This window comes from Pterocles gutturalis, unplaced genomic scaffold (genome assembly GCF_000699245.1).
Source record: "Pterocles gutturalis isolate BGI_N339 unplaced genomic scaffold, ASM69924v1 scaffold37, whole genome shotgun sequence".
In the NCBI taxonomy this organism is placed as follows: Eukaryota; Metazoa; Chordata; class Aves; order Pterocliformes; family Pteroclidae; genus Pterocles; species Pterocles gutturalis.
Window position 1 is genome coordinate 1 of NW_010109786.1, and position 72,089 is coordinate 72,089.

The window sequence follows — 72,089 nt, forward strand, 5'->3', positions numbered from 1 at the left end:
GGGGTGCGTGGCTGGGGCCAGTGGGCCGGTGTGCTTCTCCCCGCTGCCTGTTCTGTGCCAGGTGTTAGGAGCAGAGGCTGGGCCACCACCAGCGTCACCCCTTGTGCTGGTGAGGGAGGGCTGCCCATGGTGTGATGAGGGGACACGTTGGTGTTTCCTCCACAGCTGGGGCTATGTGACCTGCCCAGGGCTGTGTGACCTGCCTGGTGCTATGCTCCTGGGTGGTGGGGCAGGAGGTAGAGCAGCGAGGGCACTCTCAAATGTGCTGTTTGCTGTGGCAAACTGAAGAAGTCTTTTTCCTCGTGATTTGGAAACTCTTGTATAGTGAATTTTAATGAATACTAAATTTCAATAAATGAGACGAGAACAGAAGTTTAATCAGTACAGGCATCTCTGGCATTCTCCTTTGATGACAAAAATCGAGTCCATTCTTGCTGTCGCTGTTGTTTGTTCTGTAACAGGTTTGGTTTTTCTTTTTTTTTTTTTGCAACTGTTTTTTCAGTGATAGCCAAAGAAAGCTAGTTGATTGACAGAGCTGACATTTCTCTGACATAGGAGAGTGCAAGTTGTAGTATTGGACCGTTTCATTTTTTTACGGGTAAATGTCTGTACTTGCTTGATACATTGGTGGCTTCATATGGGAGAGTGCTGACCTGGCATCCATCGCCAGCCGCCCACTGATGGTGGGCAGACACAGGTGGCCTATGGGACCTGGGCACTCTGCCCACGGTCTCCATATGGAGGTAAGTGTCCAGTAAGTGGAAGCACCTGCTGGAGGCCATCAGCAGTAAAGCAGCGTTGTCATCCTCAGTGTTGTAATTACTGTGCTGTAGTGTCAGTTCTTACCGAGTTCACCAGGTAAAACTCTTACTTTCTCCTTTGCTGAAGACTTAAGTGTGTTGGAGACTCTTTGGTGGGCAATGTTTTTGTAACCATAACCGTGGCACTCAGACCCCAGGCCTGAGCTTCTGGTGCAGAAAGATAGCAGAGCATCCATGAAACAGGGAGCTGTGCAGGCATACTCAGAAACACACCAGCCCTGCAACGATAGCACAGGGAGTGTTTATGTCCAGCCCTTCTCTGAACAATGAAGGGCTTTATGGACTTACAGCTTTTTTTTGGTTATCGTTAGATGTTGCTGGCAGGTGACAACACAGCATGCCTTCTGCACCAGTTTCCTCCTGTCTCTTGGGTACTGCTGAATGCCGGGGGGGATTTTTATGTGAGTCTTTGTATCTGAAGAGACCAAACATATTTCTTTGTTCTCTTCTGTAGAACATGAGGAAAACATTATTGTTAAAATATGAATGGCTGAAAAGCATGGCATTTTCCTAAGTTTCATATTATTTACATAAGACAACTACAAAGCCAGTGTCAGAGGCAGAAAGAGTTTGGCAGGCCTTATCTGATACACGTTGCGTTCATGGTTTGAAAGTAAGTCTTCCTGCATAAAAACCCCAGTAGGAAGTTCACTGGAGTCTCGTAAATGAAGAAAATTTGAAGAAAGGATGAAGAAAACAGAAAACAAACTGTGGAGGGAACAGAGGAAGAGGTGAAGAACTTTGCAGAGTTGAGAGACACATAGTCCTCAAATATACTTGATTGCTGACAAAAGACACCCCACAGCATAACAAGCTAGCCCACGGCTACTTGTAACCACCTGCTTCTTGGGTGACAAACTTGTCCACAGTCTCGGCTCCAGCCACTTCTGTGAACCCTCCCCATGAGCAGAGGTTGTGGTACTTTCAGAGGCGGGTGTGCTGAAGTCCTTGAGGTGTACCTGTCTTTCCTCAGCTGTCCATCAGGGGCTTTTCAGGGATCTGTTGGACAGTACTTTGTGTCAGCTGTAGTAATTTGTAATTAAAAGTTGCAGTTAATGCTAACATGTGGCTCTTCAGTGACTGATCTTTACTGTGTTTTCAGTTCCAGAGTGCAACTTTTTAATTGCTGTCATGGAATGAATGGTCTCATTGATTATTCAACGTTGTTCAGGTTTCTACATGCAAGTTGCTACGTTCTTAACAAGTATTATCTAACTTCAAGTGTATTTTGAAGGGACGTTGAAGCAGAAATGTGCTTGTTGTAAAGGAACAACTGTGTAATGTGTTAAAGAAATTTGAATACCTCTAAGGCCTGAAATTTTGTTGGCAAGTTAATGACTGTTGACTTTTATCCGCCCTTGGAAGCTCTGAAGCTAATGAAAAGCAATGCACTTTTAAATTGTTTTCCAGTTCACAAAACTCTTCCTGTCATCACTTTATCCAAAAGCTACGAGCTCCTCAAAGAAGGAGAAGAGTTTGAAGTTACATGCATAATCATGGATGTGGATAGCAGTGTACAAGCTAGGTGGATTTCTCACAAACGTGGGGTGAGTTCCTTTAATTGTATCGTATATGCACAATGCACAAACTCTCTGTAGATGTTCACATGCTTGTCTTGGATACCTGATGCTGGATCAATTTGGATTTGCTGCATTTCCAAAGGTCCCACATCCCACAGACTGGTGAGGGGCCAGGAACAACTCTCCCACGCCCATGTGGATGACTGGGAGAAAAAGCTCCACATGTGCTTCTCTTCCCAAACAGAAATTAAAGTTAGGCTCCTCAATGTGAAGTTTAGGTGACCTCTGTTGGGCTGCCTAAATACGGAAGCACGGAGTGCCTACACATCACATTGCAATCAATGGGAGCTGCAAATATCAACACATGGACTGCAAATTACATATTCTAGTCGTTATCATTAACAGTAAAATACCTGCTAATTAGCATGGGATTGTATGTGACAGGAATAGTAGTAAGCATTCGCAGGAATGATTAATTCATTTAAATTACATAGTGTGCCTCACCAGCTGGGAAAGTTCTGAAAAATGAACCATTGAACTGGCTTCTGTCTGTAGTGATAGACGAAGTTACTGCCTGGCATCACCAAATTATTAAATTATTGTCAGGCTAAGTTCTCCAGGAGAGTTGGTTACCGGTAGCGCAGCTATTCTGAGGACGAGGGGCAGAGACATCCCCTCCTCTGGTCAGTCAGCATGCAACCAGCTCTGCCTTTGAGATGAACAGCAGACACTGGGTTATTTTTAAGGATGCTTCTTCGTCTTCTGGGTATACCCTGAAATTTAAATGAATTAAAGGCCCCTGTGGTGACCTGTTAATAACTGCCCCTGTATACACCCCCATGCTAATTGTCTGGTCTTTTACTGCTAGTAGTGGTGACCAGAATATGTAATTTGCTGTCCACGTGTGTATGGAAAAAAAGGTTCTGTGATGCTGTGATGTTTGGATAAATCACACCTCCTCGAGCAGATAGTGAATGAGAGGCCTGTTCCCTGGGGCTGGGTATGCCACGCTTAGCTAATCCACTGGCTCTGGCAAAGCTGCTCTCACTAAGCGCTCGCTGCTCCAGAAATCCCACCTTTCAGCTCCAAGGGTTGAGGAGGTCTAAATGACGTAAAGGCAGCGTGGGACATGCAGATGGGGCTTTTGGTCCTGTGCCAAGCTCAACTGCAAGTCTTTCATCTGAGAACTTCATTTCTTCTCTTGTTCCCCTCCCTTTTCTTTGTTACAGTGTGATGAAACCGTGGTCCCCCTTAAGTTCTTGTACCTTATCACTTTTCATTTTTTGAGTAAAAGCCACAAGGAAAATATTTTTGACCAAATAAATTTGACCTTTCTGTCCTTTCTGTTAAATAACAAGGGATGCTATCTTGTAAATATTGACTATTGAATTAAATTTTGTACTGAAACAGAATTCAAAAAGTTCATGTTTAAATAGATGCAGAATGATATTTTGTCATGAATGGGTCAAAGGAAAAAAAAACCCTAAAAAAATTATTTGAATGACTGAAGTGATCATCACTTTTGAAAATTAGGAGACTTGTTATACACAAGCATATCCATACAAAACAAACTGCTATTTGTGATTGTTATAGCTCAGAAGGAACAAAAAATGCATCAAGATTAGATTTATCTAGGACCTCTTGGTAGCTCTAAGAATTGAAATCACTCTGCTAGAAAATCGTGACAAGTCCAGGTCTGCATTTGGATTAATCAGGGTAAATTTACCAGTCTTCCAAACTGCATCAAGCATTCTCATAGAAACTAATGTCAACACTTCAAAGCATTTATTTTTTCTTTAGTTCCTGCGTGCGTACATAGACACAGAGTAATTATATACTCAATGCTTTGGAAAAAAAAAATTAAGTTTCCAGTTACCTGTGAGATTAATAAATCTGGATTGCTGTTGACTGAGAAGCTGAGTGGGTTCCATCCAGAGCAAGGATGCTGTCTAAAGCATGCCACCAGCAGGTCCCTCTGCAGCATGTTTGCAATGAGGAGGTGCCATGGACTTCGGGCATAGACTGACCTAGTTTAAAATGAAGTTCCAGTGTCTTAAATTGTCTCTTGTCATTCACTGGGAATCACTGCAACCATTAGAGGGTTCAGTGATTTTTAGGCACCACCTGAGCGGTGAACCACGCTTCAGAGTTGCAGTGACGTTTTACAATAGCTGCAGCTTCTGAGCATTATGAAAGTCAAGATACAACGGTCATTTTGCATCAAGCCCTGTATCTAGAAGCATTGTTAGTGCAAATAAAACCTTCTGTTGGTTCCTTCATCAACATTAGAATTTTTTCCAGAGTGAGCTGTGTCTGACCTTCAGCACAACACCCTTTTCTCTGTATGATTGAAATATTTGAAGAAATTAGAGTTTCAGCTTTGTGGCTTAGGCTAGTCTCTCCTTTTTGGCTCTCTTGGGGCAGGTGAACAGTCACGTGTGTTCTTGCCTGAGGAATGAAATGATACCCTATGGTGGAGCCTGAGGAAGAAAAAAATTTAAAAAAAAGAATAAGGGGAGGGGATAGGACTTAGGAGGATAAGAGGACAATATCTCCCAAAGACAGCTGATCACACACTTGTTTTGCATGGAGAGATTCTAGTGACAGGTTTGTCGTGCTGGCTTATTATTCTGGTTTAAAGTTATGAATATTAATATAGCAAAGTTATAATTACTTCTATTTTTAATTTATCTAGGAAAGATGCTGCATACACAGTGTTTTAGATGTTAATTGTTTTTTACCGACAGATTGTTACAAGCAAAAGCAGGAATTTGGGTGATTATGGATACGAAAGGAAATTAACATTGAACATCCGTTCAGTGGGAGTTAATGATTCTGGAGAATTCATATGCCAAGCAGAAAATCCTTTCGGAAAAACCAATGCCACAGTAACCTTGAAAGCACTAGGTAAATAGTTCTTGTAGAAATCTTAACATTTCTAAGAGCGGGAGGTGGAAAGTGAGAACACTGGGGAGCCTTCCCTTCCATCTCTCTCCTTTACTTCAGTTAGTAAAGTTGCCTTATTAAAAGGTTATTGCTGACTGGTGCCATATGGGATGGCTGAGGAGGTGTTGTGGTGTGTATGACTACTGTAATTCCTGTACCCCTTTGCATGTTATTGGAATGTGATATTAGAACAACCACCCAACAGTGTTTCCATTTCTCTGGTTTGACTCATCGTTCCTGGTTTAATTCTAAATTTAATCCGGTCTTAATGAAGCAAGTAATTTACCTGTACTTGGTACTATCCCTACATTTAAGTAATTTGGCAGCACAAGCAGAAAGCATATCTTTAATACCTGCTGTCCAGGCATGGGAAATTAAGCTGACATCAACATGTCAATGTTTTTTATGTAGAAGAAGCTATATATATACACCCATATTTAAAATAATGCTGTAAGGAACATTGCACTGTGCATATGCAGCATTAAATTGTTCTGGAGTTCACCCCTGTGGTAAATCCACTGTCTGTCACTTCCACAGGTTTTGGATCTTGTCCCTTGACAGTGAGCAAACTCACTCCCTCCCTCCTCTTGTTTAATAACAGGCTCATTTAGAGTCTGATATATATTAAGTTGGGTGACATAAAGTGCCTTTTGAATTTTAAAGCTGATGAAACCTGCTAATTTGATAAATTAAGGACAATTAAGGACATGTTGATAATTAATAAGAACATTCTGAAGAAGTCTTTGTAGTTGGCTACAACTGTTTCAGTTCCTTACCATTCAAAGGGGTAGTAATTGAGGGAAGTGTAGCCTTGGATCCTTTTTCCTTTTCAGATTGTTTTTCTGTTGCACAGATACTCCTGCAACATTGCTAGGTTTGCTTTCCCCGGTAACTTAAAGAAAACAGAAGTGTTTGACCTCTGTGAGTCAGATCTTCATCAGAGTGGCAGAAGTTTTGAGTGCCCTTAACCTTGCTCTATTGTTCGAGGGTGTAGGGTTCATAACAATGGTGATGTTTTCCTCATTTTTTTACAGGAGAGACTAAATTCATATGTAAAAGAATGAAACAGTGTGGAGTATGAAAGAAAATATTTTACCCAAGGTGGAAAAATATGAAAGCTTTTATTATAAAAGGAGGGAAGTTCTGAACTACAGAAATTCTTAGGACTACTAAGTATGCAATTGTGTCTTTAAAAAAGATTGACTTTGGAAGGTCTAGGGACTAAAATAAAGCATGGCATTATAAAAAGTAGAAAATAAAGTAATAAGTTTGTATTTAGTAAAATCCAAAGTTTGTATTTAATAAAATGCCAAGTTTGTACTTAATAAAAAATACCAGAGAAAAGCCAGAATCTTTCCTTCTCAAGATACTTTTCTCTCCCCACCCTCTCAAATTTGACTTCAAATAAAACAACTCTGTCTCCTGGATATCTTTCAGCATTCGTTGTCAGACTGACTATATTTACCTGAACTGTGCCGGCTCCCAGGGTCCTGGGAAGTGGTGTGCGGCATGTACTGGAGAGATCCTGGGATTGTGTCAGTTTCTAAATAGTTGTGGCTTTAACATTAGCCAAAAGGTTTACAGGAAATAATGGGTATTTTTGGTAAATTTCCTAATTCCTTTTTTTAGCAGTTGATTTATCTAATCATAAACAGTTTCTAGAACTGTTTTGGGGACTGATAGCACAATCATAAAATTTTGTTTGCAGGCTCTTATGTCTGATTTTGAATCTCGGTTGCATAGGGGATCTTTTTTTATACAGAAAATAGGAAAAAGCTCTGCGAAGGAACTGAAAACATTCAGTTTCCAGATTTCAAACCTTTTTTTTTTTTTTTTTTTTTTTTTTTTAAAGATGAAGAGCATTTTAGAGCATACCTGCCTGCTGTGAGTTTACTTCATCCTTTCTTCTCTAAAGCATCTGTCAAGTGCTCTGGCAGCTCCATATGCTTTCACCAAGCCCCACTGGCTTCAGTTTTTCTGAGCTCAGATGCTCAGCTGGCCACAGCAGTTTGATTACTAGAAAGTAGGAAGAGGCAGGGATCTGAGACTGACTTCCAGTCTAAATTCAAGCTCTCTCAGTAAATGTGTTTCCTTGTAATTTCAGTCTGCCTGTCAAATGCATAATTCCCATATGAATTTGTGTAATGGGACTGAAAAATTTGTCTTTTCAAAGTGAATAGTCCTGAAGTTGGTGAGTTTATTAATGAAATTAAAACCACTGCAGTAAGGATGCTGTTCCACATGATATTTTAGAACTGAACTGCACAATGATAAATGGTATCTGCCAAATAAAAGATTAAGACCCAGCAAGTAGATGAACAGAAATGCCTTAGTTTAAGACAACTGATATCCAGACCTGTGGACTTTGGACATTTTTTTCTAATTACAGGTTTATAGCTTTATTTGTAATGTGGTTCTTAATTACACTTGACAAAGAAATCTTAAATACTCTAGTATATTGTCATAAATGATCAATTTATCTTGCTTTTTTTTTTTTAGTGTTTCTTTTGTACTGTACATTTAGCAACTCTGATTTTTGGGAAAATGTAAATACTTGAGTAGAAACAAGCCTGTGCTTGCATTTTTCCAAAAGCAAGTAGAGGGTATTTATCTTCAGAAGATGGAATTATTTCTGTTAAGGCACTCAAGGCTGCTTTAAGTCCTGTGCCTCATTGCTATGTATAGCTAGTGGTCTTGGTTTTGACAAGTGAGGGTTCAAGTTCTGCTTTGTAGAAAGGTTTCCTGTTTCACAGTTGGATGTTTGATCACTGATCTTGGAGTAGTCTAAGTGTGGTTAGAGTACTGACAGTCTTCTAAATGGTCCTGAAATTGTTTTTCTTCTCCTCTTATGGCCATCAGCTAAAGGATTTGTCCGTTTGTTTGCGACAATGAATACCACAATAGATATAAATGCAGGACAAAATGGAAATTTAACAGTTGAATATGAGGCATATCCAAAACCAAAGGAAGAAGTCTGGATGTACATGAATGAAACATTACAGAATTCATCAGACCATTATGTCAAGTTCAAGACTGTGGGCAATAACAGGTAATACGAATGACTGTAAGTGCTATCGATTTCACTTTGGAGCAGAAAACTAGAGTCTGCTCTGGAAAGACAGAAGTGGAGATGGTGAGAAAATTGTGATTTTAAAAGATCTTGTAGTACACGTGACTTACCACAGTAACTAGTGCAAAGTCTGATAGCCTAGATTTGGAATAGCGTTAAGCTAACCACACCATCTGAGGACCAGCAGGCCACAAATTCACAACTCGCCTACAAGATGCCATTCCTGCCTGATAAGCAAAAATAAGAATTAAAAGTTGTTTGTGTGTGGAGACTTCCTCCACCACCACAGCAGAGCCCAGTGCTCTGGACAAAAGCTTATACTTTTATTTCTGCTGTGCACTGTTCTCTCCTGAGCCCTTGTCCTCCAAAAATCCAGTGTAGCACCTAGCACATGTGGCCGGGGTTTCCTCCTCAGTGAGAAAAGGAGCAAGGGGTAGTTCATGCACGGAGTCTGAGCCTGTGCTGAACTGTGATGTGGGCACATCAAAAATGGCAAAAATGGCAAAATTTTTGGACGCTGTAGTGCAAAGAGAGTTGTAATGCAAGGTAAGAGTGTCCACATGGAGAGCGTCTGTATAAGGAGACACCATGCTAATAATTCCCTTCTTAGCTTCCTTGCAGCAATTCCCTGTTCATCGCAAGTTGTAAGCATCAGTAATGCTTGATTTTTTTCTTTGCAGTTATACAAATGAACTTCACCTTACCCGATTAAAAGGAACAGAAGGAGGCATTTACACATTTTTTGTGTCCAATTCTGATGCCAGCTCCTCTGTAACATTTAATGTCTATGTGAAAAGTAAGTAAAGTGAACAGTCTGAAATATTTCATTATCACAGTCATTGTATTTTATACAACATAATGTATGCACAAGATGTCACAGTGTGGTTCAGCATATGAGAGGCTTTCTGAAGTGAAGCACATGCTATAAAACTATTTAAATGTCAAGATATAAAAGTGCAGAGTACTTACACAAATCCACCTACTATCCAGCATGACCTTACATTCTAATGAGCATATTCCAGAGGTTACCATAGAGCAGACAGATAGCTTATAGAGGAAAAAAACTGTAGGACCTGGAAAGACAATATCGAAAAAAAAAAACTTTGATAATTTAAGGTGGAGCAGGATATACAAGGGTTATAATCTGAATTTTTGGAAGCCAAGTTAAGCTATTAATTATCTTTAATTTGTTTGAGTTGCATGCAGACTTTGAAAGCTTGTCAGGAGAATTATTCAGTTGTGCCTTTTGGCATCTAAATACTTCTGTATAGTGATATAGATCTCCATTGTTTTAGAGAAATCTGCATAGCTTTACAGACACATGTCTCTTTGGGAGAGGCTTGTAAAAAAAGAACATCAGTCTCAGTTCCAAACAACATTCTTCAAGGCAAAAGCTAAATTTCAAAATTATTTCAGGAAACCCTGTCCTTCTTAGCAGAGCCATCCTGTTAGAGGATTTCTTGCTCTCTACAGACAAATATTGGCAGATGCTAAAGGACAAGCTTAAGGAAAATTAAACCAGGAGGGCACTGCAGGCAAACTGGAGAAACTAAGGCAAAGTAGACAATGATGCCTTCAAGCCTAGCAGGAGGAACTGTATAGAAAGTGAGTGAATATGCTGCAAGTACAGTTTTGTGTTGCTGCTATGCTTCAGCAGCAATGTGTCCTTCTCTGGACATAGGTTTATGTAGAGGACTGTTGAGACTTACACAAATGCACAAAATCCTAGATATTAATCTCTGAATTCTTCTCATTTGTCATTGAAGGTTAACATTTGTAGCATCACTATTAGCAATGCCATCGTTTGGGTCTAGAAGTGTCATTTGGGCTCCTTTCAGGACATGGCATTTCTTCCTTCATCTGTGAATGTTGTCATTTGTATTCTTGTGCCTTTTCCATTTCCTAGCTATTATTTCTGAGATGACGGCACTGGCGACCTCAGATGTCCTTTACCACCTTGCATGAGTGTGGTTTACAGTCATGAAGGATAGTTTACCACTTTACAGATTGATGGTGCAAATTGTTGCTCCAGAAGTTTAATTTCTGGGAAAGAATGGGAGAAATTGCAGGTTGCCTGTGGAACCATGAGTTCACATGAGGTTGGATGGTGATTTCTTGCCTCCGACATTATACATATGCTTGGAGCAAAGGGCTGTGGCTACTGACCGCTGTGGGCCATTCATGGTTTTCTCAGCTCTCCCAAGCGCTGGAGGGTGTGTGGGAGCAGTCTGGGCACGATAACTAAAAAAAACCCCCACGGTTTTGTCATCATCAGGTGTCGGTTCTTGGTGCAGAGCTACATGTTGCTGCTTTGGAGGTGTCTCCGACTTGATAAGAGCTGAAACCCCCTGTAGGTCATGGTTAGGAAACCAGACTAGGAAGAGCATGGTGAAGCAGGATGGACAAGGCAGGAGGGAGCATGGATTAGTTCTTCTGAATGGCTTGTCTGTGCAACCACCAGCATTCAAATCTTCTTCCCTTTTGCTTCAACTACTCATCTTGTAAATAGTAAGATCAGCCTTGAAATGCGATGAGGACATCTAAGCTGTCTCATAAGGCCCAGGTTACCATGTGCTTCAGTCCTGGGCTGGCTGCAGCCACTGCTGAAGCAGATGGGTTTGACACCCTTGACTCAAAAAGTGTTTCTTTTGGCATTTTGACTAAGCTCCTGCAAATATTTTTTCATTTTGAAACAGGGAGGTGAAATGGATTGATCCTTCTTGGGGTTTATTCTTAAGAAAAATAGCCTATTTTCAGTGTCTCATAGGATACTCGTCATTTAGGTATGAAACACAAACTGCACTACAACATACCATATTATTTGACATAGTGAGTCATGTGTAGGTGGATCAGATCCTGATCTAATGGTGTGGCCTGCCCTGGCATTGTTATCAGCGTGGATTTCACATAAAATGCTGGGATGTAGCTCATGATGTTTACATGTCTGCTTGGTCGAGTAATCAGCAGAAAATAATCAAACAGGTAAAACAGGATTCATAATCAGCAGAATGTCTTCACATAAACAAAAATTGATGCTGAAGAATTTACTGAAAGACGTGTAAAAACCTGTGCAGAAATGCTTGCCTTGGATTTAACACGTTTAGCAATTGTATATGCTAATCTGAAACAATACTAAATTGTTTAAAAAAAAATAATATAGTCAATCATAGTAAATGTGATATAAAGGAAGGAAGGAAGAAGTTCTGAAATAAGGAGCCAAAAAGAAAATTACAACTTGACAAGCAGCATGCTGAACTGAGTTACAATTAAGAAATTGTAGAAATCTCCAGAGTGGCAAGATACAGTGCATCTAGCAATTAGTGGAGGAATCTTCCAACTAGTATCTGAGTTTAGTGCAAAATAATATTGGGGCTTAATTATAGTCAACAAAATATTACCTTTGCAGTTGGGGCTTATGCTGCAAAGAGAAAACTGGTCACAGTGTTATAGATCACGTGAAGCCAAGCTCAGCGATTTTTCTGTCATTGGACTATGCAGTGAACAAACGGGGAGTCACCATGATATTATAAAAAGATTTATTCCAATCCAGAAAATGTGGCTTCAGGAGGAAAGCTCTCTCTCTTTGACTGTGATGACAGACAATACCTATTAAATTATACTTTTTGACATTTACTTTGTTCATTTGTTCATGATGAAGAAAAGGCAGTTTGCAGTTGGAAGCAATTAAATGCACAAGAGCGTTGAGTTGAAATAGGAGTGACCTCTTAGAAATCATCTTTGCTACATTCAGAATCAAAATTAATAAAAGCTCAAAAGCAGTTAATAAACTTAGTGAAATTAGAAGTTTAAGATGTTCTATGACTGGTTACGGAAGGCAACAGGCATATATGTAAAATAATGTAATGAAGCATTAAACATTTAAAGGGTTAAAGCTGAAACAGTAAGCAAAGTCTGGTCACTAAGAGCCCGTCTTGTACCAGGGGTAATTAGGCAGTGAAAGTCATAAAATCTAACACAGTAAAATATCTTTTTAAAAAGAAGATGCTCAGTGACAGCTTGGTATTTGTTTGCCAAAGCCAGTCCGACTTTGCTCCAGCATCCGCTGGAGCACTTTTACTGGTGGGCTCCAGAAAGGGGTGCAGGTGCTGAGGCAAATGGCACAGCCCAGGGGGGACATCCCCTTAGGTACTGGCTGCGGGGGCTCTTTGCTGCTGCAAGTGAAATGCATCCCTTAATTTCTCTGAGCCAGGGAGGCTTGGAAACCCTTTGTGCTGGTGGGGAGAGGCTGATCATGCTAATCACCACATGAAAGCGCTTCACCAGGGATGCCATGGGTAGAGCTGCTCTCAGGTCAGATGTTCTCATGAGACTGCTGCAGCTCAGCTTCCCATGGCACCATGGCTGAACTGCTCTGCCCAGGCTGCTGCAGGTGTCCGTCCCTCATAGCCTCTCATCTCCCTTCACTGCTGCAGGATGAGTCCACATGGACTTGTGGCCATATAGACATGCTTTAATTGCGCTAGGTTTTCGCAGTGGAAAAAGCCTGATTAATGTGGACATTTTAATTTCCTTCACTCAAAGTGTTAGATGCAACCCAAATCTAGCACAATATTTTTTCCAGGGCTTAATGTTCATTTTCCTCTTGTATTTGACTTTATTTCTTTCATTTCTTGAATTGCATTGCATTGTAATGTTACCTAGAACATAGCATGTATCTAAACAAATTGCTTGCACATGGGTGGCAGATTAGTTAGTTACAATTTCACAATCCAACCATTTTTACAGGAGTTTCAGAAATGTGAATTATGTCTATTGCATGAGCACTGAGGCTGGGTGAGATACTATGTTCTCTCAAAAAGTTCCTCAACAAATGAGTAATGCTGAAAATCCATCTCAACATTTTGCAGCAATGTTTGGTCCTTGGTGGTTTGCATAAAAAACAGCATGTGGATTTAGAAATGAAAGAACATTTGGTTCCTGTAACATGAGTCATGAGGAGATGCTATGTGATTGAGAATATACATGTGCTTTATTGACTGTAATTTAATCAGCAAGTAGAGTATTCATTAAAAACTACTGCCATGCATTCTTTGTACGTGGATCTTATCTGAAATAAATCTGCGTTTTTCCACTGTAGTCTATACAGCTTCACAACTTTCTAGAATATTAGCAGTTCCTCTTAGATTTCTGTAAAGTTATGTTAACTGATAATGGACTCTTAACTTATACCTGTCAGGTAAGCAGCATCATTGGAATATAGTCTGTTTTTTTCATTAACTTTTTTGGGGCAATTTTGCAAGGAAGCTAAGATAGGTATGGGAAATAGGTCTGCTAATTCAGCTTTCTCCAATAATTAAATCCTGCCATGGTGGTGGTGCTCTCAGCTGAAGGCTTATGCCATTGGATTAATGCCTGTAAAGTCCATCTGATTGCTCTGGTTTCCTACCATACTCAAAACAGCACCTTCTGAACTGAGTGCAGGACCACCTCCAGTGGAGGACGTGGCGGGGGGCATCAGCTGCTTTCTAAACTACCAAAGCAATCCCAAGTTATATGGAAAGCTAATACATTCAGCCAAATATTAGCTTCCCCTGTGTGCAGTGTTTCAGAAAGTCAGGCAGTTGGGCATTTCAGTAGTGGTATCTTACAGGGACGTATGTCCTCTGTGGACATGGGGAGGTCTGCACTGGTTGCCTTGCACTGTAGTTCCTTTTCTGGCTGCAGTGGTAATATTTAATATGCAGGGCAGATGTAAGAGAGATGCGGTTTGACAGATTTAGTATGCTTGTAACTACGAAGAAACCGTCCTTTTTACAGGTGGGTAAAGTCATGCTGTACAGGAATGGGTAATGCATTGTTGTTCCAAGTGCATACTTCTGTGGGTTGTTTAAGCTCTGGGCTTTGCTGGTTTAGGATCTTTCATCAAACCAAATATCTAGTGGGGGTAATGTTTTCTTCTGAAATCCAGCCCAAGCATTCAATTTAAGAACTGATATTTTCAGAGGTGGTCAGTGCTTGCAGGACACCAGTTCAGACCTGGATACCCTTGAACATGTGAAGCTCTGTTCACCTGAGTAATTCCATGGCCGGTGATGCTGGGGTGAAGAGCAAATGGCAGTGCAAATTCTGTATTCCTCTAATGTGTGACTCTCATTTATGTTTACTGCAGCAAAACCAGAGATTCTCACTTTGGATATGCTTAGCAATGGCATTCTCCAGTGCGTAGCAGCTGGATTCCCGGCCCCTACCATATACTGGTATTTTTGCCCAGGAACTGAGCAGAGGTGAGTTAAGTAACCAGAGTCTACAAAGGTTATTCTAGATGCAACACAACCAATTTATAATTAAAAATTAAGAACCTAAAATTACTTGGTAACAGTTATGTTCAAACGTTGCATCACTGCTTTCATAATTTTCGGCATTACATTATTCGCAGTGGTTTGAGGGAAGGCAGGAGTACGTTTCATTATTCCCCTTTGCATTCCATCCTTGAAAGGGGAATAACCGACATTTTCTGCTGCGGAAAAATAAAAGACAAACTTTCTCTTTGCTGCAAGCTAGTTAAGGTTTATATCAGTTTGGCCCCAAATGTTCTGTATGCAATTTCACAGAATGACAGTCACAGAATCACTTCTGAATATGGCTGTTACCTTTTGTTTTATTGTGTAATGATATAATTTTTCAAGACATAAAGTAATTAGATTTCTATTCACATGAAGCATGTGACAAGTAAACAAGTCTGGAGTTATTATGAATAAAACCTGATGCCTAGTTGCCATGTTTCAAAAAAGATTGTAGAGTTTCATTGTGAAGTGAGCATTTGTGAAACGTTTTAAGGTTTTGGTTGATTTCCACTGTGGTTGTACATCTCATACTAGCAAGTTATGGGTCTCCCACCTGCATAATTTGTTTTATGCCTAAAATAATTGTTTTTCCTTAATTTTTTAGGTAGTACTTTTTTTTTAATCTTAGCTGTGTGCCCATATTGTAAACATTTGACCTATGAAGGAGAGGCAGCCTCTTGAGAGAACATAACTGGCCATTTTCTGGCTGCATGTAAGCTTGATGGTGTTGTATGTACATCATGGATTTTTTTGTGTGTGTGCTGTAATACAACAATGCTTGGTGAAAATTTTCAAGAGTAGGTAATAGACCACAAGTACTCAAAGCTGAAGTTGGAGATACAGGTTGAATAGTACAAAACCTGTAGTGGACTTACAGACTTGTAGGTATCTCTAGCTAAAAGCAAACACAAAGACCTCATGCTGTCCAGTTGGGTCAGGCCTGGTGTGTGTATCCTTTTCACCCACTACATGGAAGAAAATAAGACACTGTGAGCAGGCTAAGTTTCAAGGATAAGATCTTCATCTGAATGCCTTTGTAGAGCAGTCTTCTTTAGTTACCTGATGGTCAGGCAGTGACTGTCTGCCTCAACAGCAGGACTTGTCATCCATTCCAGGTAGTGATCCATGGCAGATAACCATCAGTATTGTTTCTCCCAGGTGTTTTGATTCACCAACAATATCCCCCATGGATGTCAAAATCAGTTACACAAATTCCTCAGTGCCGTCATTTGAACGAATCCTGGTTGAAAGCACCATTAATGCCAGCATGTTCCGAAGCACCGGCACTGTGTGCTGTGAGGCCTCCAGCAATGGGGACAGGAGCTCTGCTTTCTTCAACTTTGCTATTAAAGGTAACAGCTTTGAATGAGACCATAAAACGTGGGTGCTGGTCAGCTCTTAGTGTAAGATAATTCGAAGTGAATTTCTTGCCATAAGAAATTTTACGGTACTGTGGTCGAGCGTATGATAGTGTATTATGCTACATGGTGTGCCTGTCGAAGCATTGCTTTAATTTTTCTGTGAAGATTGTGGTGTTGTCTTTTTATGGCTCCAGACCTGCAGTACAATAGGTAGCTGGTTTTATTCTGTCTGTGCAGCACAGGGGCAAACCACCTAGAGCATTACAATGGCTTTCCCTCTCTCTCTCCCTTTTCTTTTCCTGTCATCTGTTTTGACTGTTTAGGTTTACCCTTTGCTGGGTAAAAAGCCATCTGGATGGCCAGACCCAAAGAGTGGTGGTGAATGGAGTTAAATCCAGTTGGCAGCTGGTCACAAGTGGTGTTCCCCACGGCTTAGTACCGGGGCCAGTTGTGGTTAATATCTTTACCAGTCATCTGGACGAGGGGATCAAGTGCCCCCTCAGTAAGTTTGCAGGTGACACCAAGTTGAGTGGGGGTGTTGATCTACTTGAGGGTAGGAAGGCTCTACAGAGGGATCTGGACAGACTGGATCAATGGGCCGAGGCAAATCATGTGAGATTCAAGTCCAAGAGCCAGGTCCTGCATCTGGGTCACAACAACCCCATGAAATGCTACAGGCTTGGGGAAGAGTGGCTGGAAAGCTGCCCTGCAGAAAAGGACCTGGGGGTGGTGGTTGACAGCTGGCTGAATATGAGCCAGCAGTGTGCCCAGGTGGCTGAGAAGGCCAATGGCATCCTGGCTGGTATCAGAAATAGTGTGGCCAGCAGGACTGTGGGAGGGATTGTCCACCTGTACTCAGCACTGGTGAGACTGAACCTCAAATAGTGTGTCCAGTTTTGGGCCCCTCACTACAAGAAAGCCATTGAGGTGCTGGAGTGCATCCACAGAAGAGCAACAAAGGTGCTGAAGAGTCTAGAGAGAAAGTGTTATGAGGAGTGTCTGAGGGAACTGGGTTTGCTTAGTCTGGAGAAAAGAAGGTCCAGGGAGACCTTCTTGCTCTCTACAGATACTTGGAAGGAGGTTTTAGTGAGGTGGGTGTTGGTCTCTTCTCCCGAGTAACAAGTGATAGGACAAAAAGAAATGGCATTGAGTTGTGCCAGGGAAGGTTTAGATTGGATATTAGGAAAAATTTCTTCACCAAAAGGGTTATCAAGCATTGGAACAGGCTGGCCAGGGGAGGGGGTTGGTGAACATCCCTGGGGATATTTAAAAGATGTGTAGACCTGGTGCTTAGGGATATGGTTTAGTGGTGGACACTTGGCAGTGTTAGGTTAATGGTTGGACTCAATGATCTTAAAGTTCTTTTCCAGCCTAAAAGACTCTATGATTCTATGATTTGTTGGTTTGAGGGGAAAAAAGAGTCACTAGAACATAGATGGCTTGAAATATGTTTGTAAATCTGTGCTCTTCTTTGCAAAATCAAATGTTCTGCTGCTTCTTTTTTTCTCTGTTACACCCAGATATACTATATAAACAAATAAAACAGATTTGAGGCAGATAGGTTTTACTGGAATGGCATTCCTTCGCTACTCGGTGCAACCTCTACTTGTAAAGACTGGGCTGTAGAGATCATACTTGCAGGGAAAAAAGGAGATTAAATTAGGACTTCAGAAAAAAAGCTTCTTTCTTTAACCTAACTTGGCTGAGACGATGCAAACCCCTTGCATTAATTGATCTTGGTGTCATGGCTTCTGACTTGATGAAGCTGAGACTACTAAGGCAACAAACTGGATGGTTTCTCTGACAGCTCTGTCCCCCACTGCTTATTCAGTAACACCATTCTGATGTACCTGGAGCACATCTGGGAAAGTCAAAACCCCAAACAGTGTTTCACAAGGAAGAACCAAGGAAAGGTTTTCATCTGCATCTTTTTAATACAGTTTTTCTTGTTCAGTATTTAAGCAGAATTTTTTTCTCTGTTTCTTTCCAGAACAAATCCGTACCCATACCCTTTTCACCCCTTTACTGATTGCATTTGGAGTGGCTGCAGGACTGATGTGCATCGTAGTAATGATCCTGGTGTATGTGTATTTGCAGGTAAAATCAGAAGCCACTCTGCTTGAGTTAGGAAAGTGTGTGAGCTGCCTGTGGAGGCTTCAGTAGTGACAGCCATTCTCTTTCTTTTCCAGAAACCCAAATACGAAGTTCAGTGGAAAGTTGTTGAAGAAATAAATGGAAACAACTATGTTTACATAGACCCAACGCAACTTCCTTATGATCACAAATGGGAATTTCCTAGAAACCGTTTGAGTTTTGGTTAGTTTAGATTTATTTAACTTCATCTGCAAGGTGAAAACTTCAGGTCTCATATGAGACTTCTGTCAAACACAGCAGGGTTTTGTCAAAAAGACGTTGTGCAATAATGCAAATAGTGATAATTGCTTATACTTACCTTGGGACAAAAAGCAAGCAGGTGTATCTACAATAGCTTCCTTGATATCATAAAATAAAATGTTGAAACTTGAGGAAGAAGTGCTCAAAGTTATTACAGAGTATTTTGTTTGCTTTATTAGGTAAAACCCTTGGTGCTGGAGCTTTTGGAAAAGTTGTTGAAGCCACTGCTTATGGTCTGTTTAAATCTGATGCTGCTATGACAGTAGCAGTAAAGATGTTGAAACGTAAGTTGCTGTAATATACTGTACAATTTTTTCTCACTTCCTTCTGATCGGTGTGTTACGTACAGAATATTGTGCTTTGCCTTGCAGCAAGTGCCCATTTAACAGAAAGAGAAGCCTTGATGTCAGAGCTTAAAGTGCTGAGTTACCTTGGAAACCACATTAATATCGTGAATCTGCTTGGAGCTTGCACTGTTGGAGGTGGGGTTATCAACAGATTATTGATTATTTCTGTTCCTTTTTTATTGACAGAAGGAGGAACCTTGTGAAGAAGAATCTAGTGCTGCTAAGTACAGAAATCTTAAATACATTTCTTGCTTAGGCAGGTTGCAGATCATCATGTTGATCACCTGTGAATTACTCAATCTAGATTTTAGGCTCATCCTGAAAGCAGTAATGAGACCACTGTAGCTGCAGTAGGAAAGTTGCTGTTACTCTCTTTCATGTGAGCCATTGTGCACTTTCTTGAGAGATGACAAAATGTATGGCATAAGCTTTTTCCTCAACCACAGTCTTTCTCACAGATAAGAAAAGATAGGTGACTGGATCCTTGTTGGTATCCATGATGAAGTCAACAGCCCTGTCTTGTAGTCTTCCAGGCTTCTGTTTAAACTGTAAATGTGTCTGTTAAGGCACCACTGAAGTTACAAATTCTAAACAGCAGAAAGTTGAGAAAAAGAATTTTCCAAATAAACTATTGCACAACCCAAATGTTTCACATTTAATATTAACGTAATAAGTTTGTTTTCATACATAGTAAAAGCTACAGAACAGCTGAAGTGTCGCTACAGAGTGATACAGTCGTGTATTTTTAATTTATGTGGATTTTAATATGAAATATGGTGTTGCTTCTTACATAAATATTTGCTCTTTAATTGTTTGCTTAATTTTTCAAAGAAAAGGAGCTTGTAAAAATTCATAGTTTTAGATGGAGGCAAAATGTTTCTCACTTTCACATTAAATTATTTAAAAATAGGATGAAAAATGTTTTGTTTAAGCAGTCAACAAAGTAGACTCACTGACCTGAGTGCATGTTTGTCTCAGCTGAAAAAAATGTGGCATCTGTAAGAAAATCCCACCACAAACACTCCTTTTGCTATTACAAAAGCTGTAATTTTTAACTGCAGAAAAATGGAAATAAACTAGTGAGGTTAGGAAACAGTGGTACAGTATAATCTTACAGATGAAATAACACACAGTGCAATTACATATTCAAGGGCATCGCTGGAGTCATTCACTCAGAAAACATATATTTGATCTATAAACATCCGTGCTGGAGATGACTTGATTCTCCTTTCTGATTACATTTTAGTATTCTAAGACCTTGTGCAATGTAGTTTTCTGTTGCAGCAGGCTGGTCTATTTGAATGATTTTTCCTATTATGCTGCAGAATATAACAGTCTACATCATTTCCAAAACATTACTGAAGGAGTGTGTAGCTCTATTGTAAACAGAAGTGAATCAAAAGGATTAATGTTTGAAGCTTGAATTACTCTAATGTTTGGAACAAATAACTTCCTTCAGGAAGTGAGCAAAATCAAACAGATGTGTCTGGCCAGAAACATTATCACATGACAAAAGAGAAGAAGACTTATTTGTTTAATTTTTGTACAGTGCACTGGTATTGAGGGAGGGAAAACTAATGGGGAACGACACAGCTTTAGCTGGTCCATAGTTACTGATCTGTGAAAGGGAAGATGCTGGGTTACTTTTCTATAACTTTTCAAGTCTAGACAGTGCTAGGCAGTGTGATTTTTAATAGCCCAGCTTGTGTGGTTGGCTGAATGCTATCTTTATGTAAGGTTTTCTGCTTTAAAAGTAATACTCACCTGCTTTCTAAACCTCCTGTATATCTACAGGTCCCACTCTGGTCATTACAGAATATTGCTGCTATGGTGATCTTTTAAATTTTCTGAGACGGAAACGAGATTCATTTATTTGTCCAAAACATGAAGAACATGCAGAAACAGCAGTTTACGAGAACCTTTTGCATCAGGCAGAGCCTTCAGTGTAAGTATGACCTGCTGAAAAGTACCTGTGTTTTTAAGTTATTGGGAAGGAGGAGATATCAAAGTTTATTAGGGATAAGAGATGTGGAGAAACCTTTCATGCAGCAGGCTTTGAAGATTCTTCGTGTTCAAGGAAACAATTTAATTAAAGAGACGATTTGTACAGTGAGTGGTTTATTCTAACAGAGCAAGATTGATTGTATACATTCTCTGTTTTATTTATTTATTTATCAAATTTCCTGTAGTTATTTCATACAGCTCTGTGGATTCAATCTTCATACATATTTGTGTTCACCGTTCCTGTTAAACATTGGCAGTGCTCATTTAGCAGCTTGAATGACAATTCCCTCAGCATTGGGGTGTTAATGCTCTGAGCCCTGATAAGATCCTGCCTTCAGAAATTACTTCTTACAAAATCAAACTGGTTCCTTACAGTGTCAGAGGCAAGCTGCCACCGGTAGTTCACTAGATTTTGTGATGATACGACCCGTGTCACGATTCTGAGATTGCTCTTGTACTTTTTTTTTTTTTTTCCAGTTACTTCATCTGTATATTTGTAACTGCTCTGTTTTAGATACCAACCCAGAGCTTTTTCCAAGCAGATTTCCTGCTCGTTCCTTCCTTTTCAAAATGAGGGAGACATAACTTAACCAAAACCTCGGGGATGTTACAATACCTGCCTGTTTTTATTATTAGTCTGTTTATTACCCCAATGGACCCATTACTTTTTGTTGGCAGACATAAAAGAACCAGGCAGACCCTTAGGAGGTAAAGTCCTTTGTCCCAGCAAGGCAAAGTACTGGTGAAGCTGTTTGTGCTGTGGCAATATATGGATTGCTGGTGATGCCCCAGAGAGGCTGGGACCACTGAGGTGATGAACATAAATCTGTGATTTGCCATTGGAGATGTGCCCTCTTTTCAACGCAGGAATATCACTGCTTTAGCATATTTTGTAAATTGAGGTATTAACGGTGGAGTATTTACCAAATTTTCCTGTTAGTATTTACTGTAAAGTTGCAGCTGCTAAATGTGTCAGTTGTGTTTGTGGTGGTGACTAAAGCTATTGGTGATCTCATTGCTCCTTTCTATGTTAGCTCTGTGGCTGCGTTTATTTTTCATAAACTAAACAGATATTTCAGGCTAAGGAAGGGATATGAGAATATGAGTTCTAATGGCAATGAAGTAAAAAATGCCAAATACAGCCATCATTTCTAAAGGTGCCTAACTGTATACTTGTAAAGCATATAGTATGAAAAGCTGTACATTTGAATTATATATAGCAATAAGAAGACTTCAACTTAAAAATTGAGCAGATAGCTGTCCCAAACCTCAACTGATTCTTCAAAATATACATGGATCCCCTTTGGAACTTAGGAATCTCTGAATGTAACATTTTTTACCATTTGTCTTCTGCATTTCAGTGGCCACTTTAGTTGCTGAATATTCTGGTAGGAGCTGGCCAAAGCAGAAGAAGGAAGTGCTAGCAGATCCTGTGAAATATCTGGATGTTTATTTATAGAGAGTGAAGTCTGTATAAACAGTATATGTAGGAAAGGTTTTGTTTGCTCACCTGAGCCAAACTCCAAACTTCGCAATGTATCATTAGCTGTGCTGACTAATCTCTCTTTCTGTACAGGCCTTTCCTCACCTATTTTACACACCCATGAGTTTCCAATCCACTGATAATTTGTAAAGCATTTTATGGAGGAGGCTGGTGTTAACCTTGGCTTTTTTTTTTTGGATGGCTTTTGAGACCTTTTTCATTAAACTACGTTTCATTTCATCTCTGCCTCAACAGTGATGTTGCCAATGAGTACATGGACATGAAACCAGGAGTGTCATACGCAGTCCCACCAAAAGCTGGTAAGAAACGACCAGTGAAGTCCGGTGAGTACAGTAACAAGGAATTCTTTTTGCTGGTGGGAGTGCAGAGAGAGGCTTCATGTGTATTTTCAGTTTTATCATACTTTTCTCTCATGGATGGTGTCATGGTTTAACCCCAGCTGGTAGTAAGCACCACACAGCCGCTCACTCACAAACAGCATCACTCTGAATGTCCACCCCTTCCTTTTTCTTTGCCCAGCTTTTATTGCTGAGCATGACATCATATGGTATGGAATATTCCTTTGGTCAGTTGGGGTCAGCTGTCCCAGCTGTGTCCCCTCCCAACTTCTTGTGCACCTTCTCGCTGGTGGGGTGGTGTGAGAAGCAGAAAAGGCCATGACTCTATGTAAGCACTGCTCAGCAGTAGCTAGAACATCCCCATATTATCAACATTGTTTTCAGCACAAATCCAAAACATAGCCCCATGCTAGCTACTATGAAGAAAATGATCTCTATCCCAGCAAAAATCAGCACAGATGAGGACAATTAAAAGTCATTAATTGATGAGGCTTGAGAAAGAACAATATGCTAAATTACAATGTCTTGTATTTCTTCACACGTAAATGGATCAGAATTATTTTTTGCTATTTGGTGATGGGCTATTTACCTGACTCTAGTCTGGTACTTATTCAGATCACTGTTTTGTTTAACATTAAGACAACTTTGTTTCTAAATGATCACACTTGCTCCACTCAAAAACTGTTGTTGTTTATATTACGTAGGATCATACACTGATCAAGATGTTACCCTTTCTATGTTGGAAGATGATGAACTTGCTCTAGATGTTGAAGATCTGCTAAGCTTTTCTTACCAGGTGGCAAAGGGCATGAGCTTCCTTGCCTCCAAAAATGTAAGTTAAGAATTTTTCAGAGCTGGACAGAATTAGTAGATTTCTGATTTCTTTCAGCATGACTTTCAGTGTTTTAATGTGATCCACATGTTTAAATGCTGAGTATTTCTGTGTTCTTTTCAACAAGCACTGCAAACTGAAGCTTTGGCTAATGTTGGAGTTCTGTATTGTGCTCATTGGCCAAAAGTGGTGTTTTATATCCCATAAAACAGAATATATGGTGCACAGTAGTCAATGTGAAGCAGTGCTATTGCGTATCCACAGTTCAGGCTAGCAGAATCAGTGGCCTTGCTTATTGACAGAAACTAGGCATAGAATTGTCAAGAGAGGAGACAGAAGAGAGGAACTGCAGTGAAGTACGTTTGCTGCACCCCAAGGCTCCACTGGTTAACAATGTGATATGCTGGAATGCAGCAGGCACAGCTGAACCCTGCCTAGTTTGGGTGGTTCCTCTTATGGGTTTGATCTTCAGCCTGTCCTTTGTTTCCTGGAGCACCCAGGTAGTTCCGTGAGAGCTCCTGATGGCTTTGGAGGCACTGAAACCCATAGGAACCCCAAGGAGTTATTTCTTCAGACTTTTCTGGCATATAGGGATAAAATAAAATTTGAGAAAGAACCAGAAACCTAACATGTGGATGCCTTCAAAAACAATGAAATCAGGAGAGTTTATTCTGTGTGGTACTACTGGAGAGTTTACAAACTGAAGAACAGTATGAAAACAGCTGAAAAGCTATCTTATTTCCATGAGGTCTAAGTAACACTGCATTTACTACTTCTCTCCTAGAGAATACTGCCTTAAACAGAGGAGCTATCACATTGCATGCTTTTTTTTTTTATCATTATGGCTTAATGTACAGGATATGTCTTGTTTTTTAATTTTCCAAAAAAGATAAAATCAGCCTAGAGACCCACAAATTATATTAATTGGCTACCCTGAGCATAATGGACATTTCTCTGGGTTTCACAGGAGAGGTATTGCATAACTGGAAGGGATTTATATGGAATAGAAGTCTTAAGCACAGCATAATTATGATCTTCCTATGGTTGTTCTTACATTTAATTGGAAAAATGCCATTTAACATGTAAACATTGTAACTAATATAGACACAGAATAGTACAGGTGCACCTCGGATAAAGCGCAAAACCAAACCTACGCAATTTAAGGAAAATAAGTTAATCCTGTTTTAGTAGTGGCAAATGTGGCTCTAATTGTGCTCCAAATGAAGTTTGTGTTAATATTTGCTCTTGCACTTGCTTTTTCCCCCCTGTTGTTCCTTCTTCCAAAGCCTTTAGTTTATTTTTCATCTATTAGTTTCAAAATGGGCCTGACAGGGAAGCACCTTATATTACAGATTTTAATCGTTTTCACTAGACTCCTGCATCCTTTGCTATTCAGGACAGACAGTGCTTTGCATATGTATACTTTATTTCTTCTTATTCTCCTATAAAATAGCCCCAGGATTCACTATGCATCATTCCTGGTGACTGTTTTCTTTATAGTCTTTCCATTAATATAAACAGACAAAAGTGGCATTGAGTAGCAAAGGCAATAATGAATGTAACAGCCCCTCATCATGAGGTCAGGCAGTAACACTTTGCTTTGGCAGTACAGAATTAAGGTCTTTATTACATAATTAAGTTGCACTGTGCTAACACGTTGCTGTCTTGGTCCTCTTTGGTCATTGTGTACATAAACAATGGTCTAGCTAGTAGAATAGAGCTCTTAGCTCTAGCTAGCAAGTGCAGAGTCGTGTGGCTGATGGATAAGATGCTTCAGATTGCCTCACACCCTCAGGGAAGGAGGGTCCACACAGAGCAGCAGCGCAGAGTACCCAGCTGCTCTTCTGCAACTTGCTTGTATATCAAGGCTCAGAGGCATAAAAGTCCCTCTACGCAGGAGTCAGGATGGGAGCCTGTCCTGGGGGAATAATTCCCTTATTAAGCACACGGTGCCTTAATCACAAGACAGGGCTTCCTCCAACGGACAAAGTCTTTATTCAGTGCAAACTGCACTGATTCTGGAAGAACAAGGCAGAGACATGCTGGGTGCTTGGCCATTCCTTCACTTTACTGCTTCAGTGCAGTTATGCTCTCAGCTTTTCATATGCAAAGTGAAGAATATGTTGGATTGGGAGGTGAATGAGAGTCCCCTGAGACAATAATTGCCATTAAGAATAGTTCCTCAGGTAAGCATGAGATTAAGTTGCTTATGCAGCCTGCATTTATCATTTTGGTGTTTGATTTGCAGTATTCCTGGTATTTTAAGTAATTTTTTGTAAGGTTTTCTTTAAGTTTTGTATTTCAAGGAAAAATATTAAGAGAAAAATTTAACCTTCAGCTATTTTTTAGACAGCTGTAGCCTGTGTAGAATGTACCACCAGTAAAGTGAAAGCCTAATGCTGCCCTTTCCAGATGGAAGATGGTTAGAGAGCTACCTCCATTCTCTGACAAATGCACATGGCCTCTGCAGTTGCATACAAAGAAAACGTGAATGCTGGGAAACTCAGGCACCCTTCTGGAGCTGCAGTTACAAACACAGGCACACTTCTCAAGTGATAACTGGAGTATAAGCTAGCTAGGTCACTGAACATGTGACTGTTCATTGAAAGATACTGGCAGGTGAAAATTGCCAGTGTTTTCCAATACTTAGGCCCACTTATAAAACTCCCCTAATCTTCCAGCGGAGTATTTTTGAAATTATATTCCGTTTCCTGGCTTGTGTGCTTTGAAGTTGTAACCATAATTTTCTCTGTTTTCAGCTTTTTAGAAATTTTACCTTAACCACAATAGTTATTTAATAAAAGGTTGAAATTATTTTTGAAACAAACCACATTTTCCCCTTACTTGTGCTGTATCAGGAAACAAACCAGTGATTTTTTGATAAAAAGTCAGAGCAAAAGTACAATAGCCTTTAGCTGCAAATTTAAAACACTAAAAAATTCAAAATGACTGAAAGTGGACTTTCCTAAAATAAATGCAAAGACAACCTTAACTGTGTGGATCACTGTCATGATAGTAGAGATACTCCACCAGAATGTTTAATCATCTGAGTAAACTTATTAACACATGGCTTCATTATGACTTTCAGCTTTCCATAAAATGCATAATGCAGTAAGTTATATAGCTAAGTAAACATGTAACCAAGCAACAGGCTGTTAAGGATATTAGAAAATAGCTTTGTTTGTTTGTCTGTTTGTTGTTTAGTGCATTCATAGAGATCTGGCTGCAAGAAATATTCTTCTCACCCATGGTCGAATAACAAAAATCTGTGACTTTGGCCTGGCAAGAGATATAAGGAATGACTCAAATTATGTGGTCAAAGGAAATGTAAGTGTATATGATACTTTATCCACCTGTTTTAAGTTAGGAGAGTTCCTGTTGTTTTGACTTGCAAATAAATCTCTTTCTTAGCTAGAAATCCATATTTTCCACTTCTGGTATACATCTGTGCTGGTCAGCACAGTTAGGAGGGGTGATTCCTGAGATAGGTGTATGTGCTGACAAAAGCCCTGATATGTACATGTTGTTATACTGGAAAAAAAACGTGTCGGTGTCTCAATGTATGTTGTGGTGGAGAAGATGTTTTTGCTGCACTGATATAATGCACAGTTTTTCTGATATGTCAGAACATACTGAAAGTTGCAGCTCTGTGAGTAATTGCAATTTTACCATTGAAATGTTCTGGTAGCCCAATCCTAAGTATAATTACTTTGAAGCTTTTTCTCTAGGCATTGCTCTGTTTGTGCGTTACTGAAATGGTTTATTAAAAAAAAATCTAAATAAACAGGGGTTTACCTCCTGTTCTTTGCTATAAAGCATCACTCAGACAACAGAAACTGGATTCTGAGGTGTGAATTTATTGATTAGGGCATACTGGGAGGCAAAAGCCTTGTTTTTCTCTGATGACACATACAGATTTTAACCTCGGATGTGTAACATACAGTTTTAACCTGCAGCTGTAGGTCAAACCCTGTAGCAGTGTTGGAACAATACAATATATTTTGATGAGAAAAGTTTTAAGCCTCCCATGTAGAAGAATACCGATCACACTAATACCTACTAGACCTCTGCAGGGGTACAAAGACACTTTGAAGTGATGCAGATTACCTTGGCAGTGCTTGAAGTCCCCTTTAATGTGCTAGTGTAGTAAAAGGAGCCCAACTACAAAAGAACATTGACTCTGTCTGGGGTTAAGCTGGAGAAGTGTGCTACGGAGTACAGGTATTTTGCATCTCAAATTGATTTGTACTGCCTGGATTAGTGTTTTAAGTCTGCATGAGATACACGCAGCCCTCAGACAACACATGTTTTCACTTGCATCATTTTTCAAAAGAGAGAAGATCCGTGTTCACAAGGCAGCCCTCCTCCCCAGCCCATCTGAGTGCTCCACAGTCAGGGGCTGGTTATTAGTTAGGGACTTAACAAAACGCAAACTAAAGGTCACCCATCTGGGCTTTGGGCAAGCTGATGAAGAGAGAAAATCCCACACCTGAGCATCTCTCACCAAAGTGGTTTGCCATGCTCTGTAAACCTCAGTCAGTCCTTGGCACCTCAGGTATCTGAGATGTCTCTGCTGCTTTGCTGTCAGCCAGCAGTGCCTGATGTCCCAGGTACCTACAGCATCCCTATTTTAGACTATGGGAGAGACAGGTTTATTGATTGCCTTAAAAAAAAAATGTTGGTACCAGCCACTGGGTGCCTAGAAGCTGAGGTTAGGGAACAATAAGAGCTGAAATAATTCAGGAGTGTCTGTCCTAGCAAAATACTTAGTGGCATTTAACGTAAGAAAGCTGCTTTCAGGCTCAGGGTTAGGTCAGGAGCTGGGATGTGCAGACCAGCAGCTTAGGAGGGAAGTGGGCAGTAAGTAAGTTTTACTTGCCTAGCATACCCTTTAATTTTCCTGAGTTGCCTGAGAATAGGATTTTACATAGCCTGAAAGGGTCAGAGGAGGAGAGGCTTGAAGCTGCCTGGGGAGAGAGGAAGCAGCGGCTGCAAGAGGCGTCTAGTTGCATCTGGCCTGATCTTAAAGCAGATCAGGAGCGCTGGGGCATCACTAGCCATGGACACTGCTGTGAGGCAGTGCTGCTGACAGCAGCTGCAGGCTTGGCTAGGGGGAGTGTTTGCTGTCCATGTTGGTTGGCAAATAAACAACTCTGGTTGACTATCTGGTGAGCCAGCCCATGGCAAATGCTACCTTTCTTCCACTGATTTCTATCCCTTTCCATTTACCTCCTTTTCTGTTGGGTCTCCTTTCTTTACAAGACATCAAGGCTCTGCTCTACAGCATGGTTGAAATATGTCTTTGGACACATTGTTGCAAGATCACTTAAAAGGAAGAGGACTGGTTTCTCCCACAGCAGGGCAAATGGTTAGGACAGAAGCCTGACCTGCTCCTATATCCAGACAAGCAAAGGGCAAAGCAGGGAGAGGAAGGTGGAAGCACATCCAAAGGCTTTCTGTGCCTTTCCTCTGCTCCAGTGAGCACTCCTGAGGGATGTCTGTCCCCACATAAACTTATGAAAAATGTCAGTATATATTTTTCTGATACACTGAGGAGCTAAAGCTTTTGTTGATTAAAGCATTGAAGCATCTTGTGAATCTCATCTGTGTGCCCATGGTAGCCAGTCCATGGAAACAGGCTTTCATGCTTGCATAAGGAACCATACCATGGTTATGTATTTATTTTGCTCTGACTTCCTGCCATCCTTTTTAAAAAAGACAGAAGAAATCCCACAGTATACAGAAAATCAGAGTGCAAGGAACCGCACAAGTTTGGTAGACCCACAGAAAGATGGAGCAATCACCATGCAGCACTGGAAACTCTAAAATGCTGAGATTTCCATTTTGGTTGGATGCTTCTGTTTCTTGATTTAATGAGTATTTAAAGCACATAAGGAGTAGAAAAGGTTAATTTTATCTTGTAAATTTTGTATGACTTATGTTCATTGTCTTAATTTATTCCCTTTTCCCTGGAAAGGCTCGTCTTCCTGTGAAGTGGATGGCACCTGAAAGTATTTTCAATTGCGTCTACACCTTTGAGAGTGATGTCTGGTCTTACGGAATATTGCTTTGGGAGCTCTTTTCTTTAGGTAAGTTCCTTCAAGATCTGTACTTCAGGAGATTTCTGTTTCATCTAGGTTTTCTGCAGATGCAGAAATCATGTTGCTCATGTGCTCTCTCAACAGGAAGCAGCCCATATCCAGGGATGCCTGTGGACTCCAAGTTCTATAAAATGATCAAGGAGGGGTACAGGATGTTCAGCCCCGAGTGTGCACCGCCTGAAATGTAAGCAAGCACCTCTAGTCTCCAAACATCAGCAGTGATGCAAAGGAAGGGAAGCTTCCATTCTTGCATTAAGGCTCATTGCACTGCCCCTTTGTCTTTTTTTTTTCAAGTTCTTTTCACATTTTAAATAATTCATGTGCTCTAACTAGCAGAATATATGTCCATGTTGTTACAAGCAATGAAATACACTCATGCCTTGTACTGTCTGATCACTTTATAATGGAATCTGCTCTGTGTCAATAAATTATTGACAGATCACAGAACATAATTAAATATTTTTAATTCAGATAAAGCAGTCAGTGAGATGTATCACCAGACCGTACAGCATCGCATTTGTGCCGTACTTCCTGACACCAAGGGGACTGTCTACTGATCTTTATGAGCCATCCCTAATTTACTGTTCTGTAAATTGGTTGGCACTTAGCAAGCTGTCAAAGAAAAATGTGTCCAGAGACTCCCATTAGTATTGAGTCCATTGTTGTCACAAACACAGGTGTTAGCAGTACTTTCTATTCTTAAAAGTCATTTAAATAAGGTAAGCTGTGGGACAGGGTCACACTTTTATTTCAAATATAATTGAAGCGAGATAAGAGCTCTAAGGATTTCCTCATGAGTGGTACTTAATTTCAGTATCTTTGCAGGTATGACATAATGAAGAGTTGCTGGGATGCTGATCCTTTACAGAGACCCACATTTAAACAAATCGTACAGCTGATAGAGCAGCAGCTTTCAGATAATGCCCCCCCAGTAAGTTATGGATCATCATTTTTTTCAAATTATGTCAAAGGAGTTTCAAGCAAGATGTTAGACTAGAGCTGTGAGCAGCAAGGAGCCCGGGCGCTTCATTAATTTCATAGTATTATTTATGTAGCTTTGCAATGTCAGTATGGGTGATAGAAATGATCTCTGGGATACTCACTTCTGGTTATTTGTGTGGTTAGACAGTAGCTGTCTAAGCCTATACCCAAAATGTAACAGCTGGAGAAAAGTCTTTGCATGGTTGATATTCCTCATTCAAAATAGACTTGGCACAGCAATTTAGATGTTACAAAATGCGATGGTACTGCATAAATTAATCTTATCTTTAAAAATGAAAAATTGTATTGATCTGGGAAACATCTCAGAAGTGAAATATATTTAGCATTTATTAGAAAAGCTTTCTGGATGAAGGGGTTGAGCTTTCAGCACTCTTCTGCCTCATCTTACTTGCTTCCCCCAGCTCTATTTACATAACCTTGGAGGTACATCAAGACAAAGTGCATTCACTGCTCTTTCTACCATCCTTTAGTAAAAGCTTTTTCTGAGAGGGTAACTGGACAAAAAAGTCCAAAGAAAAATTTGAGACACATCAGAAACTTAGCTTGTCTCTTGCAGTAACATTGTGTGTTACTGGGATTTTTAAAAAGTAAGTTTAAAACGTGGTTTTAAAATAAAGCTTTATTTTACCTTCTGGATGCCTTGTTTGGGCACAGAGTACACAGCTTCCTGACAATTTGAGAAAAGAGGAAGCTGAAAGCTGCTGGTGTTCAATTGCATCCTGTAGTGTATTTTTGGCAGGTGCAAGCATTACTAAAACAAAAGCAAGAATGTGAAAGAAATATTGATGTGGTTTCTGGGGGAGTTTAGTAATAACCTGAGCTGCGCTTTTTCAAGCTCAGTTGAAATTTGAGGTGCAGTTGGAAGCTGCAGTGTTGTTACTAACTGAGATTGAGGTTTATCATTCTTTAAAAGAGCAGTTAAGCTGAAGACCTTTTGAAACTCTTCAGATTTGCAAAGAATTGCCTGAGCTGGAACCCTTCCACTGCAATGTGTAGTAGACAGTGGGAAAAGGCAAGTAAGGGAGAGCTCTCCAAGTATGCCTGAAGGGAGCAGTCAGCAGAGTATTGACACCTGTCTTTGGCTTCTGCAGGTTTATGCAAACTTCTCAACTCCACCTTCCAGTCAAGGAAATGCTCCAGATCACTCGGTGAGGATTAACTCGGTGGGTAGCAGTGCTTCATCTACTCAGCCTCTCCTGGTACGCGAAGATGTTTGAGTGGCATCTGGAAGAAGAGGAGCCCAGATGTGTTAGCTGTTTGTATTGTGTAGGGGGTGAGAGAGGGACAGCTTCAATACGTTCTCTTACTCACTACTACCACTGTGTAGCTGAAACGTTGTTGTAATACTGTTTTTTACCACACACTGTTAAACATAAACTTAATCTGCTGAGCACGGTTACAGGCATCATTGCAATGTTAACTGAAGCTGTATATATTTTGCTATATTGTGTGTATTTGCAGTAGAGAGCCAGATCTGAAGAAAAAAAAAACAGCCAACAAAAGAAATCCTGAGCCAGGGTGTGGAACAAGATGACTGCAGATCAAACCAAATCTGGATCCATGCCTGGAAGGCATACAGTCATTTTCTAGTTAATTTTGTTTTGCCTAATTTAAGAAATAAACTAATATGAAGCTAATGGCTTTGCAGACCCCTTTCCACATCCAGCCAAGCCTGAGAAGCTTTCCCAGGCAGGTATCATAGAGGATGGAGGCCAGCGAGGGTGCTGTATATACCTGGGCAAGAGAGGTGAAGGGACCGAGACCCTTCCAAAGTTGGTCTGCACAGCAGCAAACCCCCCTGGGAGCTCTGGGCTTTGAACCAGAAGAAAGGAGAAGCGAGTGTGGATCTTTATTTCCCACCTGTGCTGTCAGCCTTGCAGGCCGGTTGCAAGGTTTCTGTGGGTATGTGCACTACTTCCCACTGGCCTGTTCCCTACCAGGGACGGAGCTGCATGTCACTGGGTCTCACCCCGCCATGCCACAGAGCCTGAACTGCTCCTGTGCCCCACTTCCCTGGGAGCCTGAGGGCTTTGATGTTTGTTTTGATAATAGTCAACTCCAAAAGTGTTCACCAAAGATAGGTGGGCCCTGCCAAGTTGGTCAAAAATGAGGAGGGCTGCTCCCAGTAAACTGTGCATCTGGAGCAGAGATTGTTTAACGAGTCATCTTATCTAAGCAAAAACAGAAGCAAGAATTTCTCTCCTGGGGGCCCTTTCTTTATCTTGTCCTACCCAGGTGAATCTTTCCCACAGTCAGGCTTGGATAGTGCTAACTGGAAAGGGCTATTTTCACCCACCCCGCGTAATTTTCATCTTTCTAGAGTAGTCCGGAGATCATAAGGAAGAAGAGCCGAACTGGGAAGCACTGAATTTATAAATGGGATAAAAGAAGGAATCCCTTCAGTCTTGTTTGACAGACATGAGGCTTTGGCGTCACTATCTGTTGAGCCCAGGGTTGTGTTCAAGTATCTTCTAACCCCTTTTCTTCCCATCAGAAACACTTCTTTTCTTTTTTCTTTTTTTTTTTTTCTGTCCCCTAGAAATCAGTAAAGGCATTGAGAGAAGCAATTGTCAGAGGCAGAGTACCAGCTAAGTACCTATTTATTTACAATGCACTTAAGCACTCTGTAACTTATGTTACCGGGATTTTGGTTGAGTTTACATGCAACTTAAATGTGTAACTAACTGCCCAAATTCAAGGTAATTGTAAATACACACACTGATAGTATATTTTGGGTTATGTTGAATGCCATGCTTCTTCTATTGACTGTGCATTTGGTTTGTTGTTACAGGAATCTGTCTTTCACAGTTAAATAAAAAATCAGCCATTTGCACTGAACTTGCTTAGGCTGTTGCACCTTTCCAAAGTTAGCCAGTTGTTTGGAGGCACTCTTATGCATACTTGTTGTTGAGCATTTTCAGTTTAATGCTTTAAAAGCTCTGTGGTAAGTGTTGGCTTTCAGAGCAACTGTAGACAAAGTAGTTGTTATAATTATAGATGTCGGTACTTTATGAACACTTAGCTGAAAGAGGTTTGGGGTTTTTCGTTCTTGAAATTTATATTTTTATAATTTGGGGATTTTTGGAACTTATTTTGCAATGGCTTGGTGTTTTGAATGGGTTTATGCATTGTTTTTGTAAATATGGAAATGTAGCAATAATGTCCTTTTGACTATTCTCAGTCCTTGAGTCTCAAAAATATTTTTATATATATATGCAAAAACTATATGTATAAATTTGTAAGTGTTTGAAAGTTTATGAAACACTTATGGATATGTTGCTCAGTTGTAGAATTGCAGTTCAGAAAAGTTCAAATAAATCTGTAAATATGTATTCAAATGCTACCGATGTGCACTATGTTAAGATGGAATATTTTCTTGTCAGTCTTAATAAATTCTTGGGTTGAAGCAAAATCTCAGTGTCTGGCCACACAAAGGTCGAGTTTCACATTCTGAAACATTTTTGAAAATGTGTGCCAGAAAACCTTAATGTTTATTTGTTACGAAATTTCTTTACCTGTGAATATATGGGACAAATACTTGGAAACTTGGATGCAGCTTTATCCTGGAAAAAATTGCAACTGGAACGTTGATCCTGTAGGCTGTTGATACAGTCTGCATGTCATGAATAGCATTTAAAACTGAACAAAAATATCTCGGTGTTATTAAGGGTACAATTGCAGAGGCAGTTGGAGCCACTCAAAGGCTGCGATGATGCTGAATATTTCCCCTTTGCTCAAACACATGCACACACGTAGCTCCTGTCACCTCTAGCACGCTGGCACTAGAGCGCATGCTGGGCTGGCCAAATGCAACACTCCAGGGCAGGCAGCATGAGATGCTTGGGTTCGGGGTTGGGGAGGGGGAGAGAAAACATAATGCTTCCCTTGCTGAGCAGGAGCCCTGCGTCTTAGTGGGAGAGCCTCTGCTTTACTTACTCTAGGTTTGAAATATGTGACTCACCTGCTCACACTTTTTGCTCTGCTGCGGAAGAGTTTCCATCAGCATGGTTGGTGTGTGGTTTAATAGTAGGTACAGAGCATATATGCAGAAGTTTCTAGACCTGTCTTACCACAATCCCCTACTAACTCATATGAGAGACAGATCTTGACGGGTTTTGGTACTTAAAAATTTTCTATTCTGTCAACAGACCTCCTTGAAGACCTCTCCTCCTTCAGAGTTTCTTTTTTAAAAAGCTTCCTTTTTCTTTTTTTGCTTCCACATGGGTCTTGGCTCACTTTGTTAAAACTAATTAAGGAAATGAAAAACTAATTTTGTCAGGAGCCAGGAGGTACAAGCTTTGCCACAATTAGCATTGTCATAATTTTCTAATAATGCTTCAGAAGATGCCAAGACTTTGGCTGATTTTTAACCCTTTTTTCTCCTGTCTTGTCCACCCCCCATTTCAAGCAAAGTAGGCTTCATACTGAGGCATCACAGTAGCTGAATTGGTACAAATAATTCCTGAATTCTTGCTTAGCATAGCCAAAGGAGCTATTTTATGTATTTATTTGGTTAGCATATAATTAATTTTATTTCCCTGAAATGTTTCCCCTTCTGAAGAAACCTAGAATACAACATCTCTGCTTTCTGAAAAAAATCTTTCTCCTATTTTCCTATTACAAGGCTCACAATGATTACCGCCTCCATTCCCGTTCGTGGTCACATGGACCATTTCCCCCTGAATTATTTTCTTGTGCCAGTTCTGAGCAATAGCTTACATGGAAAAGCACATCAGGAAGGCATCTAATATGTATTTTATCTGCCCTTCAAAGCATTATTGTACCCAGATAGAAAGAGAAACCAGCAGCATGGACCGTTGGGACTACGGACCAGCATGGACCATGGGACCAGCACGGACCAAATATCTGAAGGAAGGGTGCAAAGAGGACAGAGCCAGGCTCTTTTCAGTGGTGCCCAGTGTCAGGACCAGAGGCAGTGGGCACAAACTGGAACACGGGAGGTTCCCTCTGAACGTCCCTTTTTTCACTTCGAGGGTGACTGAGCACTGGCACAGGTTGCCCAGAAAGGTTGTGGAGTCTCCATCCTTGAAGATACTCAAAAACCATCTGGACATGGTCCTGGGCAATTGGCTCTAGGTGGCCCTGTTTGAGCAGGGAAGTTGGACTAGATGACCTCCAGAGGTGCCTTCCAACCTCAACCCTTCTGTGATTCTGTGGTCAGCAACGGCACTTTGGAGAATCTCAGCTGTAACATTCACTTTGCTAGAAGTAGAAAAGAAAATCCCACTTTTGGACTGAACACTATAGAATGATTCTTCCTCCGTTCTCTTTACTTTCTAGAGAAGAAAATATTTGTAGGGGAGAACAAAGATTGTGGAAACACAACAGCATATATAGAGTTGGTGACCAGTATCATATGCCTCATGACCACCAGATTTTTTTTGTTTCTGATTCTCCTTCACATCTGTATGCCATATAGGTCTTTGGGGAGGTTGTCATTAAATGGAGACACTATGTGTCTGGCCAAGTCACTAGGGCTCGCTGGAGAGGTTGAACAACAGCATCCTTAATTCTGCAGTGTTGTAGGCTGAAACAGAGAGAGTGAAACATTTCCCTCTTCCTGTACATGGATTGGGAAACTTCCTACTTGTCCTGTGGGGAGGTCTGAGTCTCAACAGAAGACTAGGAGCAGTTGCATAGACCTTTCAGCCCGTGGTTTAGAACAGAAGCTGTAACAAAAATATGAAAACCTACTTTGCAGTTCTCTTGCGGTTTCCAGGAACTTCTGTAGCTATGAATAATGGTTACAGATGAACTTAAATTGTCATGTTTCCTGAGCAGTAATTTCTTAAAAGATTATGCTGTAACTAGTAAGTTTATGTCCAAAAATTGCTCTGTGGCTATGTTTTCTGAAAGATTGTCCATATTTCATAAACTGTTTATCAGTCACTCTTTTTGGTGAGAAACATTATCTGTCAGCTGCCAGTGAGGCAGCAGAGATGATTTACTAGCAGTGATAGCTCCAGTGACTGGATTTTTCTGTCCATGCTCTGGAAATCATTTTAGCTAGGTTGTCACAGGCAGTAGAAACCAGCTGACCTTGAAGGGCCTGTTGGGTTTTAAGCGTAAGCTCCTCCTTAAGCAATGTCAGCAGCATCAGATAAGGGGTTTGTGTGGCAGGTTTAACACTATCCAACCATCAGGCTGCTACACGGGAAGGCACAGTGCGCAGCTTCCCCCATGGATCAGTACACATCAGTGTGCAATGCAAATTACCCCAGTATTTTCTCTAGCTGCAGAAAGTGCAAAATAATCTTTGGCTTCTCACAGATACGTACATTTTGGAAGTACCAGAACCAGTGACTGTCTGCACGTCTTCTGTGAATTATACTGCATATGCTTTTGGCTGGTCTAAGTATCATTACTGGGCAGAGGGTCATGCTCTTAAAATACGGTTGTGGGAGAGTTTGATGTGGTCATCAAAAAAGAAGTTGGCTTAGTGGCACCTTTGAGCACTCACTTTTGGTGACTAAAATAACGTGACGTTTGACTTGCCTTCTCAGGGTGGGAAGAGGGCTGCTGAGCAGGGCAGCCCACCCAAGCCTTGTGGGTTGAGGATGAAAGGAGTGAAAGAGATTCCTCATGCCTCCCACCCATTCAGTGCATTAAAAGAAAATTTTAAAAGGGCAATAGTAACCTCCCAAATGCTGGTTTTGGCATTTCCTCTTTTGAGTTAAAATAGCAAAACAATTCAAACTCATTTATGAGATTAAAACATTTTTGTATTTTCTCCTTCAGTCATTTTTCATCTAAAAGCTGTTTGCATTTTTCTTCTTTTGGTGGGAACAAACATTAGTTAGTCATATTGTTCACAAAATTTTTATTATTTGGAAATTTCCAGAGTTCTTGTGCAACATGGTTTGGGCTTCAACTCAGCGTGGTAGACAAGATGTCTCTGAACCAAAGCACCAAAAGAAAGACTTCTTGAACTGGAAACAACAGATCAAAAATGGCAATTGCTCCACCAAACCAGTAAGCAGTTGCACAGCCCTTGCCTGCCTGAGGATAGCCTTGAGCTGCTACATTGCTAAGAGCAGCAAAAGCTCGATGAGCCTCTCGTGCTGGGTACCAGCACATGACCAAGCCCAGCAGCAATGGAAGTGCTTTATCCCTTTGTAAGTCAGGCCTGCAAAGGTGTCCTCAGTCATCCTGGTGTTTCCAAGTGGCTTTGTTTTGAGGGAAGGGAGGGGAATTACTGGTGCAGTACATTTTAGCTATTCAATCTGAGAGAACCAAGACACTAAAAGAGGGGAAAAAATAAGTTTTAGAATACTTTCTCTTTTAATAATAGAAATAAATGTCTGTAGAGTATGATTCTCAGAATCCTTTGAATTATCCTGATGAAACAAATTAGGATAAAATCAATTCACTTCACTACAATTAGTTTTATAACTCATTTTCAAGTTTTTTTTTATTTTAGAGCTTCTGTCATTTTGGGGCATGGAGAAAGCGTACAAATATACGCAGTACTGGTAAACCTCCCCCCTAAGGAAATTAATAGAATCTCAGGATTATAATGACTTTTCAACAGCTCATGGTTAAGCCACTGGAGGTTTCAGAGGCTTGGGGCATTACTGGGGAGTGCCTGAGCCTGGCAATGGGGAGCTGCCATGCAGAAGTAGAGCCCTGGATTACAGGGAGGTAGCTCCCAACAGCAGTCCAGAGGACACGGCTGATTGGCACCTTTCTGCCTCCCATCGGGCCATCCACTGTCAGCTCGTTAGAGACTTCCTGCAATTTCTCAGGCTCCTCTGAATGGCAGCAGTTGTTTGGGTTTCACTTGTAAAGTTGCAGCAAAAAGACTCAAGCTGATTTTGGCCACTTAAGTGGAAAACCAAAACAAAACAATATTTTTTTTACAATTAAAATATTATTGCAAGAGCCCTCCAGCAACAGCAGGTTGTGCTGCACTGCCTGCACCCTGCTGCACAGCCCCTGCAGGGATGCACCGGCAGGACCCAGGGCAGCAGGAGCACTGTGACCCCAGCACGGGATGAGCATCCCCAGAAGCAGTGGCCCCAGGCTCACCGGCCAGCTTTTCTTTGGGGCCACATGCAGCACTTCAAAGGCCAAGGAGGACATCTGCACTATATCTTACTGGCCCCTTCTGGAGAAACCACCAGGACTTGACGGGGGACAGGAATTTCTCTAGGAGTGGTAGGAGTTAACTCAGAGGATTTGCCTCCCAGGTGGCCTCTGTTACTCTGCCATTAATCCCAGCAGGAAGCATATTACCTGCTTCCTTAACGCCTCTGTACCAACAGCTGGGAAGAAAAAAAAAAATTGTATGATCTTTAATGCTTCTTTGCTTTTCTAGTTTTTTTAATTGCTCTTTAGTAAAGTTGCCTCACCAGCCTCAGTTCTTTCTGACGTTAATATTTTTGATTTTTCAATGAAGTCCTAGCAGTACAACATTGAGGAAGATCCTGGTTTTGGGCAAACTGCACAAGGCCTCTCTAGCAGCAGGGAGGCTCTGGCTCCCTCCTTGGGCTCTGTGTGTGTGTGTGTGTGTGTGTTTGTTAGCGCAGGGCAGCTGCAGAAAGCACGGTCCCGCAGGCAAACGTGCTGCTGAGGCAGGCAGCAGGGTTTGATATGAACCCCTCTGGCCTCTTCATAAACGGCTTTAGGAACAAATCTCCCTTTAACCATCTTTGTAAGCTATTGTTGCATTTACGTAGGATCCCCAGGCGTGTGATGGTCATGTGTGCTGCTCACCACCCCGGCGCTTTTCCGATCACAAGTAATAGATGGATCTACCCTCTCAAGACCAGGCTGGCGCTTGCAAACCTGCTCTTGTCATCTATTCAAAACAAAGAGCATTTGAAACATCAGTTCCTGAAGAGAAGGGAGGGGGGAGAGTGGCAGGGGGAGGCTGAAGGAAAACCGTATCTTGTCATGTTTTTCATAGCAGAAAATTATTTAGGACTTAATATATCACACCTGCTTTCACATACTTTACCCTTAGTTCAGGATTGGGGAAGGAAAAATTAGGGTCTTGATAGAAGGTCAAAGTATTTTTCATTGAACAATGCAGGGCCATTAGTAATTTAATTGCAAATGATGAAGAAAATATCTGTTAACCAGTTTGAAAGTAAGAATTTCAATCCCCTCATTTACCATCTAATATCTGGACAGTCCAAAGAGCCATTTATATTACCTGAGAAACATCTTAAGCCACTTACATTAAAAGAGAAATATCTTAAGGAATAACACCACAGTATTGCCAAGGATTTTTTCTGGCCTGATGGCTGCAAGTCTTGTAGAGCAACACTTGGCTGGTGTCACCAGCACAGAGAGCACATGCAGACTTGTCATTTTTTCAAGATTTCTTCTTCTGATACCGAAAGCCTCTCTGGAGCCGAACCTAATTTTCACCCGAGCCCATGCACATGCACAAATTAGGGCTATGGACAAGTACTGGCACACCTTGCTTGCCCACCTAAGCCTTCTCCTTCCAATGGAAGAACAGATATGAAGAAGTTGCAGTTTTATACTTACGTGTGACCAGTGTGAAAGCAAAGAAGATGGCACAGAAAACCATGGACCCTGCTTGCGCTGTGCCGTGAGATCGTTACAGTCATATGACGAGCTATCTGGATTGTTTGGCACCCGAACTGTAATCTGTGGTTACATACAAGCCTAACCACAGCGATACCTGCAAATATGGTCAAAGCTGATCTACAACATATCAACTGGAGAAGGAAACGTCTCCGCTCCTTTGCACAAGGAACTTGAACAAAAACTGTTTTGTTTCTCCTCCGTGGCAAAACAAACCAGCCTCTGAGGCTCAGTGGAAGTTCTAGAAAACAGGCTAAAACCAGCCTTCCTACCCTGAAGTGTTATTATTCTCTGGGATGGCTCTTTCTCCAGCTGTGTAACTACTAAATGGCTTGACCATCAGATAGATGGTTATTTTAAATTAAAAGGAGTAATTTTTCTGGTGGCAGATTAAACTTGAATTACACACTGGCATGCATTTGTCTAGGCTCAAATTCATATCAAAATATGAAATCACTCAACTCATCAAGAAGTGGGAAGAAGAGGAGGGAGGAAAGCCAAATTTTGTGCGTGGGAGATGAATGGCTGTGCTGAACCTCCCCGAGAGGGCAGCAGGGATCCTCTGCAAGGGAGGACAGCTGGCCAGCCGGACGGGCAGCCAGTACCAGGGCAGTTGTGCCTCCCGTGAAATACATGTAGCTGAAGTTTGTTCCCACCGGTGAGGAGGTGGAGGCAAACTCTTTGTAAATTCATGTGGAAGGGGAAGCCAACACAGCAGAGGTTTGCAGGAGTGAAGGAACCCTGCAATAAGGCTGAGTTGTAAAACCATACTGAGAACGGGGTCTGTGGCATCAGACACCCAACAAAGACCCAAAACATGGAGAGATCCAGCCTCAAAGCTATATATCATCTATATAGAAAGGTTACAGCAATCATGGAAGGGAGAGCAAAATCAGAGGGAAGGGAAAAGGCTTTCCCAGCTTCTGTGAGAAAGTCGGGGCTCCCATGCTCGAGGCACTGCTGGCTCAGCCCCTGCTGACAGCAGCCACCATCTTTCAGGGCAGTCACCGTAAAGGATCAGCCAGCAAGAGCAAATGAAACAAAACCAGGCAAGGCTGTGTTTGACATTTATACAGGCAAACACAGCTGCAGATGGTCAGTAGGAACTTCAGATTCAAGAGCTGCTGCAAGGGCTCAGGCTCCTTCCCTGGCTGCATCCTACTGCTCTTTGCACTGGGCTGGGCACTGCACCAGTCTCATGCTTCGTGCTTGTCCTTGTCCTCTGTAACTCCTGACAGTGTCAGAAACTAATGGAAACAGGAGATTGCACATTTGGCTGCTACCTCCAGCAATCTACAGCACACAATACTAAAAATAAGGAAGTGCTAGAGATGGACACCCCCTCAAGTTGTTGGATCTTTGGATAATTGCCATTATCTGCATCCCTTGAGAGCCCTTGTGGCTGGGAAGGAGGGATGGTCACATCATATGACACCAGGACACTTATCCAGTGACATCTGAGACTCCAGCTGTTTCCCTGAAAAATGAATGCTGGCATTTAGCATTGTAGTCTTGGGCAATGGCCCCACCAGCTGCATCAGGGGAGGCTGGAAACAGATTGCTCATCACACGCAGCTTGGGAGTAGCTGGCTCATGGCAGGGATGTGTCTTCTTAACCCAAGACAGTGACTGACTGTTGGTACCCTGCAGGATGAGGCTGGATATTTCTTCTAACTTTGCATCCTGCCCAGTGTCACAGTGGATGTTTATGATGAAAATCTTCCATTAAATTTCTTTTCTAAGAGACCAAAAGTAAGCAAAGCCTTTTTCAAAAGAAAACGAGTCAAATATTTTCCTACTTCCCTGAGCAGTTTTGTGCAGACTTGATGCAGTTGGTAATGAGGTTCCAGGTCATCTCTTATTTTGGGTACCATCTGCTGCAGTGGGAAATAACAACCAAATGTATTTTATAAACACCATATGAATATGGTTCATTTTGTCTAATAATGTCCAAATCCTCTCTCCTGGCTGAGTGTATGCTGGACTTGAAAAGGCCGTTCCTGAACATCTGTACACCTTCAGAAAGTCTATCACTTTCAAGCAGGCACACTCAATATAGTTCTTTTGCAATAAATTTTAGCATTTTACCTCAAGTGTAGAAGGTGGGCTGTACAGGGCTGCTTGACAGCCAGCTATAAGTCTATGCATTATGACTTATGCATATTATGCATATTATCACATGACTATGCATGACAGACTTAACACGGAGACTTTACAAGAAGAAGAGATACTTCAGACTTCACGTTATTTTTCCACCTAGCCTTCATGCAGCATTTTTCATCCTGCTGTCCAAGGCCTTTTGTCATGAAAAAAGATGTGATTATTTTTGAGAAGTCTGTCAAGAGAATGGTTTTACCAACTGCCTGCAGATGCAACTTGCTAAACTAACTGGTTGCCTTCAAGGATGCTCAGTGTTATTAGGATGGCTCCTGCCAAAGGATCGTCTTCATTATGTCCCCTCCAGTGCTTTCCAGCACACACCTTGCGTATCTGCTCCCCTTTTCCTCCATGCCCACCTCAGAAGTACGTGGGAAGAAGTACATAGAAAGGATAAAAATAGATAGCCTAGACGTGCTGAGGGCTCAGAAAGCACGTATTCTGTACTATTTTGTCTGCGCAGTCTGAAGAAGCAAGCTTGAAGCAGTGTGACACAGGTCCTGAGACAGCCTGGCACAGGCATTGCCATCAGACATTGAACACCCTTGGGAGGCGCGTGGTGGGGTCGATGGCACCCAGCTCCTCCACCTGAACGAGTTGCTCCAGGAGCAAGGAGACAGAGCAATTTGGGGTACTTGCACTGTTAATTTTGACTGAAAAGAAAAAAAATCTTCCTGGCAAAGAAATAGTTGAATTTAAATACTGGCAGCAACATAGTAATGTACCTCCCAGTTTTGTTTTTTCTGCAACTGTAATTAATTGACTCCTTTGTAAAATTCTAGATCATGAATAATGAAATATATTAAATAAAAACAAGTCTAATACTGATGCCTGTGCTATTCCATTAAGGGTCTTATTGAAACATAGGTAGTTCCCATTACATTTGTTTAAAGAAGGTTTAAATTCATGAGGCAACACTTGGACACAACACAAACTAGCATCTGTTCTTTCACCGGGTAGAATTTTGTGCTGAAATCAAGAAGTATCATAGCTCTTGCCTTCCGCTTTGTTTCCTAGCCCACATTTGCCTGTTGCTCAGGGAACAGCATCCATTTGCTATGACTGAGGCAGATAATTTAAGGAATTTTTTTAACCATATTTCATTATCTTCTAATAATTTGAAATCAGGTAGATAATGACTGCAGAAATCACCTCTTAAATCAAGTGGTTAATAGCTGCATAGGTTGCATCTATTGTATCTTAATTTTTTTTTAAGCTTGTCTCACAGGATTTTGCGTTTTTATTGAAATCTTTCCTGTGGTCTCAGGGAATTGAACAGAGGCAGAACAACGAGGAGGTGAGAGGTGATGACTGGCTCCACACCGCAGTGCAGCCAGGCTGGGAGAGATGCCTGAAGGAGCAGGGGTTAGAGCAGCTCCTCCTCACCTCCCACCCAAAAAGTACGGGGTCGTTTCTGGGCACCGATCTCTTCCACCTGTTGCATACAGATTCTCTTTTAGATGCTCTTATCTTCAGTCTGCATGCCATGACCGACCATACCTTTTGGGGTGTTTCCTTCTCCTTTTCCACCCCAAGTTCCTGTTTAGAAACAGATTTTAAGTAGCCTCTCGCTAACCAGATTGGCCACTTCTTTCTTGCATTTTCCTCCCCAGTGCAACATTGCCTTGTTTTAATTTTAATGTCTTATTTCCAGAAAAAAAATCCTAGAACAAGGTCATTCTCCCTCTTTTAGTTTCAGACATTACTTCATCTAATTGCAACACCCTGAATGAGGATCTAATAAGTGGGGCTGAGTAGAAGGGAGCCCATTTACACTGCCTGCCACATCTAGTCATGACTCTCTTTCCAAGCCCTAAATTGCCTTCTATCTCAGGCCTGGATATGGTGAAAATACACTTGAGTAAGGGAGAAGTCAACTAAAAAACAACTTACCTATGGCTACAGAAAAAATAAAGCACTTTGCTCATTGTTGAAAAAAAAGTAGCTGGCAAAACCAAGCAGGAGTTGTCCAAATTCAATAAAAAACCAACCGTCTGTGGTACAATCCGATTTCAAAACAGCCTCCTCCATGGGGAAGAAACGCTCACAGTGGGAGGCTCAGCTTCAGTGATGTAGCAGCTGTGCTGGCCCTTGGCTTGATGGTGGCTGTCCTCTCCAGACGAGTTTTGCCACTGGCAGCGTGCTCTCCTTGAAGCTCTTGCTGCACGACATGAAACCAGGGGGTGAAGTCTCTTCTGCAGAGTTTTGCCCTTGAATTTGAGCAGTGGAAACACACCTAAACCCTTAAAAAGAAGGCTGGTCTGGCCAAGGCTGTAAACTGGGGTCTTCACCAAGCCTTTCTTGTGTTGGTATTGAAGCAGGAAGAAACAGTCAGTTCAAAGGTGATGACTTTTGGAAACCTCAGGCAGAATATATCTAGCACCTCAAAAAGTGAAGCAGATAAGCTAACCAGCTGCAGCTTTGTCCTGCTTTCTACTGTTGTATTTTCCCCTTTAGGAGAAAAATCACAAAATAATTTTTTTTAAAGTACTTATTTATCCCTAGATATATGTTTAGATTGTTCCTATTTTACAGGTCAGGTTTTCCACAGTCCATTAATTTTTGAATGATTACCCAAGCAGGTTTTCAAATATATATCAGTCTAGCCAAGATCACAACCTATATTTATTTACTTACATTTATTTGCTTACTTGTATTTCTAACATATTTACTTACTTATATTTAATTAGTGAAATAAGCATGTACTTAAAAAACTTACATAAAATACTGTCAGGCTGAGGCAAAGAAGCAGAATCAACATTTGAAAACCAGATTTGAAAGACAGCACATGTTTTCACATATGTGTGTGTGAATGTGTATTCTCTGGGTGCATAATTTGTCCATTTTGGCAGGGTGTGATGCTAATTGTAGTGCACCGAGTTCTCTGAACATGGACTTTGTGTGTGAATTTTCCCCTCCTGAGTATAAAACCATTTAGGCTGCATGTATTTTTAAAGTAAAATTAGATGCCTGCAGAAGGTTTACAGTAATTCACTTTCAATTTAGAGCTGTTTTTTTGAACCAGAGCAAATAGACAAGCATCTGTTGCCCTGAAAATGATACAAAATGTAGTCACTAGGCAAAAAACTAAACATCTCTGAAAATTATTATTTTGGCTACGTAATCAAGCAAGCAATTATTGCATTATCTACAAAGTATGATCATACATTATTAATACATTTTCAGTGAAAAAGGTTTTAGTAAATGCAGTTTTTTCTGGCTTTTATAATACCCGAGACCCAAACGTAATTCTAAGTGATTGAAAATACTTCATGGCTTGTCATTTCTCAGTTTAAGATGCAGTTTGGTTGGGCATGAGAGACAGTAAGGAAGGAGCAGGAAGAGCAGAAGGATATGGACATTTGTGTAAGTAAGTGATTACAGACATCCTTCCTATGTGTCATGCATATCCCAAGCCAGAGAGCCAATTTTCCAGTGGAAAAGGATTTAATGAATGGAAACAGTATAGTGTGCTGTGCTATATACAAGACATTGTATTTATAAGTTCAGATATACAACCGAGCAGGCAGAGCACCAGTGTTTCATGTGATGTGGAGAGAATATTTTCAGAACTGGGAAAGGAGCCCAAGCGAGGTGCTCACTGACCTTTGATGTTCTGGGCCGTTGTGACTTTACAAACTAATTCCCATCTTCAAAAGCATCTTAAAGTGGCATTAATTTAAGTTAATTTTGGCTGTCTGAAAGTTAGGCACCCTGGCCAAGCTTCACCCCCCCCCCCCCCCCCCCATTTTATTTCTGTAGCCAACAGCCAGACTGTTTCACCTGTCTTGGATGCTTACCCTGTGATGGGATGAATCACTCAAGCCTACAAAGCTGGCATTTATACTGCTGCAGCTATGGGAGGTGAATCCTTTAATGATTAACAGTTTCAGTCAGTTTGTAAATGACTTCTGGAAATGGAAACTAGGTTTCCAATTAATTTTGGGAAGCCCTTAAGTGACCGAGCTGTAGAGTCTTCTTGCTGAGTTGCATTCCATAATCTAATGCCACCAGCTGATTTGTAGCCTGGTTTTGGGGCAGGATGTCTCTGGGTCCTACTCTCCTTCCTTTCTAAAAGATGCTTGAAAGCATATCCTAAAATGTCAGCAGGAGCTACTTGCGCCTTGTGCACAAATAGCTCAGACTGCCTGGGGACTTATCAGTCAAGACTGCTTTACAGATAAACTTCTTTAAAAGAAAACATGAGCAAGATCTAGCAGGGAAAGATTTGCTCAAAACTTCTGCTAGTGCCAGAGGTCTACTGGAAAGGAGTTAATGTAGAGAATGTGCATGCGTGTGTGTGAAAACATTGGCAGGCAGGCCTCACAATAATTAGTTATACAAATTACCACTAATGGGTGGCAGTACCAAATACCATGGGATATATTCATCCTTGGCATGAGGAAGGGTAATTAATCCTAAATGCTCCCTTGTGATATAGGAAAGTATTATTATTGCCCCAGTCTGACAGGCACAGAGAGGCGGTCTTTTGCCCTTGGCAATTCAGCTTTCCAGAAGACTGACTAGCATAATTTACGTTGGAGGATTACACTATGCTCTTTAGATGACATTTCTTGTAACATCGTAATGCTATCCTATGAAGAGATGCATGGGGTGGTTAGAGATTTTGGAAAGCTGATTCCCAGCTAGAAACTTCAGCAAGCAGGTTCATGTTGGGGTGATCTGGAAAACTGTCGGCTCAGTGTGCCCAAAGAAAGAATGCTGCTGCGCGTTGGTAGGTCTCCCAGGCAAAGGAACATTTTAAAGTCATGACTTCAAAGATGGGCTGTCCATAGCATGAGGAGACTTAAACCATATACCATACGTTTAGCATATAAAGGTTTCAACACATAGCAAATTACAACAGGACAGACAGATTGTATGTTGAAGGAATTTCCTCCGCGGTGACCTGTAAAACCCACAAGCTATCTGCATTTCCTATATGTTTTCATTCAGTGCAAATAATTTTAGATTATAATAATCTGCTAGGACACAGGAAGCTAACTTTCTTAGCTGACAATGAAGCTTGGGAACAAACAAGATCACAGAATCTAAACTGGCTGGAATTTAAGCACTGCTTTTCGTACATGTTTCTAATTCTAGGATATGTTGTGGAAGAAACAGCCTTATTACAAGGGAAAAACACAAACAGCCTGAATTACGGCTGCACAATCTTTACTTGATTACACAGGAAAACAAATTTTTAAATATATATGTTTTCTACTCATGATTGAGCTATTAATAAACTGAGCCAAATAGTTTATAACTAAACTTAAAATTCCTTAAATTTTAAAATTACTTAAAATGTAAGAAATACAAACTGATGGTTTATTTTCTCTGAAAACTGTTGCTGGGACCATTCTGAAGACCTCAGAGGCAAATCGTCTTTGAATCTTTTCTTAGTTTTGAAGTCCCAGATACAGGATACTAGTTCATCGAGCAAATGTGTAGAAAAGTTGGGACCAAAAAATTAGTAAAGAGGCACACCAAAAGAGAGCTTATCGTAATGTCCTCATGTTTCCTTCTGTGGAACAGTATAATGGTCATATACAACACAGAAAAAGTTTTAAATTAGTCTTCAGAGAAATCTTTGGAGTGGGAAGCATTTAAGTATGCATTAAAACATAATAAAATAAAATGTATTTTTATACATGTAAGTAACCTATTAAACTAAAGCCTGGCATTATACAGTTGGATAAACGCCCATGCCTAAAAACAACCCCCTTTGGCCGCTGGGCTCTCCTCTCTCCCGAGAGGGGCAGGGGTTGAGAGCCACAAACTCAGGATGGGGCGGATTAGCGTGACAAGCAAGCACCAGGGACTATTGGAGATGCAACCTGCCAACATCTTCCCCATGATACACGTGACTCCCAGCTGGAGTGCCTGGGCTGGCCACCGTGTCCTACAAGGAACAAGGCAGGGGCTGGGGCCCAGGGACTAGCCACATCACTTAAGGTTTCACAGATAAAACCTGTCTCTTGAATTTCTCCTTAAATAAGCTGCAAACCAGGCATTATTGTGCCAGGAGAGAGCACCTGAAGGAAAGCAGTGAGGCTTTCCCCATCTCCAGCCAGGGTACCACTGCCAGCTGCTGCCCAGGGCAAGGTGAAAGAGCCTTGTGTTGAGAGCCTGAGCAGCTAGCCACATCACTTAAGGTTTCACAGATAAAACCTGTCTCTTGAATTTCTCCTTAAATAAGCTGCAAACCAGGCATTATTGTGCCAGGAGAGAGCACCTGAAGGAAAGCAGTGAGGCTTTCCCCATCTCCAGCCAGGGTACCACTGCCAGCTGCTGCCCAGGGCAAGGTGAAAGAGCCTTGTGTTGAGAGCCTGAGCAGCAAAAGGCAGCCCAGCTCTGGCTTCTGTGATCCCCTCTCTGAGCTCCCTCAGTTCACGGGGAACAGAGTCACTCAAGTGCCATTTCTGTCCCTTTCTGAGCTCCCGGGGACACTTTGCAATATCAAAGACTCAGCAAGTGAGTCCACACTCATAAAAAGCCAGGATGAAAACCCCTCAAAAGTCTTCAGAAACCACTGGGAGAAAAATAATCTGTAGTTATTGCTTCTCTCATGGAGGCAGCAGTTGCCTGTCTGATTAAAGTTTGATCTGCATTGTGCACTGAAGAAAGAATAAATGTCTAGAAGCTCTGGTAAAGAGAATTACAAAAGATTTCAAACTGAGAGTCCTGTGAAAATAACATAGGAACTGGATTATCTCTCAAATTTATATTCTGCTACTGAGACTGAAGTCTTTAGCATGTATCTGCATGCATACAAGTGTGCGTACAGAAGGACAGAGGGAGAAGAGAACCCCCTTGACCCAGGCGGTTTCGGTTTAGCCCTGTTGCAAAATGTGGGTGGTTTATTATATTTTTGTCTCAGTGGAAAGGAAGCAAAATGCCTTTACTGGGAAAGCTGTGAGGTCTGCCCCTCCTGTGAGCTGCAGATGCTCAGGAAGCTGAGGTGCTGGTGCGGCTTGTGCATAGGAAGCGCTGCCCTCCCTGCGCCCCCCTTGTCCCGACCCACAGCCCCCAGCCCCTGGCCCCCAGCCCCTGCCACCGCACCAACTCCTGCCACTTATCTAAGGTATGGCCGGCTTCCTCGTACCCCCAGCGTGTGGCAACCTGCCGCTGTTTAATTGCATAACGAAGCAGTTGCATAAGAGGATCTTAAGAAAGGATCAAATAATTAACAGTGAATAACTGCCACTGTGTGTTTTGACAATCTGAAGCCGGACAGTAGTTACAGGGGGAAAAAACCATCACGAGAGAATCTGTTTCCTGAAATGGTGGATGGCTGATTTGAATCCCATGTCACTTTTCCCAGCCAAAGACTTGGCTTAATTAGTCCAGACCAAACCAGCTGGGGCTTAATCATTTGCCTAATTTAGGAGTCATTCTCTAATCTTTGGGGACAGGCTTTTATCTAATGATGGGTTATCTTTCACAGGCCCAGGGAAATGCACGACTCCTTGCTGTTGCAACCTCTTTCACATCTTCTGGGTCCTGGCCTGGTTCTGCCTGATGTGCCCCCATGCCATCCCATGCAAGACCAAAGTGATGCTCGACTGGTCCACTGTGAATTTATTGCACTAAGGGGACCCAAGCATGAGTGGGTCAAGTACAGCTCAGTACCAAGAAAGAGATACAGAATCTTGCACAGAGATGGGATAAATGACAGAAGACATCAGGAGGGTCTTCTGCCTCTGAAGTAGCTGTAGATGTGAGCTGTCCCTGCATCTGACAAGAGCTTGTATGAGCACAGGGGACATTTTGCAGGAAAGCTGTCTTTGCAATTAAAGCACCATGGTGGGGTCAGCAGGTGAAGGTTCCCTTTAGTGCCCCCACACAGGTGACAGAACTGGGGACAATTTTATGAATTTCTTTGTATCACCATTCCCTAACCTCTGCAAGAGAAAACATAATATCCCCAAACTTTGTGAAATGAGGCAGGTGAGTTTGCAGGCAGTTGTAGACCAGTTAGAAACCCTGGGACAGAAGACATGTTGGAAATAAGAAGATGTCTCATACATGGACATTCATAAAGTCTTGTCCAATACTATGTCACAGCAACTTCCATTTGCAAGGCAAAAAATATCTCTCATTACAGAAAGCAGTCTATCTCCTTAAACAAGGAGCTTTAGCTCACACAGTTATTGATAATCACGGCCAACTTGCAGGACAAAGGAGAAATGCTCTTTTCTGCTGATGAAGTCCAAGTCTTTCGATGGGATGGTCAATGGAGTTCATCAGTAGGAATACAAAAAGTCTCTACCTGGGAACACAAAAGCACATATCAGTCAAGAGCCTCCTGACATCACAATTGCATCACCCATAATATCTGCCACTTGAGGCTCTGGCAGACGACCAGCATACATATGGGACCTTTCTTCAGCCTTTTGGGAGGGGTAGGGAGAATTCCATACAAAACCAATGTAGGATACTGCCCTTGCCTCACTGCAGAGGGGGAGCCGCGTGCCGAGGTCTGGCCAGTGGCACTGGGCAGGACGAGTACTCCTTCCTAAGGAGTATCCTAAGGTGGCACTCAGACATATAAAGAAAATTTTCTGTTATTATTCATCATCCATAATAAAATGGCATTAAGTCAGAGCCTGCTATTAACTCTTCAGTGGCTGGACCCAGATTCTTCCAGCATGAATTACACGCTAATGTAAAATGCATTATGCTTTTACGGTAAAATCCCAGCAACTGCACCAAGAGGTTAATTAAACTGGAGAGAAGAAAATAAAGAGGCTTTTAGAATGAATTATTCAGGAGATCATTAAAAATCAGGCACACATGAGAAGCATGATACTTAGAAATCCTAAATGTAAACACACATTCCTAGCTTATTGTAAGATTGAGAAGATGAATAGGAGTTATCTATGCATTGCTACTATCTATTGTTAAACAGCAGAGTTAGCCTGCATGCCTTTAAGAACTGCTTTTAATTGTGAACAACATTTTTGGTGCAGAGGACTAAGGAGGGTGAGATGGATGCTCTAAGGGGAGAGGTATCAAAATCCAGAAGGCTCCCTTACTCTGTGCTGACTGCGTGGGTCTCCATCCCTCGTGGACCGCCTCCACCCTACTTCAGGTAACACAGGTTGGAGTGAGGCGAATGCAAACCAGGTCCCAGCCCTAATGACATCGAGTCACCAGGTGCCACAATCCTTGGGGCACTGCCTGGCAGAGTAGTCGTGGGGTGTAAGCAGTCACCACCTGCCTTTGCGCATGCCGATTTTCTCTGCTGATCACTTGGTCATGCAGACTCAGATGTTCATGCAGCCTGATGGCACTGGCTGCTCTGCGATCAAGAAAGTAAAAATGTCTGGAAGCCCAGATTTTCTAGGGGGAGGCAAAGAAAGCAGTGGCAGCCTCCCTGATGCCTTGGCCCCAGGCAGGGCTGGGGTCACGCGGTGTGGCTGGAACAATGAGGGCATTTCTCTTTCTTCCCACTCATCCCTCTGCTGTCAGAGCTGGTTTTGACTGAAGTCAGCCAGCTTGACTCTACACCAGCCGCCCAGCGTGAGTCACCTCCTGAGCTGTCGGCTGTATGAGAAGACTCAAACACAGATGCTTTTTCTCTGAGGAGACTTTGCTTGATGGATGCTGGGGTGATCAGCAGATTCACCGAGACTGGCCCTTGTGGTATTTTCTGAACACTGAATACTTTATTTGTCTCCTCTTATGAAGCTATGGTGCTGCCACTGGGATTTTCAGCTGTACAACTGCCATTTTACACTTTGAAGAAACAACAAATGCTCAAATTAATGTGAACTTTCTGGGCCTGAGTCTCATAGTTAGCAAGTCTCCACTGGGGCAATGAAAAGTGAGGTTATAGTATGTATAAATTATTCTTATGCCCCATTTGTGGTCCCTTTATACAGTCAGAAAGATATCAAAAGTTACACGAACATTAGGCCTCCAGTCTAGATTACATCTATTTGAGTCAGGCAGAAGATGGAAGGAATTTGCAGTGATAAAACATGGTGCTTATCTCTGGCTCCATGAGACCCTTCATCTTGAGCTGTCATGAGGTGCAGTCTGCAGATCATTTTTAAAGCTGTAACAGAGAGGGGAACAGGGATAATGCTGTATCACTGTCCCAGCGTGGAGCCATGCTCTGCATCACTTCTCTCTGTCTTAAACAGGAGGATTTGACAATGCAAACTCTTGCATGCAATTGCTTCTCATTATTAACCAGCTGAAAATTATTATTTACCTTAAAAGCTATTCCCTATATTGAGAAATGGCTGCTGTGGAGATGAAAAGATCCTGCTTTCTCCAAGTCATCTCAGACATTTGAAAATAAATACTACAAAACACTTACTTGAATTCTTCTGAACAGATTGGATTTCAGGTTGAAGAGCAATTAGAGAACAAGGCTTGGGGATCCCGAGGATGTTAGGAACTTTTGTCCCAGCACAGCAGTTCAAAATGACAAATGCTTTGCAAGTTCAGGCATCTATGTCAAGTCTCTGCCGTTGTGAGGGAGACATTCTTGTAAAGTCAACTGCTGTCATGAAATATTTGCTGTGATCCTCCCTCTTAAATGGATTAATGTGGGCACTTCCTCAGCCTGGATTTGGCCTGGATAAAGAGCCAGAGGGATAAGTTTCTAGGGTAAGCCTGAACCCAATGTCTCTTATGTGAGGTGTTAGGGTTTAGCCTTCTCTGATTTATGGTAGTGTTTCATGATGTTTCAAAAAATCCATACTCCACAGAAGAATAATTACCTACTACTGGAGAAAAACCTGCTTCTCCATCAAACCACAGACATGAGCTTTGAGTTTTGAAGTCTTTTTTTTCTGATCACCTTTTCTGGTTTTATCTGTAATTTGCAAGACAAACCTTGTTGTTAAAGCCAGCTAACCCATAGTCCCTGCTATGATGACTGACACTGTCATCTGGGAAGCAAACCACTAAGTGCCAAATAATCTCCTTGGAAAACACACTCTTTGCTCCTGAGTTCAGACTAATTTACTGACAGTGGCAGGCTCCAGTTGCTGTTTTGTGACCCACACAGGGTCCAGCTGCCACACAGCCACCCGGGCAGCTGGAGCAGCTGTGCACAGGCACGGAGAGTGTCAGGGAGGATTTACCAGAGGTGTTTTGGTGGGTGATGCCTGGGGTCCTCCCAGGTGAGCTGAGTGAGGGGGAACACAACACTGCCAAGCACTTTCCAGGTCTGCAAGCAAAAGTGATGGAAAGAGGGGAAAGGGGACTCAGCTGTGGGTGAGCTCCCCTAAAGCTGCACCAGCCTGGCACCAGACTCCATGTGCCCTTTGCCATGGGCTTTGCACAGGGTGTGCTGCTCTGGAGGAGAAAAATACATGCCATGCTGTTGATACACAAAGAGGAGGCTCACAAGCTGTTCATAGTAGGTACGGAACAGATTGTTGTGTGCTGCTGACCTCCCCCCAGCCCTCACTTTTCACTAACAAAGCAGTTGTTTTGCCCCACCAAGACCTGCATCTGAGTTGTTTCCAAAAAGGAGCCTGGCTCCTCTGCCAGCCTCCCTGTGTCCCGCTCAGCCTGGCACAGCACACTCCTTAACTCTTGCTGCACTTTCCCTCCCCGCCGCCTCTCCCCACAGCTTCCCAAATGCATCCCACTCGCCGGCCCCACAATTCTCTAGCAGGTGTGAACTGCTGATTCACACGCACCAACCTGGTCCTAGAAAGCATTTCTTCCAGGCCATGCACAGCCAGGAAATTCACATAGGCAATTTTAGGATTATTATTAAATCTACCATCTCTGTTCCCGCTAGCTTTTATGCATCTTCATCCAGAAATCTTTGCCTAGGGTGGTGGATACCTTCAGTCTATGCAATGCTTCTGCCTTAATCCATGTGACTGCGGTCTTCAGTCTCCGTGGTCTAGCAAGGGCAGGGCACAAAGCAGCCTGTGAAAATATGCCCTGGGATTTATTTTTTTGAGGATACAGTCATCTACATTCCCTGTTATTGTGGCTTCAAATGCAGATGTCTCACAAATATGCAGAATTTTTTTGCTCTTCCTCTGAAAGAAAAAAGGCAAGTGACATGACATGTGCTGTGTGCCAGGGTTTGTTTTACAGGAGAGGATAGGGACATGTGCCAGGACAAGGTGTCACCATTTGACTAACTTTCCTGAATATTCAGATGAAGCTGGTGGCACATCAGGTCCCTGCTCATTCTTGGCATCAAGGTGCCCTGCTCTGTAGCTCCCCATCTTCTGCCTGTTGGCTGCTGAGTTGTCTAAGATAATTTGTCCCCTCAAGATGGTGTGAGCCACACTCACAGTTTTTTCTTTTGAGACTTGAAATCTTAAAATGAGATCTTAAGAGTTAAAAAACCTTTTAGCTATTCTTTTTCTCTAGGGTCTACTGTCAGCATAGTGCAGTAGTTAAGCTAAAGCTTTTACACCTCCTTATACCACCAACTATCACAAGGGCCGTGGGGATGATGGAGTGTGATGGAGGAAGGGTTGAAATTCAGTCTCTGAAAGAGAGTTTTGTTTATTCTCCTTGCAATTTATCCCCTTGTCCAGATTGTTGATAAAGATATTAAACAAACTGGCCCCAGTACTAAGCCCTGGGGAACACCACTTGTGACCAGCTGCCAACTGGGTTTAACCCCATTCACCACCACTCTTTGGGCCTGGCCATCCAGCCGGTTTTTTTACCCAGCAAAGGGTACACCTGTCCAAGGTATAAGCAGACAGTTTCTCCAGGAGAATGCTGTGGGAAACAGTGCCAAAGGCTGTAGAAAAGTCTAGGTAGACAACATCCACGGCCTTTCCCTCATCCACTGAGCAGGTCACCTTGTCATAGAAGGAGATCAGGTTAGTCAAGCAGGACCTGCCTTTCATAAACCCACGCTGACTGGGCCTGATCACCTGATTGTCCAGTACGTGCCATGTGATGGCACTCAAGAGGATCTGCTCCATAACCTTCCCCAGCACTGAGGTGCCTCGAAGGACCCTGTCGCCGAGGCTCACCTCTCCCCAAACTGTCACCAATGTGAATCTAGAATAGAAATTTAATTTACCTTGGTATAATCCAGCTCTAAGAATACCAAATGTTCTTCTTTGTGTAAAATACATAATAATTTCACAATGAATGGTTCCTCCAGAGGCCTATGTTGGCTTGTAGGAGAGACACGAAGGCCTAATACCATTGGATATTTGTAACTATAATGAAAAGGGACATCCAGTGCACTGTAGAACAAATGAGAGAAGCTTCATCTCCTCTATTCCAGTTTTTATAACTAAATCAGATGTATTTGAGCTATGTGAAAGCAACTTGCTATGCAAGATTTAGCATCTACAGAGAAATAGCACACGATCTTGTCAATAGGTTCAACACCACAATGCTCAAAGACCTCCACCCCCTCTCAAATATGTTATAATTCTGGCATTTCTGATGTGTTGCATGCATGAGCTTGCCATTGTAATAATACCATTTAAACATGGAGGGGTTGTGTGCGTGAAAGTAAGCCATCGTTTCAAAGCATGAAGGCAATACGTTTTCTTGAGGGACATAATCTGTTTTTCATAAGGAGGGCAAACATTTCCTGTCTTCCTCCAGACTCTCAGAATTTGTTTGGAAGAAGTGGACTCCCACACTGGAAAATAACATCCTCAAATTCACAGAAATTCAACAGCCTTTTATGCTACTGAAAACAGATATTAAGAATACAGTTCTTGAACAGCCTCAGTAAAAGCTCATGCTATGGGCTGTAACTGCAATTTAAAGAATAAAATCAAGTCTTCAAACTTAAGAAGAGTGAAAAAATAATCTTAAAATGTAAGTATGATGTTAATCGCTAATTTTTGCATGTAGTCAGTGCTGGTGGGACTGGGAAACCTGAAAATTCATTGATGAAGACTGTGAATTCATAAGAATAGTTTCAAAGCAGGAAATTAAGAAGACAACATCTGTGTCCTTTTTATCAGTCCAGAAATGTTTTAATGCTCTTGCAACACCTTTCCAAGTCCTCTTTTGTTTGGGAACTACAGCTCCAATACAAAAAAGTTAGAAAATTTAATCTGTGTAGTAGAACATTCAGAATAAAATTATTTTTTTTTACATTAGTTATGATGGAGGATGTCTGCACTGTAGAACACTGGAGTAAATTGATTTTTAATAACCAGCTACAGATTACCTCCCATGCCTTACAAACCCATGTGTTAGGAACATTAAAACAGCAATATCTTGCTACATTTCAACCTTATACTCTGCTGAAGCACAGCTTGCAGTCGTAGCTTTTCGAGAAGTGCTGCACAAAATTAAGCCCCTGGGCTGTTTGTTGTACATAAACCCCCAAAGTAGCTGATATAATAGTTCCTACTCAGCTTGAGAGAGGGAGCCAAGAGAGGGATGCAGTATCTTAATAGATATTTCAGTGCATGTTTTAATTAGTGTACAACTTTGCAAATAACACATGAAATATTTTTGAAAATCTTTGAAATGGAAACCTTCGGGCAGTAAGCATAGCTGTTTTCTTCATGACAGCCTCCTCCTCCTCCTTCTCCTCCCCTTCACTGAGATCACAGATGTTAAATACGAGATCTTACAATACAATGTTTACATTCCTATTCTTTAGCACAGAAGAATCTTTAGCACAGACTTTTCCAGGCACTGAGTTTCTCTGCTTCCTGAGTCTCAGACAACACCCCCATCTGACAATCCTGGTCAGGTACCTCCTTGGAGGACATCCTTCTTGCAGGAGCTGCATGGCAAGATCCTCCAGTGGAGGTATTGTTGGAGACCTGAGAATGCTGAATGAGCCATAAGGCACAGCTTCTTGTGTTGGGATTTTGCTAGGACAATTTAACCCGTTTGGGTCTTTTTGAATTCTTGAAAAGAGGAAAGAAGTGGAAAGATGTTTTCTTGGCCCAGCATGTGAAGGACCATGCTCAGGTTCACGTGTGCCACAAGACAGGGTGAGTGTCTCTGCATGAAAGTGTGAGGCAGACACACAGAAAACTCCACTCTCAACCCCTCCTCTGCTCGTGATTCAGAAATCTGCAACAGAGCCATGCAGAAGTGCTAAGCCCTGTCCTGCATATTTCTACAGATTTTTTTTTTGACATGCTGATGCTATTAGCTAAAAGAGCAGAAGACAGTCATGTTAACAGGTTGTTAGAAAGGCTCTGCTCTACTTGGGTCTGGGCCAGTAATAGGGATGGTGAATAAGCTGTGTGCTCCAGGAAAGCTACTGAGCATCTTCAATTCCTGCTTGTCCTCTTTAGAGCGTGTCTTACATTCAGCTATATTTATAAATCTCTGTTTTAAAAATATCTGGTTTCCTTCCTGACTGGGACACATAAACGACTTTTGTTTGGCTGTCCTGCATGTTTTACAGTTGGTTTCTGTAGTCACGTTCTCATCAAGTAAATATGTACATATAGGGTGGCAGGGTGATCACTTCCAGAGAGAGAGCATGCTTGTATTTCTGGGAACCCATTTGTTCATGTGTTGATACATTCACTTGTGTGATGAATAGTACTTACTCACACAAATAAAAAGACTCTTAACAAAAAATCTATACAAACAAGCAACTGCATGAAGGCAGGTGAAAAGGATACAAACATGGCTGATTGAATCATGAATCCTTGGGAAAACAATTTTCCATCAATCACCCAACTCCATCCACTCAATACTTTGAGAAGTGTGTATCAATGGACATAAAAGCGCTACACAACTTATCCTCCTGTCACATGCTCTTACATCAACACCCTCTGACCACCGATCTTCAGCCCCAATTTAGCAGCATCTCTGCATCACACAATGAGCAACCACCGGTATGGTCCTACCCCAAGTGTCAGCACCAACTGACTTCTGTGGAGAACCGTTCAGTCTTGGTTGCTTCCTGGTCACAGGAGGATGCAGTCACCGTGCCACTTACAGTGTGGTCCTCAGCTTTATAGGGCTGGCTTGAAATAGGGCACTGATCTCTGGTAGGCCAGGCACCATGTGGTACAACTCCATTAAGCTGCTCAGGATCACCTAAGTGTTCAAGCTTTGGTGTCTCTGTGCAGAGCTGGGGCCATCCAGTATGCTACCAACATCACCAGCCGTGTGCCTGATGGGAACTCCTATACCAAGCTCCCAACCGTCCTGTTAGTAAGCTCTGTGGTTTCTCCTGACTGGAAGACTTGCTCAGCCTGAACATGTATAAAAGCATTATTTTAATTTCCCATATGCTGCTCTCAGTCAGAAGTGATTATTAAAACTACTCATCTTGATTCTTTGGCACTGTGGTTACTCTGCGTTCTTCCACCCCCAAACAAAGCATGCACAGTATGCTCCTGTTCCTACTCAGCTGTTAATTGTCACATTACTTCTGGGAGGAGAAGACTGTTGAGAAGGAGGATGAGCAGAACGATGGCATTGAGGTCTGTAGTGAGATGTCACTTCAATTTTTATTAACTTGCAGAGTGACACAAGGTTGGTGCCCCAACCCAGAGAGTTTGTAGCCAATTCAAGTTCAGCCCAGGCACAAACTGTGCCTAAAATTTGAGAGGAGGGGAAACAGGCTTAGCTGTTACTTAGGCTTGTGTATGTACCTTTGAGATTTTTTCAAAGCAGAATTATAATTGGAGAATAAAGATTCCCACTAATTTAAGATCTGGGAATAGGCAGGCTCTACCCTTGGTACAGCAGTGTGGATTTGGACCATTCCAACCTCAGACTTCTTATTAAAAATCTGACATGTACCAAGAAATATAAGGATCCACAATAGATATTGTTTACTTGTTTGTAGTATTTCAGGACCAAAATGGAATTGCAATGGATTCAGTACAATTTGAATTAAAGTGCCAGATGAGGCCTCATAGCCCTTTTAGACTGATAGCTGATCCCTGTGAAGAGGGCTATGAAACAAAATGATAGTTTTAGGGCTAGTTCTGTTTGCTTACCTAACCCAAAAGCCTTGTTATTGCCTATTAAAATGAAATTAGATCCAACAGGATCTTGTGTTTATGGGCTGTCAAGTTAATTTCCATATAGCTGCACCATCTTCCTTGTCATTGTTGGACAAGGGTTAATTCACCACAGGAAAAAGTGCTACAAAATATACCACTTTAATCCCTTTCTTCTATAAAGATGAAGCAATAGAAAAGGAAAGTAACAACTGGAAAAATGTTAAGATCCGGAATTTTTTGTGTAAACTTGTCAGCCGTTCCTGATGTCTGCAGTAATAAACACTCGACAGTAAACACTGAAGACTTTTCTTAAACCTCTATAACTAGCAACTTTGAGAGGAAAAAAAGAATTGTTCAAAGGCTTTTTCTGAAGCTTTTGCATTTCCAGGCTTTGTTGTATTATCTATGTAAAATTGAGCAGCTGCTCTTTCACCGCTTAACCCTTTACAGGACACTCCTCAGCACTGAGCAGAGGCAGAAGTTGTCAGAAACTGTGATATCCTGACTGATAAAATCCTGGCTTTTTGGAAGCTTTGCACCAAAATCATTCCAGACTTTTTGAGTCTTCATTTCATCCTCCATTTATTTCTTTCACCCCGGTAGTCTTTTTCTCCAACACTCCTGTACTTTGTGCTGATCTAAGGCTCTCCATAAAACAGTATTTCCAAAACTGGCTTTTCTTATCCCCTCCATAATCCCAGCCTTGCATGTCCCAGCCGTCCTATCTCATACTCAATCTCCTCATACTCCATATAGCCTCAGCCCCCAAGCAGTTCCTGTTTTCCAAGTCCATGTTCTACTGAATAAAAGGCAAAGGACCTCTACACTAACATTTGCTTTTTCTATTATTAACTTAGACAGCCTGCTAGTGCTTGGGCAGCTTTTGCACCAAATAAACCAAGTGAATGAATGAAACCTTCAGAAGCCCAGATGTTTTCAGAATAAGATGAGGCATTTGGTTCACACAATTGTTCTGCCTTTTTTTTTGTTTTCCTGCATGGTTCTTTCCTGTGGAGCGTAGGATATATTAGCTTGCAGCCGCAGAGTATTTGAAACGCATCTACTGGATCAGCCTAGTACATCAGTGAAAGATGGCTAACAGTCTTCCTTTTCCTGTGCAGCTGTTGTTTGCAGAAAGGGATAATTTTTAAGTTGATTTATTTACCTTAGACTTTTTTTCCCCCTCTTCTCTTAATCAGTGAACATCAGCATGCTAATTGTTACTAGTAGCTTTGAAACAATGAATAAACCTTATTGATACAATTTGGATTTTAATAGAAAAACATCCTTGACTTGCAGGTGGAAAGCTAAGGACTTTTGTCCTCAGGAATGTTGATATCACAGAGTTCCCAGTTAAAAAAAAATAAAAAAGAACAGACATCCATATATTCAGTCAGAAAAAAAAAAACCCATCAAGTTTGGTCTTTTAATGTAAGGGGTGAAATTTATACATGGTTTTCATGTTTTTAGTAAATGCTTACCTGCTGTAAATTATTGCTCATGCTCTGTTTAAAAGGCCCACTGTGCTAAAACAGTGTTCTCTACCAGCAAGGTCCCTTGGTTGCAGAAGGTAGGCTTAGGATTCCCCTGAGCAGCTCAGCGAGGGTACAGAGCCCATCAGGATAGGTACCACTGCTGCCCCAGACCTGACAACCAGCTCCTGCAAAAACACCGCTGTTGTTTCATACCAGTTAAAACTTCTTTTTGCCTTCACAGGTCAGGGAAACCTAACCTTGCTACTGTACGTAAAACACCTCGCTGAAGTGCTGTCTCCATGCACAGTACAAAGTGCAGGGGCACTTCGGAGGGGGTCAGGTACAGCCTCACATCCCCGCTTCCATTTACTGATGCTTCCTACAAAGCTCCTCTTTCCCATTCACTGTGGGTTTTGGTTTTTTTTTTTTTTTTTTTTTTTCCCCTGTTTCTGTCTTACTGGCAGAGGCTGCCTCTCTGTGGCAAGAGCCTGCATGCAAGGAGGTACTGCAAAGTCCCCTTGCCTGCAGCCTCTGAAACATGCAAGGGCATTAGCATGCTCCTGCGACAGTTTTCATGAACTTGCAACAAAACATTGGAAAGCACCTAGGAAACTACCTAGGAAACTCCTCATTTTGCCTTGAGGAGCTGAGGGCTCGCACATTGCCTGGTTATTAACTGCAGAGAACTGCCCCGCATTGCGTTTGCCACAGACACAGTATGCACAGGCTTCATAATTATAAAGAGGGATCAAGACACACATGGCATTGAAGACAAACAGAAGAAAGTGAGCTGGAAGTCAGAGCTTGGGATCTGCGTGACTTTGGGTGAGAGCAAAGGGATGGCTATAGTCTATCTGCAGGGTGGAGAGGGAGGCAGGAGCACTGCACCACCACCAGCCAAGCCTGTTCCACAAATGGTGGAGCAGGGACTCCCTTGCAGGGCAAACATCGGTCTGCAGGCTCTGACCTACTGAGCGGCAATGCAAAGCCCAGGCCTAGGCACCTACTCTCCTGTTTTGTGTAGGGGGAAAGTGAGGTGCCTTAGAAGTGCAGTCCAAACCCAGCCATACACAGATTGGGGAGGAAAGTTTGGGAGATGAACTTTCATTCTGGCAATTCAAGTGCCACCAAGCTTTACTTCAAGCACTTCTGTCTTTCTTTGGCTGTGGCCCTGAACTTCTCTGGGGCTATAAAACTGATAAAAAGTTTTTTGGCAGCCTGAGATCACAAAAAACATTGATGCTCTGGGGAGGGATGGGGCGTCCTTTCTCCAACTGCAACACATCTCATCAGCAGAAGATTTCAGAGACTAGACCAGCAAAGGGTCAACATTTTGCTATTGCAATAGAAACCATCCCTGCCAGCCAAAGCTTTTTTTGTCTTTTAGTATACATCTGCCTTACAGGGATGAGTTTGGCTGTAAACAGACATGAATCAACTTCCCACTGAAGCGCCTTGCATGGGAAAGTACCCAGACATCAAGATGGAAGACTTCACAGGAAACTCATCCTTTTTGACATTTCACTTTGTCAGTGCCACACCACTTCTTGCCTGCTGGCCTCAGAGGTTTCTGATGAGAGCAGCTGCCATCACCCACAGCTCCTGGGCAGGCAATGCTCTCTGTCTCTAGCACGCTAACTTCAGTTATCAAACTACAGAGACTGATAATTATCGAGGGGGTGGGAGAGATGGCCCAGTCAAACAAAATATATATATTCGCTTCTGCTTTTTAATGCTCTTGGTTGATAATTATTGGCATGATACGGCAAAAGGAAATGTTAGCTTCTCCCACAAGGCAGTTTTTATAATTTCAAAAGGAAGGAAAACTTGTGAAAAGCAATTAATTCTCTGCTAATAATGAATGGCTGCTGCCCCCCGCCCCATGAAAGGCAGGACTGTCTGCGGCACAGTTGGGTACAAGAGCTTGGCAGGAGCCACCAGGTCCCTTTATCTGTTTTCCCTTCTCGGAAGAAGGAAAGCTGCTGTTTTTCCCTTTCCTGTTTCTTTGATTGAGAAATCTGTTACTTCCTCTGATATTTACATCCTGACCTATGTAAGTCTTTGAACTGCTCTCTTTAGCATTTCACTCAGGGAGGCTCTTCACTGAGAAACTAGGCTTCAGGAGCACAGGATAGCATTAGTTATTCATCTGACATCAGTAACCTATGAGGCAGTGTTAATCAAAGAATGACTTAGGTTTGTCTGTGCTACAGTCATGCAGTGCTGCTCACAATATGGGGTGATTTTCTTAACTAAATTTCTTGATATTGTTTAACACAATGGCTTAAATGTGCTAATGTTGTCTGTCTGATTCCATTTGTTTCTTAAAATTCTGACAGAACTGAATATTGCTTTATTCTTAGTGTATGTCCTATACAAAAAAAAGCAATGTAAGTGAATATCTGTATTCTGTGGAGGCAAGTAGTGATTATACTGTAATTCCATGGTCATGGACAGACATCTTTAATGTTTAAATTATTCACTGCTAGCATGTAAAAAATTCAGGAGAGGAAACAGAAGAAGAATATTTCTGAATTCAGAATATGCACATACACATACACACATACATGTACGCACGTGTAACTTGTGGTTCTTGGTTAATTTAGTTCACCTATAAATATTATTTTTTTTCTTTAAAGTAGGGCACAAGTGACAAATATCTAAGAAAAGAATACAGTTCTTTTACAAAGAATAAACTTTGTCCTCAGCTTGTGAGCATGGAGCATCTCTACTTCAGGTCTTGTGCAGATCCCACCATCAAAAGAGACAGAAAGAAAAGGAAGATATTCAAGAAAGGGCAGCAAGGGTTCCTGCTTACACATGAAAGCCCTGTGAAAGGAAGGTGCAAGCAAAAGAAGGGTGAGCTTCAATTAGTAAGAGACTAAGAAAAGTACAGCCTTGCAAAAAGCCCAGTTGCTCTTTTCTGTTAATGAGGATTCTGCACATCAGTGCAGCTGCTCCTGAGATCTGCTCATGTTTTTTGGTTAGCACTTAATGCAGAGTGACCTCCTGGGGCTTGGGGGTGGTTAGTGGGCATGTCTTCTCCATCCCACTCCCAGACTGAGGTCCCTGTGCAGCAGAAGCCTAGAGAGGTGGGGAATATGGCCCCAGTCCACAATGGGCCTCACCAGGGTGACACTAGAATTCAGGGGCTATAGTCACTATAATCACTGGGGGCTATTGCTGAAGTGAAGGCATGCCGTGAAGTGTGCTGCTGGAGTGACATGTTTTCTCAGTGGGTTTTAAGTAACTGAATTCTGATGTTTAGGCAAATCCTTTAGTTTCTCTGTTCAAGCCCTCTGGGAATTCTGTTGTTGTTCTCAGGCTCTCCAATTCCTATTCCTGTCAGTAAGCAGTGAAGAAATCAGCTCTTTCTGAAAAGCTGTTGCTTTGGCAATGTATTGGTTGTCACTGATAGCATCTTCTTTATTACTGTTGTAACAGTTGCACCTGATAACCTTGAGGAGGGACCGGATATCTGGACCATGTTCATCTTGCCTAACATTAGGCATTGACCACAGTGGTAGGTGCCTGCATCTGAACTTGGTGCCTGAGTGCCCATACTGCCTAAGGAGATCTTGTCAGCTGGGATCTTGTAATCCGTCTGGCCAAATCTAGCCAGCTACTTTAGGCGAAAGTAATTGCTCTCTGTATTTTATTGACTCTGCTGAGTCTAAAGCTCTAAGCTGGAATGCAGGTGTGCTCAAAGGCACATAAACTCAGGTAAGAGTCATCTCTTCCTCGTTACTCTGCTGTCTATAACAATTGCCTGATTGCTGACTCAAACGTTTCAAAATCAGAGCTTCCAGTCCGATGTATTTACTGATCTTTGCTTAAAAGCTAGAGAATTGTGTGCTTGCTTAAAAATGCTGAAGTGCAGTGCAAAACTCACCAAGCCTTTAAGCCTGCAATGTATGAGAAGCAGTGGCAGTCCCTCACACCAATTCCTCAGTTTTGATAGTTCTGCAGTGCTCCATGGTTCCAATGGACTCTATTGTGTTGTTTTAAATCTCAAAAATATGTTGCAGCACGTGGGAAAGTTGTGAGAGACTCCTAGGCCTTGCATTTATCTTCTTATTGCAGTGGCAACAGAAAAGGTCCAGAAGGATGGCAGTGAAACTCACTGCCAATAATTCTTTACTAATTCAGAGAGACTCAGGGCTCTGGTTACACATGCTAATTCAGAAACAATCACTTTACTCCAGTGTATTTGGAGAAGGGAGCTCCCGCTGCATGGGGCTGCAGTATTGCAGTAATTCTCCTGCATTGGCTGTTGACATTGTTTGAAAGACAAAAGACATAGTTTCCAAAGTGCTTGGCTTTTTATTAAAAATGAGCAGTGATCTGCTACCATATCCTCCCTCCCGCTGTGTACCCCATACCCTGCAGAGAACAAGGGCGCAAGACTATAGCCTGCATAGTCCAGTCATTGTTTCCTTTTCATGGGAAACAAGATTTGTCCATCAGCCAAACAGCGTTTGAACATCTCATATGACCTAACCAGACTTCCTTGCACCACGTGGCTGTGACCCAGCCTTCAGGTGCAGAGAAAAGAGAACAATCCCCTACCTTGGGGACACATCCAGAGGAGAGAATTGCTGTCCTGGCTACACTGGCTCATGTGTCTCTGCAGAGATGTGTGATGCTGGGAATGAAAATTGTGCCCCAGTGAGAAAAGGGGAAGAGAGTTGACTCACAGCATCTGGTGGGTCTGTAAGGATCTCAAATGAACGGAACAGATTTTGCTTGCAAACTCAACATGATTCCTGGGAAACTGGCACCCACCACTGTGAGACCAGGCTCTTAGTGCCTGGTAGTAACAGCAGACAGGTCAAACACACCCTGAAACTGTGCAGAGGCAGGAATTTGGTACTGGGTAGTGTGAAGGGTAGTTATATGACCACTATCTCTTCAATAGTTTGTTCCAGATACTGCTTCTGTTTTCACTGATATCTTCACTAATTACTTCTGAATAAAAAAAAATTCATTCATCTCTTCATCTAACCACTGTTGCTTTAAAGAAAAATGTTTACACACACTTCTTTCCAGCACATAAATTGATGTGTTAGTCCAGCCAGCAGTGGCAGATTCCTTACTGCTAACTGTCTCTATTTTATAGACAAACAACACCAGCATATCAGGCTATGGTACTAGTGTAGATTTTTCATGATTAATTAATTCCTTCTTATGACCGAAGGTGTTAGTAATTACTGAGGAACACTCACAATTTGTTCTGGCTTGAGGACCCTATTCTTTTACAAGAGGGATGATGACTGGTGTTGGCCTGGTCTGAGTACAAGGCTCTTCCCTCCCAAGAGCTGTCAGCTGGTAGGGGGGAAACTGTAATTCAAGACATGAAGGTAAGCTACAAACAGGTGAAAAAGCAGCATTGGTTCATTGAAAGGCAAATAGTACTGCACTCACACAGTATCTTCCTTTGACAAGACAGCTGATTTTCCCGGCAGATTTGCTCTAGTTTGATCTCAGTGAAGCATCTGACATGGTGCCATATAGGAAATATCAATTAAGAGAGAAGCTATACCAGAACTGTGACCTGCCTAAGAAGCTTGCTAAAGAGGAGATGAAACACAGACTGCTGAGAGAGGGGAAGCACAAGACCACAGGGCAATCACTAGAAGGGTTCATCAAGGACTGGTCTTTAATTAGTAGCTGCACATTCCAGCAGTGTGGAAAGGACACACTGCCAGTGCCATTGAGAGCTCAGGACTGAGCTTTGATAAGATGGGAGGCAGAGAGGGATTTGGGACTGGCCAGCAATGGGTCCACCAAGGTGCCTGCTGTGCCACCAGCTCCTGTACCACCCATGCTGGGCAGAACGTACAGTGAACATAACCCACACTGTCAGACCATTGCAGACATTTTGTCTGCAATCTGAACAGCTCTTACACTTTTGATATCACAAGAGCTTCCAGCGTCACTGGCATGAAGGGATACCAGTGAGCCAAGAGCTGATGGTGCTGCTGGCTGCACAGGTCTCCTGGCCACTGGCTTGCCCAGCTAGTGTGTCTAGGAAAACAGAGCAGGACCTGCTGTCATCTTTTTTGAAAGTTGGGAGGGATCAGGTGACACATCTGTCATTACACAGTCCCATTATAAATGCAAGGAACTCGCCCTCAAAGAAGGTCCAAAGAGAGTGTATGCTATATAGAATGTGCAGAAATTTAGATTTTACATTGACAAATTACATTTCCCCTCAGGCATGTCACAGCAGCAAGAGTAGGAAAGAGTAAGGGTGAAAAAACATTGGTTTTGTCTATATTCTCATGATAATCCATGCACTTATTGTCCAGGAGTTGCAAGCAGCTCTTCATTAGGGTTTTACAGATAATAGCCTGTGGTTTAACCTTGTTTTCTGGTCTTAAACTTTGCTTTCTAATCTTTCTTCAGCAACAGGTTAAGCTTAGGTGAAGGAAAAAGCATGGGAGGATACAGCAATACGTTCTCTACCTCACTCTAGACAGAAACATCAGGAATCCACAAATAAAAGTTGTAAGGCAGAGACATCTTATGTTCCAATAATCCAGTGAAACTGCAGCCTCTAAGTAAAGGCTTGGAATAAATGGATACTTTCATGTACTGGTGGATGCTGTCAGACAATTACTGGCACAGCCTTTTATTATCACTGGCACCTCTGTGGTACCTCCTTTCTCCCAAGCAGTGACCTGCAGCAGCCAGGCAGCCAGAGCCCCTGGGCACACTGAAGGAGCCTCCAGTGGACAGATGCACAAACCACTATCTTGTTTTTTCTAATTTTCGTGTTCTGCTAACCTATTCCCTCTGAGAGGCAGTTGTCTGTCTAAAAGCATATCCATTCCCATGGTACTAAAATGTCCTAAAAATTATTGTGACCCAAAGGTTTTTACAAACAACTTTTATTTTAAGATGAGGCAAACAAGTTTTGTTTGTTTTTTTTTTCCAAAATATAATCTCCAATTAATTCTTGATTGCTGGGTAGTTAACACAAAAAAATGCTAAGACAAATATTTAAACAAATTATGCCTTTTGGTTGAATAGTAGAGGAGGAAGCAGACATCTTATTTACATCACTGCAGAAAGTCCAGCATCTCCCACTCACCAGCAGTGTTAACAGTAGTTCATATATCCTATGAGTAGGAGCCTCCCTTTTGCAGTGCCAACAGCTTTCATTCATATTCCCTCTTTCACCCTGGGATGTCTAGTTCCTGCCCAGCAGCTGGACACAACACAGCCCCAGAGGGCAGCAGCCTGTGCTGTGCTGTGCCATGCCGTACTGTGCCTGGGTGTGCAATTTATTTATTTATTGGCTGCCCAGTCCCTACTTATTGCCCAGCTGGTAGACCAAACCGTACCAAGAAGAGCTGACTACACTCAATGACTTGTCTCTCTACGGAGAGAGACATTTGGGTCTCTTTGCTCCGCCCAGTGACTGATTTTCATGGAACGTACAGGAATTTCATATCTTTGAGATTGCCAGCCTTCTATCAGACCTGGCCAGCAGGTTCAGAACTTATTAGTGGGAGACAGCCAGTGTGATCATACACATTTTGTTTCTTAGGAAACCAGCCTAAAAATAAACCCTCTCAGTGAAAATCTGAGGTTACCCACCTTCTGCCAGATTACTTTCAAAATCCTGTTGGACTTGTTATTTCCAGATGCCAAAACAGAGACATGGGTGGTAAATGCCTGTCTCTAACATAGATATTCATATGTTTAGGTAACTATATCCCTCCTATCATTGGACATTTTCAGCTCTCTATGTTTGTCCCTGTTCTTGGATGGCAGCTTGTGTATATCATTTATTTCTTCATCACTTCAAGGTGGATCACTGAAACCTGCTCTGGCTGGAGTTGAGTATAAAAGGCATCCCTTTGAGGTCCTGTCTTGTTTAGGGTAGAGCTGCCTATATTTTGCAGATCATATTGGATAACATATACCACCATACATACAAATGAAACACACCACCAGTAGCCAAATATCACACAGTCAAGCCTATTTTTGACATAGGGAAGCCTTCCAGCACCAAACTTCTCATTCTTTTTAAATTGTTGATTAATAGACCCAGAACAGACATCTACATAAACCCTTTCCGTTGTCTGGAACAAGTAATTTGGTGATGAAATAAAACTGTGCCTACATTTAGCTAATCTGTTCTCCAGCTAGTCTGTCAAATGGCAGTTTCATTCTGTCTCTAGAGCAATTAGATATTATCTTGTACAGAGTGAACTGAAACATGCAGTGTTCATGAATGTAGGAAATGTGCACGTCCACGTCCAGGTTACATATACCACTCCTCCCGACCCAGGTGGCCACCAGTGTTTATGAGCTACCTGGAATTGCCCATAGTATTTTCCACTTGACCCTGTAGCCCTGTTTTGCTGAGCACCCTGCACTCAGATCTCTCCTTGCTTGCTGTATTCTGGGTTTTCTGCAGCCCTTCAGGCTGTTTCTGTCTCACTTGAAGTGGCCACCCAAGCTCAGCACCAGCTATATTATTTGTAAGACACAGGCAGCCCTTGTGCTGCCCCAAAGCTGCATCCAGCTCTGCCATGGCTCTTGGAGTAAGGGGTAGACAAGGAGACAGTGCAGGGGAGAGCAGAAAGCATGGTAAAGAGGTCCCACAAACCCCGCTGGGCAGGAAGGACTGTAAGATTTACACTTGTTTTGCACAGAGAAAAAGCAACAGGAGAGGCACATCCACCAACAGGTAAATTTTACAACAAAGACATCACTAATAAAATTATTATTATTTTTTTAAAGGTGGGCAAAAAGAAGCCACCTAAATTTGCAAGAAACAGACTGAAGCCAGACTTGAGAGCAAACTGCCCATGTGAAAATGAGTAACCACAAGGGAAAGGCTGGCCAGAGAAAATATGAAATTGCTACCTTTGGAATAGGAATGCTCTGGATGTTTTTAGGTACAGGATAGACCAACATTTACTAGGGCTAGCCTAGGCACAATTGACCCTTAGGTATTGCAGAGGATTCAATAAAAGGATATTTACTCAGCTCCATCCCTGTGTTTCCCTGTTTTCTGTTCCTTCAGCTTTCCTATCCTAAGGAAGAAACAAATACAGAATGTTGGACCTCCTGTTTTTTGTGTAGGCATGGGGAAGTCAGTGGGGTCAGGGAGTCCTTTCATGCCCAAAGATTTCTAAAGACTGAAAAGAAAAGGAAGAGAAAATAAGGTAATGTAGAGAACAAAAAGGAACCTGAGAAACGGTGATAAAATTTTTAAAGTATGGAATGGGGAAACGTTTGGGAAATTCAACATAAAGGGGAAGAAAAGATGTATGCGGGAACCCTGCCCTTCCAACACTAGATGGCTCTGCAACCCCGAGGGAAGCTTGTCTTGCTGGACAAGCTTCCTTTTCCTTGGGAAAATAAGAGTAGCAAAGGGAGACTAAGGTGATGAGAACGCTTCCAGTCTGTCTTTAATAAAGAGGAGCAACACTGCAACTGCAGATCTTCTCTCCTAGATTAAGGAGTTTGATTATGCTAATGTATTTTGAATACAAGTGCTTCCTGCTTCCTAATATCCTTTAAAATATTTTATTGAAGGCTACTGGATGCAGTGCCTAAAAGTATGCATTGCATTGCTATATATGCAGTATCAAGTTAGATTAGTTAAAATACAAAAGAAAATAAGTTTTAACTAATGACTTAATATGCCATGGCTAATTTGAAGATGAAGTATTGTCAACTTCAAATTTAACTTCTTAGTTCTTTTAACAGAAGTTATTTTTAAGACTCATTTCCTTATTTCTATGAATACTCAAGGCTGCTCCCCAAACCTGCTCTAATTTGTGTCTGGGTAGAGGGTTTTTCTTGAAATCAATGCCCTCACTGTACTAGTTCATGGAAGAAGAGACTAAAGGGGGGTGAGAATCGAAGCCCCCAGGTCCTCCTGCCACGGCAGAGTATCAGAGCTGGCTCTTCGCTCTTCCATCAGCAGCTGCTCAGTAGAGAGGCATGTTAGTAGGCAGAGGGAGCACAGACTGCATGTGCACCCATGCCACCCTGGAGCTGGTTGGTCCCATTTGTGCAGGGACTCAGGCAGAGAAGTTCGGGGCAGTGACTGGTTTCTGAAGAGATGCAAATGGAGTTTTGTGTCTCAGAACTAATTTCTCAAAACCTGTTTGTTTTCAGCAAACAACAAGCCTTAAATTAGTAGTTTGTGTAATTCTGTCTGATTTTTTTTTTCCCCCATGGTCCTCTTCTCTCTCCTGCTTAGTTTTAACAGAGTTGAAATGCACTGATGTCTTGGATCTCATGGTACAGTCCATACAGTATGGGCAGAATCAAGAATTTTAGTAAGAATCACTAATGTAATATCAGGTCTGAGGAGTTTTACAGAAGGACAGGAGCAAGCAGTGAGCTAGTGTGGTACAGGAACACCAGGAGAACTGAATGCAGTTTGAGTTTGGGGAATAAACTGACTATGATACAAATTTTTTAAACACCAAGCAATGCAGACCCATAAATAAACATGTTCATTGCCAAGAAATTATATGCTTTTTATGGTAAGTTTTTTACTTATATCAGAGAGGTAGAAGAAGCTTCAGAGCTTTCTAGTTTATGTCATAAAGTATCAGTGCTCAGAAAAAGCATTAGCATGAAGGCAATCTGATTTTGGAAGAATTTGGATTCACTTGACACAGAGACTGCCCTTCTTATCTGAGTATGTTATATTAAGCCACTAAAAACTTCCTCAAATTTTTGTCACTTTCCAGTTACCTCTCTGCATTTTGTTAGTCTCTGGGTAGGGAGCTACACCTTTCACAATCTGTCCAAACCACTACTGCTAGGGAAGGTCACCTTCCTTTTCTGCTGTTCTTCTTTTGTCACCTCACTGAAAGCTGTCACTGGCTTCGTGTCTCTTGGTGCATCATATCAAATCTCTATTTTCTCATTTTCAGGGGCTTATCTACTGTTATCTGTATGTATCCAGGTTCCATATTTTATGAAGAGGAATTACACAGGCTTGCATAAATGGCTTATTTTTTAGAAGCTCACTAAAGCTCCTAAAGCAAATATTTGCCAATAATATGAATCATATGTTTGAATGATATCTGAATTCATTATTTACATTGTGATTTGCAAATCAAAGTTTTCTCATTAAACTCATTAGACATCTAGTTGAGAGAGAAATATTTCTTCAGACTGTGAAGTTTAAAATCTATATGGTTACCATTTCCACATAGAGTTTCTTATAGTTTTGTGCCCATTACTGGTTGCATTCTGCAATAATCTGCTGATAATGACTTAATTAAAAAGAGTTTTGGTGCTGTGTATCAGAGTGAAGAAAAGGCCTAATAAAAGTCCAGGAGCAATCTGGGTGAAGAAGGTGTTTCTGAGAGGGCAGAGGGCACTCAGGGCTGTGCAAAGCTGAACAGGAGACAACTTTGTGCAACGGAATCAGGCTG

At 41.8% G+C, this 72,089-nt stretch overlaps 1 protein-coding gene across 1 annotated transcript; it reads left to right on the forward strand.

Moving 5' to 3' along the window:
* Positions 1-2,231: 2,231 nt before the first annotated feature.
* On the forward strand, positions 2,232-32,174 carry KIT (v-kit Hardy-Zuckerman 4 feline sarcoma viral oncogene homolog; the record flags this gene model as incomplete). Its single annotated transcript, XM_010073065.1, has 19 exons — positions 2,232-2,368; positions 5,089-5,248; positions 8,147-8,336; positions 9,038-9,153; positions 14,488-14,602; positions 15,821-16,014; positions 18,014-18,120; positions 18,213-18,339; positions 18,597-18,701; positions 18,789-18,899; positions 20,559-20,709; positions 21,474-21,476; positions 22,507-22,595; positions 23,315-23,442; positions 26,647-26,769; positions 29,420-29,531; positions 29,628-29,727; positions 30,369-30,474; positions 31,637-32,174. Coding segments are annotated over 19 exons (2,300 nt in total), but the record flags the coding sequence as incomplete, so codon positions are not given.
* Positions 32,175-72,089: the final 39,915 nt, after the last annotated feature.